Source organism: Carcharhinus amblyrhynchos, chromosome 3 (assembly GCF_965287045.1).
Source record: "Carcharhinus amblyrhynchos chromosome 3, sCarAmb.v2.hapA, whole genome shotgun sequence".
NCBI classification, from domain to species: domain Eukaryota; kingdom Metazoa; phylum Chordata; class Chondrichthyes; order Carcharhiniformes; family Carcharhinidae; genus Carcharhinus; species Carcharhinus amblyrhynchos.
In genome coordinates this window covers 135,065,531-135,130,664 of record NC_137326.1, presented here as the reverse complement: position 1 = coordinate 135,130,664, position 65,134 = coordinate 135,065,531, and the positions used below count along the sequence as shown (strand labels likewise).

General features: G+C 43.6%; 1 protein-coding gene across 1 annotated transcript; it reads left to right on the top strand.

The window, feature by feature from the left end:
- Positions 1 to 15,759: 15,759 nt before the first annotated feature.
- On the top strand, positions 15,760 to 63,086 carry eif2b5 (eukaryotic translation initiation factor 2B, subunit 5 epsilon). The gene is made up of 16 exons (XM_080186066.1): positions 15,760 to 15,912; positions 17,589 to 17,713; positions 20,767 to 20,952; positions 21,439 to 21,616; positions 24,305 to 24,385; positions 27,951 to 28,028; positions 31,426 to 31,738; positions 34,868 to 35,013; positions 38,406 to 38,541; positions 39,568 to 39,669; positions 40,964 to 41,071; positions 46,512 to 46,602; positions 48,233 to 48,356; positions 53,282 to 53,407; positions 57,769 to 57,879; positions 59,694 to 63,086. The coding sequence occupies exons 1-16, from the start codon at positions 15,760 to 15,762 to the stop codon at positions 59,754 to 59,756; spliced, it is 2,121 nt and encodes a 706-aa protein (XP_080042192.1). The 3' UTR covers positions 59,757 to 63,086.
- Positions 63,087 to 65,134: the final 2,048 nt, after the last annotated feature.

Genomic DNA, 65,134 nt, shown 5'->3' with positions numbered 1-65,134 from the left:
GAGGAGGTTTACTAGGCTAATGCCGGAGTTGAGGGGGTTGAGCTATGAGGAGAGGCTGAATAAATTAGGCTTGTACTCGTTAGAGTTTAGAAGAATGAGGGGAGATCTCATTGAGACGTATAAGATGATGAATGGGATGGATAGGATAGAGGTGGAGAGACTCTTCCCGCTCAGAAAGGATAGTAGGACTAGGGGCCACAGCCTCAAGATAAAGGGGGGGCGGTTTAGAACGGAGTTGAGGAGGAACTTCTTCACTCAAAGGGTGGTGAATCTCTGGAATTCTCTGCCCGTTGAAGTGGTGGAGGCTACCTCACTAAATATTTTTAAGACGCGGGTTGATGGGTTTTTGATAAGAGAGGGGATTAAGGGTTATGGGGAGAGGGCGGGAATGTGGAACCGAGCCACGACAGATCAGCCATGATCTTATTGAATGGCGGGGCAGGCTCGAAGGGCTAGTTGGCCTACTCCTGCTCCTATTTCTTATGTTCTTATGTTCTTATGTAAGTGCTCCTCCAAAGGTCAGTACCTGTCAGTGTGCAGTGTAAGTTTTAATCTCATGGTAACACTCTGAGTTTAGAGTCAGATGTTTATGGGTTCAAGATCAGCCTCAGATCCTTCAGTGAAGACCATATGTTTCTGCTGACACTCCAGTGTGGTACAGAAGTAACACTGAACTGCTGGAGGTGCCATCTCTATGCCACTGGTACCGAAATTCAAGTTATCATGTGAGTGTACGTTTAGAAAGTTTTTTTTAAATCATGCAATTTACAGCTTCAGCGATGTCATTGCAGGTGGAGCTAAGCTGCAGCAGTGAGGTGAGAGGATTTTCAGTTTCATGTGTGGCAGTCTGCTGACAGGGATTTTTCCCTTTGGGCTTTCAGTTTCATTTTGGGGATTTTTTTTGGAAGTACGTTAGCAGCATGCTAAGAAACAGTCTCTCCCCCGACTCTTTGTTTGGTTCTGAAACTATTATCAGTTTGCTGAAGGACAGGCTTATGGCCATCTTGCCTAAGAAGCTGTGGTTTAGGAAACAGATTCAACTATGACCTCTTCTGAGTTTCTTCACAGGGGATTTTCAGCACACAACCCTGGAGGTTGGATTCCTGTAACAAGTGGGCATTAACCTATGTTGTATTGTGTTTATTTGGGGGGTTTTGAGTCTTGATATTGGATTTGGTTGGAACATATTAGAGATATTTTCTTAAGAGTTATACATTATCATGGTTGTTGTGTTTCCTGTTTGTAGTTGTTTAAAGTTTTTGCTAATTGTCTTACTATACGCATCAACAATATTCTTAAGTAAACTTTGTTTTTGGTAAAAGCTCCTCATGAGTCAGTTGAATCACATCTGGAGTGAAACCTTGCATGCTCATCCTGGCCAAGTTCAATGTAAAAACATTATAGGTCAGGTGAGCTTTATGGAACACCTTGAAATATCCAACCTGGCTTGTAACAAAGTCATGAGTTTGGATAGTTTTGTGAAACTTTGATACCTTTTGAATACGTTGTGTATAACGACATAGTTCAGAGATTAGATACTTTGTGTATAACAAAGTAAGACAGAAGTTGAAAACTTGATGTCTAATGAAGTTTTGATACCTTTTGTAGTGGAGGTTTGGTAATTTTGTGATAATTTGGTCAGATAAAATAAAGGAGACTGTTGTACAGTAATTTGAGAGTTTAAGTGACTTTGATTGTAATGTTAGTTGGCCCAGTGTCCAAAGGGCAACAGATCTTTCAGACATGACCTTAACTCCTGCCTGCTCTCTCAGGTAGATTTGAAGACGAGCTTGATAATTCTGAGATGAGTGTGTACGTGAGAGAGAGATGAGTGTGCGTGAGGAAAGGTAATTGTGTGCATGAGAGAGATTGCCTAATTATGATCTATTTCTCAATCTAGTCAATTATCTCATTGCTGTGTGTGGGAGTTTGCTACGTGAGCAGGTAGCAAACTCCCGCACACGGCAGTTTTCTGTGTGTAAATTGGTTGTTGTGTTTCCTATATTACAACAGCGACAGCATTACAGAAGTAATTCATTAGTTGTGGAGTTTTTTTATTATTCATAGTGTGAATTGAGGAGGCAGCTGCAGGCTCAGCCCTATGAGCCTGTGTTCACCACTCCTGAATAGGTCTGGGTGGTAAATGCATTGCCTGGGATAATGCTTGGCTCAGAAAACTTTGATCGTAAGTCTGTAACTTCCTTAATGGCCACCAATCCTTCCCATTCCATAGGCTGCAACTTGTCCAGAATCCTGTTGCCCCTAACTTGTCTCGCACTGAGCTCCAATCACCCTTACCTCAGACCTCACTGATGTACCTTTTTTCCCGGCCAATCAATGCTTCTAGTCTGAAGCATCAACCCCATTTGCAGTCTAATATTAACTGACCTCGTTGGGGCACATGTATAGCAGTGGTAGAAAGGGTGTTAATGATGCCCTCTCAACTTTTGAAGGAGGAGAAATTCCAGCTTAACCCCTGGCACTGATGGATACTCACTGATGACACCCCCTCATCTCTCAGAATCAATAACAGCGTAGATTTTCACCATCTCAGATGAGAATCCAATAGAACAAAAACCATTGGGTTCTATAAAGAGGAGACAATTTGTTCTGCCTAGATTACCACCCAGCCAAGGGGATTGGGGAGGAAGAACCTGAAGTGTTCAGTCTGGGCACCACACATCACAAAGACTTTCAAAGGGATGCAGATTCTCCAGAATAATAGTAAAGGGTGAAATTATGAGGGCGGTTTGCTCAGACTGGATTGTGTTCCTCTGAGTAGAGAAGATAAAATGGGGTGATTGAACAGAGATGTTGAAGATGATTAAAGATGTTGGCAGGATAGATAAAGAGAAAGGGTTTCCTAGTGGGGGGAATTTGGCTCAAGGGCTTCGAACTTCAGAATGAGAACTAGACCTCTGAGGGATGATGTCAGGAAGCACTTCCTCATCATCAGGACTACTATTGTAGTAGATCATATCTGGTTTAGCTTGCATTACTCATGTAAATGTTGGTGGAATTCAGATATTGGTCTGTGATACTAACAAAACAGGCTTACATTAACACTGCAATGAGGTTACTGTGAAAATCCCCTAGTCGCCACACTGCTGGACCTGTTCAGGTTCACTGAGGGAGAATTTAGCGTGGCCAATGCAGCTAACCAGCACATCTTTTGGACCGTGGAAGGAAACTGGGACACCCAGAGGAAACACAAGGAGAACGTGCAGACTCTGCATAAATTATGACCCAAGCCGGGAATCGAACCCGTGTACCTAGCACTGTGAGGTCACCATGCCATCCAGGATTTACAGGATGTGGGTGTTGCTAGATGGGCCAGCATTTACTGCCCTCTTTAACTGCCCTCCATTACAGAAGGCATTTGAAAGTCAACCATACTGTTGTGGACCTGGAGTCACATGGAGGCTAGACCAGGTAAGGTTAACAGATTTGCTTCCTTAAAGGAAGGACATTAGTCAACCAGATTTTTTTTAACACCAAGGACAAGGTGCCATGGTCACCATTCGACTTTTAATTCCAGATTTTTTATTGAATTTAAATATCATCATCTGCTGTGGTGGGATTTGAACCCAGTCCCCAGATCTTACCCAGGGGTCTCTGGATTAGCAATACCATGATGCCACTGCTGTATTTTCCTACATTACAAACATGACCACATTTCAATGTACTTTGCTGGCTGCTAAGTGTTTCGGGATGACTCGAGATTGTAAAAAGGGTTACCAAAATAAAAGTTGATGGGGTGATTCTCCCAGCCTGCTGTGCTGCTCCAGCAACATAATGGGCTAGGAGACATTAGCAGAGTCTGTTTCGCGGGCTCCCCGCTGGACGCCACTGCCTCCGCGCATCTCCATGGCAAGATTTTTCATGTAATCAGTTCTGTGCCAGGAATAGAAGCATATAAGATGCGGGTTGATGGGTTTTTGATAAGTAAGGGGATAAAGGGTTATGGGGAGAGGGCGGGAATGTGGAACTGAGCCACGACAGATCAGCCATGATCTTATTGAATGGCAGGGCAGGCTCGAAGGGCTAGATGGCCTACTCCTGCTCCTATTTCTTATGTTATGCTCTTATATAGGGGGGTGATCAGTGGAAGTGGGGTGGGTCCCACTGACACTGTGCTAAGAACATAAGAAATAGGAGCAGGAGTAGGCCATCTAGCCCCTCAAGCCTGAACTGTCATTCAATAAGATCATGGCTGATCTGGTAGTGGTTCAGTTCCACTTACCCGCCTGCTCCCCATAACCCTTAATTCCCTTATTGGTCAGAAATCTATCTACCTGTTACTTAAACATATTTAACGAGGTAGCCTCCACCACTTCAATGGGCAGAGGATTCCAAAGATTCACAACCCTCTGGGAGAAGACGTTCCTCCTCATCTCTGTTCTAAATTGACTCTCCCTTATTTTGAGGCTATGCCGTCTAGTTCTTGTTTCCTTTCTAAGTGGAAATAATCTCTCTTGTAGCTTTGGGAGAGGGAGGGAGGAGGTGATCAGTGCCGGCCACCTACATGGGGAAGTGGGGGCGAGGAACATTGGGGCCTAGTCAGAGAGGTTTGTGAGGGCAGCAGTCGGGAGGTGGGGGGGGAGCGGAATCAGAGGGGCAGTGATGCGGGGTCACGGGGCTGGCCAGCAATCGGGAGGCCGGCAGTGCAAGGCCACTGTGCATGCGTCAATTTCGGCACTGATAGATTGGTGCATGCACGGTGGCGTGCTCAGCGCTATGCTGTTGGCCTCTCCACCAGAAATAAGCCCCATCCCCAGATTTTCAGAGTGAATCCTGCTAGGGCACACTGCAGTGCTCAGAATGTGGGAGATTCATTCTGAAAATCCCACTAAAAAACCGATGGGAGTTACTGCAGTTTTCACATAAGCTGGGGACTCATAATTTTCTGGGCAGAGCCCCAGCCTTTCTTTTTTATTTCAGTCTTTCACATCTCCTCCTTCATTGGGGAAACTTTTCCTTCTCTGTCTCTCCAGCTCCATCTCTACTCCCTAAGTCACCCCCTAGAGCTGTCCACTTTGACCAAGTTTTTGATTGTCTGCCCTGATGCCTTCCTGTGTCACTCGGTGTCAAATTTAAAGAGGTGGCCCTGGAAATAGTAGATTCATTAGTGGTTATTTTCCAAAATTCTTTGGATTCTGGAATGGTTCCTATCGATTGGGGGGTAACTAATGTAAAACGACTATTCAAAAAGAGAGGTAGAGAGAAAAAGGGAACTAACTATAGAACAGTGAGCTAAACGTAGGCACTGGTGAAGTTGCTAGAGACTATTATCAAAGATTTTATAATTCAGCATTTGGAAGGCAGTGATATAATCAGACAAAGTCAGCATGGATTAACAGCATGCTTGTCAAATCTATTGGAATTCTTTGAGTAAGTAACTAATAGAGTTAACCAAGAGAAACAGTGGATGTCATCTATTTGGACTTTCAGGAGCCTTTCAACAAGGTCTCACATGACTGACTCCTAAATTAAAGTTAAAGCACATGGGATTGCAGGTAATTTCTTGAAATGGATGAAAAGCTGGTTAGCAGATAGGAAGCAAAATGTCTTTTTCCGAATGACAGTCAGCGACGAGTGGGGTTTCACAGGGATCTGCGCTAGGAACCCAACTGTTTACATAGTATATATTAATGATTTGGAAGAGAAAACTGAATGTATTATCTCCAAATTTGCACATGATACAAAGTTGGTTGGGAGGGGAACTATGAAGAGATGCAAAGATGGACAGGCTGAATGTGTGGGCATCCGCGTGGCAGATGCAATATAATGTGATAAATGTGAGGTTATCCACTTTGGTAGCAACAATAGGAAGATAGATTCTCATTTGAATGGTGTAAATCGAGAGAGGTGGATATTCAATGAAACTTTGGTGTTCTTGTGCATCAGCCACTGAAAATAAGTGCACAGGTACAGCAAGCAGTGAAGAACGCAAATAGTATCTTAGCCTTCATAATGAAAAGATTTGAGTATAGGAATAGGGATGTTTTGCTGCAATTTTGTAAGTTTGATTTGATTTATTACTGTCAAATGTATTAACATACATTGAAAAGTATTGTTTCTTGTGTGCTATATAGACAAAGCATACCGTTCATAGTAAAGGAAATGAGGGAGGGCAGAATGTAGTGTTACAGTCATAGCTAGGGTGTAGGGAAAGATCAACTTAATGCAAGGTAAGGCTACACCAGTTTTGGTGTCCTTATCTGAGAAGGACATCCTTGCTATAGAGGGAATACAGCGAAGACTTACCAGGCTGATTGCTGGGATGGCAAGTCTGTCATATGAGGAGAGACTATGAGGAGAGATCTCATTGAGACGTATAAGATGATGAATGGGATGGATAGGATAGAGGTGGAAAGACTCTTCCCGCTCAAAAAAGACAGTAGGACTAGGGGGCACAGCCTCAAGATAAAGGGGGGGCGGTTCAGAACGGAGTTGAGGAGGAACTTCTTCACTCAAAGGGTGGTGAATCTCTGGAATTCTCTGCCCGTTGAAGTGGTGGAGGCTGCCTCGCTAAATATTTTTAAGAAGCGGGTTGATGGGTTTTTGATAAGAGAGGGGATTAAGGGTTATGGGGAGAGGGCGGGAAAGTGGAACTGAGCCACGACAGATCAGCCATGATCTTATTGAATGGCGGGGCAGGCTCGAAGGGCCAGATGGCCTACTCCTGCTCCTATTTCTTATGTTCTTATGACTAAGGGCCTGATTTTACCATATTCATTCTAAGTGCGGAATCTAGGCATATTTCAGATCTGACCTGGAAATCTGCTTTCAGGCGCCCCCATACGCACTTAGCCTGAGAAAGAATCACGGGTCTGAATCGCACTGTGAGCGGATCTTATTGTGCCCAAAATGACGTGCGCAAATAGAAAAAGTTTGAAAAAGTGCACCCGTGTCAGATCATTCCCGGGCCACAAAAAGTGGAGAAAGTGGCCCGAGAGTGAAAAGCAGGAGCGATGAACCCCAAAGACATCACCTCCACAACATAGCTTTCCCCCCTTATCCACCCACCTCCCCGCTACCCAGGTTGTTCGTGATCCCCTGCCCCCTTTCCCCCCCCACCAATCACCTGCAGAATGCCAGTGGACCTTGCCCTGCCTGTCCCCGCCCAACCAGGATTTTGACCCAGTGGCAGTGAAAGAACGATGATATTTTCCAAGTCAGGATGTGAGACTTGGGGGGAAACCTCTAGGTAGAAAAGATTGAGTATGTGGATGTTAAGAAAGTGGATGTGTTGGAACTTCTAAATTCTATCAAGATAGAAAAGTCGCTGGGACCAGATGGGATGTAGCCCAGGTTACTGTGGGAGGTGAGGGAAGTGATTGCAGAGCCCCTGACGATGATCTTTGTGTCATCGATGGAGATGGGAGAGGATCCGGAGGATTGGAGGATTGCGGATCTGGTTCCTATTTTCAAGAAAGGGAACCGGGAAATTAGCAACTGGTGAGTCTAACCTCAGTGGTTGGTAAGTTGATGGAGAGGATTTTGAGGGACAGGATTTACGAGCATTTAGAGAAGTTTAGTATGATCAGAAATAGTCAGCACGGCTTTGTCAAGGGCAGGTCATGCCTTACGAGCCAAGTTGAGTTCTTTGAAAATGTGACTGAACACATTGACGAAGGAAGAGCAGTGGATGTGGTTTACATGGACTTCAGCAAGGCGTTTGATAAGGTCCCCCATGCAAGACTTCTTGAGAAGGTGAGAGGACAAGGGATCCAAGGGGCTTTGGCCTTGTGGATCCAGAACTGGCTTGCCGGCAGAAGGCAGAGAGCGATTGTGGATGGGCCTTTTTCTGCATGGAGGTCGGTCACCAGTGGAGTACCCCAGGGATCTGTTCTAGGACCCTTGCCTTTTCATAAGTGACCTGGATGAGGAAGTGGAGGGATGGGTTCGTAAGTTCGTCGATAACACGAAGGTTGGTGGTGTTGTGGATAGTCTGGAGGGATGTCAGAAGTTGCAGCGTGACATAGATAGGATGCAAGACTGGGCGGAGAAGTGGCAGATGGACTTCAATGCAGATAAATGTGTAGTGGTCCATTTTGACAGGTCCAATGGGATGAAGGAATACAATTTCAAGGGTAGGAGTCTTAGCAGTGTTGAGGAGCAGAAGGACCTTGGGGTCCGCAACCATAGGACTCTTAAATCGGCCTCGCAGGTGGAGGACGTGGTCAACAAGGTGTATGGTGTACTGGCCTTCATTAATCGAGGGATTGAATGTAGGAGTCGGGAGGTAATGCTGCAACTTTATAAGACCCTTGTCAGACCCCACTTGGAGTACTGTGCGCGGTTCTGGTTGCCTCACTACAGGAAGGATATGGAAGCTATTGAGAGGGTGCAGAGGAGATTTACAAGGATGTTGCCTGGATTGGGAGGCATGCCTTATGAAGATAGGTTGAGGGAGCTAGGTCTCTTCTCCCTGGAGAGATGAGGTTTATAAAATGTTGAGAGGTATAGCTAGGGTGGATTCTCGGAGGCTATTTCACAGGGCTGAAATGGTCACTACGAGAGGACACAGGTTTAAAGTGCTGGGGAGCAGGTACAGAGGAGATGTCAGGGATAAATTTTTCACTCAGAGGGTGGTGAGTGAGTGGAATCGGCTGCCATCAGTGGTGGTAGAGGCGAACTCGCTGGGGTCTTTTAAAAGACTTCTGGATGAGTACATGGGATTTAATGGGTTTGGGAGTTACAGATAGTTCTATGGCCTGGTAGGTATGGATATGATTGGCGCAACTTGTGGGCCGAAGGGCCTGTTTGTGCTGTAGTGTTCTATGTTCTAAATGTTCCACACCTTACTTTTAAACAGAGACCCCGAGTTCTAGATTCTCCCACAAGAGGAAACATCCTGTCCACATCCACCCTGTCAATAGGATCTTGTATGTTTCAATCAAGTCACTTCTTAGTCTTCTAAACTCCAGTGGATACAAGCCTGGATCGGAAGTCTGTCACTCATCAGATTTCATATTTTTTAGTCTATGATAAGCTCTAATTTTATGTGTTTGTGTGTGCTGTATGAGTTAGCAACCTATGGCAATTTTAACATTTGAAGTACAGGGTGGCACACTGGCACAGTGGTTAGTATTGCTGCCTCACAGCACTAGGGATCTGGGTTCGATTCCCGGTTTTGGTCACTGTGCGGAATTTGCATGTTCTCCCCGTGTCTGTGTGAGTTTCCTCTGGGTGCTCCTGTTTCCTTCCACATTCCAAAGATATGCAGGTTAGGTTGATTGGCCATGCTAAATTGCCCCTTAGTTTTAGGGGGATTAGTAGGGTAAATGTTATGGGGATATTGCCTGGGTGGGACTGTTGTCAGTGCAGACTCGATGGGCCGAATGGCTCCTGCTGCACTATAGGGATTTTACGATTCTGTGTTCCAATACTTCGTACATTTGTTTCTGCTGAATAACAAGGACTGGACTATTTTGTAGTATTTTGGTTGGTCATTCAAGTTCAAGGGTCAGTCACAAGTAGTTTAACAGGGAGTCAGTATTTAGTCAGGCAGAACTAGCCAGCAACAGTCAAAATCGTTAATGCAGCGATAGTTCTATTGTTAGTTTTGTGGAGCCGGGTTCACAGGCTCCATGCAAAGGGGGCTTGGGAAAAGCCGAGAGAGTTGCAGTTATGCCAGTGAGGCTGTCATGCAGACATGGGAATCCAGTGGAATGTTGTCTCATGAGACCAGATTGAAATCCCTGGGAAATAAGCAACAGTTGAGGCAGTCCAAAGTGGGAGTTCTGAGGCTCAATCTTCAAAAGTACAGCACTGGATCCGCTCATAGAACAGAGTTTTCATGAGATTTGGTGACTCAGTGAACCTGACGTCTGAATGGTTGCTGAGCTATCTATGTGATCTGACTTGACTGCATCTGCCATTTGATGAACCTGTGGGGTGTTGGCCCACAATTTGTCTGTTAATATGTCTGTACTAAAGTTAAGTCTGAGTATTAAAGTATAATCTATATGCGATGTAGATTGCTTCACTTTTCTAGCTTTGCAAAGCTTATTTTGTTTGTTCAAAACCGATGCAGTCTTGTAGCTTTATTCTCTCAGAAAGTATCTTGAATCACAAACTTTGTCTACTTACTGGATAGTACCAACGATGTGGAGTTGCCAGCATTGGACTGGGGTATATTAATTAGAGACACAACACCAGGTTAAAGTCCAACAGGTTTATTTGGTAGCATGAGCTTTTGGAATGCCACTCCTTCATCAGGTGAGTGCAGGATTTGTTTCACAAACAGGGCATATATAGACACAACTCAACTGCAAGATAATGGTTAGAATGCGAGTCTCAACAGGTAATAAGTCTTTACAGATGCAGACAATGTGAGTGGAGAGAGGGCTAAGCACAGGTTAAAGAGGTGTGCATTGTCTCCAGCCAGGACAGTTAGTGAGATTTTGTAAGCCCAGGCAAGCTGTGGAGGTTACAGATAATGTGACATGAACCCAAGATCCTGGTTGAGGTCTTTCTCATGTGTGCGGAATTTGGCTATCAGTTTCTGCTCAGCGATACTGCATTGTCATGTGTCGTGAAGGCCGTCTTGGAGAACACTTACCTGAAGATTGGAGACTGAATGCCCTTGACTGCTGAAGTGTTCCCTGGCAGGAAAGGGACACTCTTAATTCACACCTTCTTAACCTGTGCTTAACCCTCTCTCCACTCATATTGTCTGCACCTGTAAAGACTTGATTACCTTTAAAGACTCGTATTCCAACCACCATTGTGTAATTGAGTTTGTGTCCATATATGCCCCATTTGTGGACCACATCCTGCACTCACCTGATGAAGGAGCAGTGCTCCAAAAGCTCATGCTACCAAATAAACCTGTTGGATTTTAACCTGGTGTTGTGAGTCTTCTTACTGTGGATAGTACCAAAACTGAGAGGTAGGGAGATGGGTTGGTGCTGGCTGGTGCAGGATCATAACAGATCTTCCCCAAACATTTGTGTTTTAAATGACTGGAAATACATATTGTGCTGTATTTCAGAATGTGTGTCAAACACTGATTTCACAAGCTTCAATCATATTCTACACTCCAATCTCATTTCCTTTATTTGTTGACATAGGAAATTAAAATGGCTGGTTTTCAAACTCATCTTTTTTATTCATTCATGACATCTGAGCATGTTTTATTGCCCATCTCTGTTTGCCTTGAAGAAGAACCACTTGAACCGCTGCAGTTGATGTGGCGCAGGTACACCCAGAGTGGTATATCCTCCTCACTGTTCAATACTTTTCAGAGTTCAGTACCATCTGCAACTTTTGGAATGATGCCCTTTGTACCCAAGTTCATTAAGGTACATCAAGGGGTGCACTTCTCTTTGGATTTTTACTTTTTACCCAGTGTAGTATCCATATGACCATTGATCCTTTAATCCAATGGGCTTCAGTTCTCTTGGGCAAGGAGCAGAGATGTGAGTTCAAACTCAATGAATAGTTTGTTCAGTATTGTAAACAAAGTGGTCAATACCTGATGGTTTTACGTTGCTGTAGTAATAAATTATAAAAGTCCAATGTGATGTGTACCTAGCTGTATCAGAGGAAGTGGCTAATTTGAACAAAGTACCATATGTCCCATGGTTTTTGTAAATATTTCTGTGAAACCCCAGTCTACATTGTTTAATATCATCTTGAATGTAAACGAATCAATAAGGGACTAATGGATTGTGGATAGTTCAATTGCATTGCTGTCCCTTTGCAAAATTTAAAGACATGTTTTCTGTCTTCCTGCAATGTGTATGTTTGAAGGAAAGGAAGACTGGACTTATTTATCACCTTCCTTGACTTCTGGATGTCTTTACAGTCAAGAAAGTACTTTTGAAACGTAGCCAGAGTTCTCCGATGTGGTATGCCATCGCTGCTACCAAGAACAGAGAACAGCCAAAATACCGTTCTCAGCAGCAGGACCTGAGCATCTCGGTGAGACTGAAGAATCCTGGTGAGAGTGGAGAATCCCAGCAGGACCAGAGAATCCCAAAGGGACCAGAGAACCCCAGAAGTCTGGAGAATCCCAGTGGGACTGGAAAATCCCAGTGGGATTGAAGAATCCTAACTGCAGACGAGGTCAGAGAATTCCAGCCATAGTCGCTGTTTTACTGTAACGTTGTAATGTAGCAGCAAATTTTGTGCCTGCAAAACTCCCCCATACAGCAATGTGTCAATGTTTTTAGGTGTTGGTTGAGGTCTAACTAGAACTGGGAGATTTCTTCAATGTACTGCTGCAGAGTCTTTCACACCCATCTGAGAGAGCAGAAGGAGTCAGGTTCAATGTATCATCCAAAAGACAGCACCCCTGACAGTGCAGCACACCCTCAGTAAAGGAGAATCGAAAGGCCGACATTTGTATTTTTCACAATCCCTGAATGTCTCAAAGTGCTGTACAGACAATGAAGTATTTTTGAGGTGTAGTGACTGCTGTAATGTAAGAAATATGGCAAACAATTTGTACTCAGCAAATTCCCACAAACTGCAACATGATAATGACGAGATAATCAGTTCTTAATGCTGCTGATTGAGGGATGAATATTGGTTGGGACACCAGAGGGAACACCCCACTCTCTTTTTTTATTCGTTCGTGGGATGTGGGTGTCGCTGCATGTGCCAGCATTTATTGCCCATCGCTGAGGGAAGTTAAGGGTCAACCACATTGCTATGGCTCTGGAGTCACCTGTAGATCAGACCAGGTAAGGACAGCAGATTTCCTTCCCTAAAGGGCATTTGTGAACCAAATGAGATTTACAAAAATGGTTTCATCATCATCATTAGATTTTTCATTCCAGATTTTTATTGAATTCAAATTCACAGCATGATGGCATAGTGACTAGCACTGTTGCCTTACAGTGCCAGGGACCCAGGTTCAGTTCCAGCCTCAGGTGACTGCCTGTGTGGAGTTTGCATGTTCTTCCCATGCCTGTGAGGGTTTCCTCTGAATGCTCCAGTTTCCTCCCACAATCCAAAGATGTGCAGGTCAGGTGCAATGGCCATATCAATTGCCCATTAGTGCCCCAAGGTGTGTAGGTTAGATTCGTTAGCCATGGGAAATGTGTGGGGTTACAGGGATAGGGTGGGGGAGACAGCCTAGGAAAGATATTCTGTCAGAGAGTCAGTGTAGACTTGATGGGCCAAATGACCTCTTCTGCACTGTAGGGATTCTATGATTCTATGAAATTTCACCATCTGTCATGGCGACATTCAAACCTGGGTCCCCAGAACATTACCCTGCGCCCTGGACTAAAGATAAGGAAAGGTCACCATAATCCCAGTTCTACCTGACACGAGGTTGAGAAGGTGGAGCCTTCATAAATAACCTCATCCATTACGGGAATTGGACCCATGCTGTCAGCATTGTTCTGCACCACTAACCAACTGAGCTAATGGATTACAGCCACAATGCCACTACACCACACGCTCTCCCACTTCTCTCTCAGATTAGTGCCATGGAATCTTTAACACCCACCTGAGCAGGCAGATGGGACTGTATGATTCAAAAGACAGCACCTCCAACAGTGCAGCACTCCCCCAATACTACACTGGAGTGTCAGCCTTGATTACTTAATGCTCAACCTACAGTGAGACTTGAATCTTGTGACTGAATTTTGAGAATACAACCAGAGTCACTGGATGATCAGTCTGGATTATACTCACAAAGCCCTGGAGCAAGACTTTGAATTCACAGTCTTCTAACTCAAAGGACAGAATGCAACCAACTGAGTCACAGTTCCACTGTCCAGCTTGATCACAAGAGGCAGTTTTACAAGAATTGGTCCAACCTACCTTGAGAGCTCTGATAAAGCTCTGGTTGTTGATTTTCTTTCAGATGGGACTTCAAATTCTTGGATTTCATTGGATATACAAACAACATTTCTGCATTAGACTACACTGGAAAAAAAAATAAAAGACTACTCTTTGCCGGGAATGCATCTTGTTCTACATTCTATGGTAAAGTTTTGGAAAATCAGGATCTACGTCGTTCTTCAAGCTTGCCTTCACATTTTGGGACTCCTGCTGTTCTGGATTACACTGGCTATATCATAAGACTCAATTTCTGTCTTTGATGTGCTGATCACTTATGACAATTAAAGTATCTCTATTCGCTGATAGACTTTGCTAGCTCACAGTATTTCCCCTCAACTAAGGTTAGCAAACCTCAGCACTGGAAAATGAAACTGTTTGCGATCCTGCAACAACTTACCACATTCTCATCGGAGCTAGGGTGGGTAAGGACTCCCCTGGTAGCATTCCAGCTCAACCATGACTCATCCATCCTTCTCCAGATCGATGGGATCACAACATGTTCCAATGTAAAAATTGGCCATTCAACCCATCAAGTCTGTGTTAGTATAAAAACAGAAAGGCTAGAATGTTACTATCCCGCTAGCCATGGGAATCGAAGGTCCATTGACATCGGGTGGGATTTTACGGTTTTGTGATGGAAGAGGCCCAAAACGCTGGGAATACTCAGCAAGCCTGGCAGCATCTATGGAAAGAGAAACACTTTGAGTCCGGTATGACTCTTCAGAAACCATGTGTTTTTTTCCAGCTGGCTTACCCACTGTCCTGTTCATTCTCCTTTCCCTTTAATACTTCTCCCTTGCAAGTGGGTTACTCCATTTCTAAGGAATCATCGAAAAGTTATAGTGCAGAAAGAGGCCATTCAGCCCATCATGTGTGCACCAGCCCAAAAAGAGAATAAAAGAAATTAGTTCTAATTTTAATCCCATTTTCCATCACCTGGTCCATAGCCTTGCAGGTTAGAGCATTTCAGATCTAGGTTCACATATCTTTTAAATAATTTGAGAATTTCAGCTTCAACCACTGACCTGAGCAGTGAATTCCAGACACCCACCACTCTCTGAGTGAAAATGTTCTTCCTCAAGTCCCCTCTAATTCTCCTACAAATCACCTTGAATCCATGCCTCCTGGTAGTTGACCTCTCATGATGTGGAGATGCCAGCGTTGGACTGGGGTAAACACAGTAAGAAGTCTCACAACAGCAGGTTAAAGGCCACCAAGTTTATTTGACAGTTAACCCACTAGCTTTTGGGGTTTGCCTCTTCGTCAGGTGAGTGGGAAGGGGCAAAACTCTCAGTCAGGGGGAAACAAGTATTTCCTGTCCACCCTAATTAATATAAAATCAAATTATTGTTAATGCTGGAATCTGAAACAAAAACAGAAAATGCTGGAAAACCTCAGCAGCTCTGACAGCATCTGCGGAGAGAGAGAGAAAAACAGAGTTAACATTTTGCATTCAGATGATTCTCTTGCATAAGAATGTAAATTGTTTTTATAGATTGAGGATGTGAAGATGATGCTAAATTGTAAGAGAAAAGACAGGATGGCAAAAGATACACAACAACAATGTTAATCTGGCTTTTCAGTTTCCACAGTAAGAAGTCTGTTTCCAGATAACGAGCCATCGCTATGCATTTCCAGTATTTTATCTTTATTTCAGACTGTTGGAAAACCCCTACTCTTATCGGGCTCTGATGCGCATGAACCTTACACGGTTTGAAATGTTGGGGCGGTTGCGTTTTGGTCTGTACGGCGTTCCGTCTCCTTTCCTTTACAAAGATGGCGACTACGAGCTGGGTCAATACGGGAGAAAGCGAGCCGGAAAATCAAGATGGCGGCGGCACCCCGGGCTAATAAGGGGAGAGGGCGGGGTCAGAATCGCCCTCACCAAGATGGCGGCAGCAGGCTGGGCCAATGGAGGAGAGGGGCGGGGCCAGAATCGTCCTCACCAAGATGGCGGCGAAGCAGCGAGCGGGTCGGAAAGCAGCTGCCGGAGCGGGGCGCGGGGTCGAGGGGGAGGCCGAGCAGCAGTTGCCGCTCCAGGCCGTGCTGGTGGCGGACAGCTTCAACCGGAGGTTCTTCCCTATCACCAAGGATCAGCCGCGGGTGAGAGTGGAGTCGCTGCTCAGGGTTTAGGCCCTGGCGCCTGGGATTCGGATCCACTCTCTCCCCTCCCCATCCATTAACCTGTAACTGACAGAGACGCCGGCCCATTCCCCCCATCACCCCCCTGCTTCCCTTTCCCCCCATCGCCCCCCTGCTCCCCTTTCCCCCCTCTATATATTTTGCCTGCCTCCCCCTATCCCTGAAAGTGACAGCATGCGTGGGTAAGAGTCAAGGTGGTACACAGCATGCTTGCCTTCATCAGCAGGGGCATTGAGTATAGAATTTGGCAAGTTATGTTGCAGCTATATAAAACTTTGGTTAGGCCACATTTGGAGTATTGCGTGCAGTTCTGATCACCACACCACCAGAAAAACGTGGAAGCATCGGAGAAATGTAAAGAAGGTTCACCAGGATGATGCCTGATTGCAAGAGTTTTAGATCTGCGGAGAGGCTGGATAAACCAGGAACAAAACCAGAAAGTGCTTGAAAATTGCAGCAGGTCTGACAGAATCTGTGGAGACAGAATACAGCTGATGTTTTAAGTTTGGATGGTCCTTGGTCAGAGGGATCCAGATTTGAAACGTTGGCTCTAGGAACCCTCGGGAAGTGGGGCCCTGTTTATTGTGACCAGTTCGCATGCAGAACAGATCTGGTGTTCAAGCTCATGGAGTCATAGTCATAGAAGTTTACAGCATGGAAACAGGCCCTTTGGCCCAACTTGCCCTCGTCACCCTCTTTTTTTGAAACCCTTAAGCTAATCCCAATTGCCTGCATTTGGCCCACATCCCTCTATACCCATCTTACCCATCTAACTGTCTAAATGCCTCTTAAAAGACAAAATTGTGATCGCCTCTATTACTACCTCTGGCAGCTTGTTCCAGACACTCGCACCCTCTCTGTGTGAAAAAAATACCCTGTGGACAATTTAGTATCTTTTTCCTCTCACCTTAAACCTATGCCTTCTAGTTTTAAACTCCCCTACGTTTGGGAAAAGATGTTCACTATTTTGCTGATCCGTGCCCTCATTATTTTATAGACCTCTATAAGATCACCTCTATGCTCCAGAGGGAAAAAGTCCCAGTCTATCCAGCCTCTCCATATAACTGAAACCATCAAGTCCCAGTATCATCCTAGTAAATCTTTTCTGCAGTCTTTTTAGTTTAATAATATCCTTTGTATAAAAGGGTGTCCAGAACTGTACAAAGCATTCCAAGTGTGGCCTTACCAGTGTCTTGGACAACTTCAACAAGACATTCCAACTTCTATATTCAATGTTTTGACCAAAGCATGTTGAATGACTTCTTCACCACTCTGTCCACCTGTGACTCCACTTCAAGGAACTATGCACATGTACCCCTAGATCTCTTTGTTCTGTAACCCTCCCCAGTGCCCTATCATTAACTGGGTAAGTCCTGCCCTGGTTCACTCTATTAAAATGCATCACCTTACATTCATCTAAATTAAACTCCATCTCCCATTCGTCAGCCCACTGGCCCAGTTGATCAAGATCCCATTGCAATTGAGATAACTTTCTTCACTGTCCACTACGCCACCAATCTTGGTGTCATCCGTAAACTTAATAATCATGCCTCCTAAATTCTCATCCAAGCTAATTGAGATTTGCCTGTAGGCGGGGTTAGCTGCAATGCTCACGCTTGAATCTTTCTGTTCTGCAGGCTCTGCTCCCTCTTGCAAATGTGGCAATGATTGACTACAGCCTGGAGTTCCTTACAGCGACGGGTGTCCAAGAAACCTTCATCTTCTGCTGTTGGATGGCCCAGAAAATCAAGGAACACATTCAGTAATGGACAAATTATTAAAAATAGTTACTGCTGGCTTATATAATGAATTATAACACACAGGAAATAAAACATCTGTAGTCATTAGATAGCAGGATCTTGCAGCACAGCAGGAGAAACTTGTGCCTGTGTACTTGGAAGACCTATTCAAATAGTTAATTTCCCCCCGGTCTTTCTCCATTGTCCTGCAGTTTTCCTTTTCAAATATTTATATGTGGTGAGAGGGTGGCAGTGTCACCAAATAAGTCATCCAGAGGCACGTGCCTTGGGGGCATGGGCTCAAATCACACCAAAGTAGAATTTATAAACACTGGTTATAATAAATATAACAAATAAAACTGAAAGCTCAACCCAGTAATGGGTGATCATGAAGCTATCTTGTTATAAAAATAGATGATTCAAAGAACAAAGAAAATTACAGCATAGGAACAGGCTCTTTGGCCCTCCAAGTCTGCACTGACCATGAACTAATAGGAACGAAATCTGCTGTCCTTCCCCGGTCTGGCTTACGTATGAATCCAGATCCACAGTCACATGTTTGATGGTTAGCTGCTCTCTGAAGTGGCTGACATTCAGTTCAAAGGCGATAAGCTGTGGCATGCACACCCAGTAAAATAAATTTTTTAAAATTCCTTTTCAGAGGGATGAAGGTTCAATTAAATCTGCTTTCACCAGCTATTCAGGCAATGCATTCCAGATCATTACATTCTCCTCATCTCCCTCTCATACTTAGCACACTGATTCTGAAATCACCAGTGATAACATGTTGCTTCTAATTTTGACACCAGGTTTGTTCAGTGCATTCACACCAAGCTGCTTTCTGTAGAAAAAGAATCACAAGCTGTGCTGCAGTAAGGTGCAATGCTCTCATGTGTTTGCATTAATTCAGTCAGCTTGCTGCCATCCCCAGTGACAAACTTGTAGCTACCCTGCTGTTATACATGCTTTGGCCATTCACTTCTGGTGTGAAGATCTTAGGTTGTCCTGCTTGTGTGCACAACAGGATCCCATGAACAGCTGTGGAATACATGACCAGAAAATGTACTTTGAGGGTGACTGGGGGATACATTTTATGAGCTCTCTGCTCTTTGAATGATGTCATGAGAGCTTGAGGGGACAGTCAGGTCGTTGGTTCAGTGTCTCAGATAGGGCAGCACTCCATCATTACTGCATTGCGACTGTCAGCCTGGATAATGTACTCAGATCTCTGGAATGGCATTTGAACCCGCAACCTTCAGAGGTTAACTCAGAGTCAATATTGACCATTTAAATCTTGGTATACCATATACACTCTCCTTTTCAACCTCCGTGCCCTGCTCTACAGTTACAGAATAATTTGTTGTGGTTTCTCAATAGTATTTCATTGGCTGTGAAAGATTTTGGGACTTCCTGAGGGCTAGATGCTCTCTATTTGACTGTCTGTGTTTAAAAGACATTTTCCCACAAGTATCAAAATTGGGGTTATATTTTTAAAAACACTAAGTTGCATGTTCTGCTCCTCTGCTGCATGGGGTATTTGTATTGTCTGGGACGTTGGGGGGAATGGGGGCAAAGCACATACAGAGAATACTGATCAAAATTCTGGAGGCAGCAATCTATTTATAAAACAGTAGTCACTCATCTGGCAGCATGCATATGTAGTTGAAATCAAATGTAGTCCTCAGTAACATGCCCTCTGATTTTTCTTTCAAGTTCACAGGTGATCTTTTCAAGTGCATGGCCCTTTTAAATATATTCTAAAATTTATAAATTTTATAAATTTTGCTATTTATAAAATTACATAATTTTATAAATTATAATTTTTATAATAATTTATGTAATTATCATATATGCAGGTCATATATGGTGATTTAAAGGGACCAACCTAGGACACTAGATGGAACAAAGGGACCTTGGCATGTTTGTCCATAGATCTCTGAAGACAAGGCATGTTGGTAGGGTGTTGAAAAAGGCATATGGGACACTTGCCTTTATCAATTGAGGCATAGATTACAAAGGTATAAAAATCATGTTGGACTTGTATAGAGTTTGGTGAGTCCACAGCTAGAGTACTGTGAACAGTTCTGGTCTCCACATTATAGCATGGATGTGATTGTGCAGGAGAATTGCAGAGGAGATTCATCAGGATGCTGCCTGGAATGGAAGTTATAAAGAGAGGTTGGATAGGCTTGGGTTGTTTTCATTGGAGCAGGGAAGACTGAAGGGTAACCCGATCGAGGTGTACAAGATTATGAAAGATGTGGGCTGCGTGGATAAGGAGCAGCTGTTCCCTTAGCTAAATGGTCACACGCGAGGGGACAAAGTTCAAGGTGAGGGACAGGAGGTTTAGTGGGGATGTGAGGAAAAACCTTCATACCCAGAAGGTGGTGATGGTCAGGAATGTGCTGTCTGGAAAAATGGTAGAGGCAGGTTGCCTCACATCCTTTAAGAAGTATCTGTACGAGCACTTGGCACGTCATAGCATTCAAAGCCACGGGCCAAGTGCTGGTAAATAGGACTAGGCGGGAGGTCAGGTGTTTCTGATTGTTTGTGCAGACAGAAGGACCTCTTCTGCACCGTATGATTCTATAACCTGTGCATAGCCTACTTGCAGACTTCTGGGTTACAGCAATTTTCACAGCCTACAGGGAGCTTTGACCCTGGTGTGTCACAGGACTAGTGCTGGGAGGTATTTGGATTAGGTCTTACAGATGTAGCTCATTTTAAGAGTAAGCAATCCGTTATTTGCATGTATTCCCATTGTAAGTTCCTATACCCATGTTTGTAATAGAAAACTGTCCGTGTGGATTTGGCATGCTGTAATTTTACCCTCCTGCCAGGAGAGAAGACCCCTTCAACGAGAAATGATCAAAGTGTGACATATTTCATATCTCAAATTCTAATTGTGAATATGGTGACTTACAATGGGGAGAAAGGTTGATCAGTGAGTGACAGCAGTTTAAAAATTTTATCTGAAATGGAGGTACTCATAAAATGTCCAATTGAACAAAACAAATTCTGGTCTAACTGCAGTTTATGAATTCCATATTTTCATGCTCTGTTGTATATTCTTCAGGAAATCCAAGTGGAGTCGCCCCACATCACCAAACACCATTCATGTCATGAGTTCTGAGTCCTATCGATCATTGGGAGATGTCTTGAGAGATGTGGATGCAAAGTCACTTCTCCGATCAGACTTCATATTAATTTATGGAGATGTTGTGTCCAACATTAACGTGTCCAAGGCATTGGAGGAGCACAAGTGAGTGGTGTGCTTGGTGTGGGTCTTCTTTGGTGATATTATTGGGTTCTGGCCTCCCAGGTATGTTTGTCATTGACTGTCACTGGATAAGCCTGTTCAAGGTGAATTATTTTTCAGATGACTCCTGCAGTGGCCTCTCTGTGTTGCTCTTTGTGCAAAATCCTTCCATCTTTCGCCTCACCGAGGGGTCAATTACCAGGGGGCATAGGTTGAAAATGATTGGTAGAGGATTAGAGGGGACATGAGAAACAGTTTCACCCAGAGGGTGGTGGGGGTGTGGAATTCATGCCTTAGTTGGTGGTTGAAGCTCAAAATGCTCAACTCATTTAAAAGGCACCTGGATCTGTACCTGAAGCACTGAGAGAATAGATTTGTAACATTCTGAATTCGAATATCCGAATCTCAGGGAAGTGGACTTCATGGGAATGTCAAACCATTCTTGCAGCTTTTTATCATCTGCTGGTCCTTGTGTCTCATGTTTTGTAGAGCGCGACGGAAGATGGAGAAGAATGTGTCTGTCATGACAATGATTTTCAAAGAGTCATCACCAGGTCACAGAACGAGGTGTCAAGAGGACGACATCATCGCTGCCATGGACAGCAAAACTAGCCGAGTGCTGCACTATCAGAAAGCCCATGGACTGAAGAAATTCCAATTTCCTATGGTGAGTTTCATTGTGTTGGAATAACCCTGCAATTAATCCCCTCCCACTGAAATACTTCCTCATATACCTCAATCCCAAGTGCCTGTCGTGAGCACGGTTTTCCCAAAACATTTCTTAAATTAATTTATGTGGTGTGGACATTGCTAGTTCGACCAATGTTTATTGCCCTTGAGAAGATGGTGATGAACTGCCTTCTTGAATCACTGAGGTCCCTGAGGTGTACGTATACCCGGAGTGCTGTTAGGGAGGGAGTTCCAGGATTTTGCCAGCGACAATAAAGGAATGGAGATATATTTCCAAGTCAGGATGGTGAGTGACTGGGAGAGGAACATCCTGGTGGTGGTGTTTGCAGGTATCTGCTGCCATTGTCCTAGATGGTGGTGGTTGGAAGGTGCTGACTAAGGAACCTTGGTGAGTTCCTGCAGTGTATCTTGTAGATGGTGCACACAACTGGAGGGATTGAATGTTTGTGGTTGGTGTACCAACCATGCGGGCTGCTTTGTCCTGGATGGTGTCAAGTTTCTTCAGTGTTGGAGCTGCACTCATCCAGGCAAGTGAAAAATATTCCATCATAAGTTTCTGGACTTGTGCCTTGTAGATGTTGGACAAATTTTGAGCTGTCTCAAGGCGAGATATTTGCCGCAGGATTCCTAGCCTTTGTCCTGTTTTGATAGCTGCAGTATTTATATGGCAAATCCAATTCAGCTTCTAATCAATGGCAACCTGTAGAATGTTGATCGTGGGAAATTCAGTGAGGGTAATGCTATTGAATGTCAAGGAGTGATGGTTAGATCCTCTCTTCTTGGAGATGGTCATTGTCTGGCACTTCTGTGACACGAGTATTATTTGCCAGTTGTCAACCCAAGCCTGCATATTGTCTAATTCTTGCTGCATTTGGACATGGACAGCTTCAGTATCTGAGGAATTGCGAATGCTCCTGAACATTGTGCAGCCATCAGTGGACATCCTTATAAGAACATGGAACATAAGTACGAGAAGCAGACGTAGTCAGTTCAGCACCTTGAGCCTTCCCATCTATTCTGTACAATCATGGCTGATTCTGTCTCAGCCTTAACCCCACTTTTTCCTCCATTCCCCACAACCCTTGAATCCATTACTAATTAAAAATATGTCTATCTCCTCAAATTCAATCCAATACTGATTAAAGATATGTCTATCTCCTCAAATTTACTCAATGTCCTGACATCCACCACACTCTAGGGTAGTGAATTCCACAGATTCATGACCCTTTGAGAAAAGTAGTTTCTCCTCATCTCTGTTTTAAATCAGATACCTCTTACTCTAAAACTATGACTTCTTGTTCTAGATTGCCCCACAAGTGGAACATCCTCTCTACCTTATCAGTCTTCTTTCGTATCTTATGTAGCTCAATTAGTTCTCCCTTCATTCTTCTAAACTCCAGCGAGCATAGGTCTAAATTGCTCAATCCCTCTTCATACGACAAACCCCACATCTCTGGAATCAACTGAATGAACCTGTTCTAAACTGCCTCCAATGGAACCACATCCCTCCTTAAGTAAGGGGCCAAAATTGTATATAATCCTCCAGGTATAGTCTGAGAGAACTTGATGGTATGGCGGCTGAGAGGCTGTTTCCCTGTGCTCCAAATTCAGGAACATGGAGTTATAGTTTCAGGGTAAAAGTGGGGATGTTTGCTGATGACCTATAACTGTCTCCAGTTCTGCACCCCAGTGATTTGTGTTCTTTGTTTAGAAGGACAGAAGTTACAGGTTGAATTTTCTGGGAGTTCACATCCAGAATTTGGGGGTGGAGGTCAATTATTCCAACATGATTTTAAAAGCATGTGTTACATAAGAAATAGGAGCAGGAGTAGGCCATCTAGCCCTTCGAGCCTGCCCCGCCATTCAATAAGATCATGGCTGATTTGAAGTGGATCAGTTCCACTTACCCGCTTGCTCCCCATAATCCCTTAATTCCCTTATCGATTACAAATCTATCTACCCGTGACTTCAACAAGGTAGCCTCCACCACTTCAATGGGCAGAGAATTCCAGAGATTCACCACCCTCTGAGTTGGATGTGTTGGATGAAAGTCCTGTGGAATGCATTAAATTGTCCCAGAATCATGTTGTGTGTTCTTGGCAAGCAAAGCTCTTTTACTGAGAAAATAAATCCATAATATTTACCTCTGCCCATTGAAGTGGTGGAGGCTACCTGGTTGAATATATTTAAGTCACGGGTGGATAGATTTCTGATAGACAAGGGAATTAAGGGTTATGGGAAGAAAGCAGGAAAGTGGAACTGATTCACTTCAGATCAGCCATGATCTTATTGAATGGCGGGGCAGGCTCGAAGGGCTTAGATGGTCTACTCCTGCTGCTATTTCTTATGTTCTTAATAATTGTTTTGCACCCACCATTACACTTCACTGAGATCTTATTCACAAAATTACTGTTCTTTACCTTCAGAATGTTATGGGGTCATCTGACATATGCTGGAGTTATTATCTTCACATCGAGCAGTGTGGAATTGGGTGGAGATGATGTACCAATAAAGTTTAAACCCAAATTCTCATCAATTTTCGTTCACTGTTAATTGCTGTTGCTAACAGTTCATGCTGCGACAACAGCACTAAAAAATTCTATGCTGGCTTTGAAAATAGCAGAAGCTTTTGCCTGAATGCTGCATGTTTCTTGTTTTTCCCCAGCACATCTTCCACGGAAACAGTGATGAGATTGAAATCCGCCATGATCTTCTTGATTGTCACATAAGCATCTGTTCACCTCAGGTCAGTGTTGATAATGTGTCCCAATTATTTGATGGGAAAAAGATTTTATAATAGTATCTCCACTTTGGCAGTGGCTATGAAACTTGAGTATACTAATTTATTGGTTTTGATTTGATTTATTATTGTCACGTGTATTAGTATACAGTAAAAACTATTGTTTCTTGCATGCTATACAGACAAAGCATACTGTCCACAGAGAAGGACAGGGGAGAGTGCAGAATGTAATGTTATAATCATAGCTAGGGTGTAGCGAAAGATCAACTTCATGCGAGGTAGGCCTATTCAAATATGTGATGGCAGCACGGAAGAAGCTGTTCTAGAATCAGTAGGTACATGACTTCAGACTTTTGTATCTTTTTCCCGACGGAAGAAGGTGGAAGAAAGAATGTATGGGGTGCATGGGTCCTTAATTATGTTGGCTGCTTTTCTGAGGTAACAGGAAGTATAGACAGAGTCAATAGACGAGAGATTTTTACAAATATATAAAGAAGAGGAGGCTAGCTAGAGTGAATGTAGGACCCTTAGAGGATGAGGGGGGGGATTTAGCGATGGGCGATGAGGAAATGGCTGAGGCTTTAAATAAGTTTTTTGCCTCAGTCTTCACGGAGGAGGACACGAATAGTTTGCCGGATATTAAAGATAGAAGGATGGTAGGAGTTGAGGGCCTGAATGCGATTACTATCACTGGAGAGGTAGTGCTTGATAGACTAATGGGACTGAAGGTGGACAAGTCCCCAGGACCGGATGGAATGCATCTGAAAGAAATGGCAGAGGTGATAGCGGATGCCTTAGTAATTATTTATCAAAATTTGCTCGACTCCGGGGAGGTGCCGGAAGATTGGAAAACGGCTAATGTTACGCCGCTGTTTAAAAAAGGTAGCAGACAAAAGGTAGGGAATTGTAGGCCAGTTAGTTTAACGTCTATAGTTGGAAAAATGCTAGAATCTGTCATCAAAGAAGAAATAGCGCCTAGAAAAGAATGGTTTGATCGAGCAGACGCAGCACGGATTCGTTAAGGGGAAGTCGTGTTTGACGAATTTATTGGATTTCTATGAGGATGTGACTAGTGCGGTAGACAGAGAGGAACTGGTGGATGTGATGTTTTTAGATTTCCAAAAGGAGTTTGATAAGGTGCCTCACAAAAGGTTTCTACAGAAGGTTAGGGTGCATGGAGGTGGGGGTAAGGTGTTAGCGTGGATAGAGGATTGGCTGTCTAATAGGAAGCAGAGAGTTGGTATCAATAGGTGCTAGTCTGGTTGGTGGTTGATGACTAGTGGAGTGCCGCAGGGATCAGTGCTGGGGCCTCGACTGTTTACCATTTATATAGATGATCTGGAGGAGGGAGCTGAATGTAGGGTGACGAAATTTGCTGATGACACGAAAATGAATGGAAAAGCAAATTGCGTGGAGGGTGTGGAAAGTCTGCAGAGAGATCTGGATAGGCTGAGCGAGTGGGCGAGGACCTGGCAAATGGAGTATAATGTTAGCAAGTGTGAGGTTATCCACTTTGGCAGAAATAATAGTAGGAGGGATATTATTTAAAAGGCGAAAAGCTGCAGCATGCTACGGTGCAGAGGGACCTGGGGGTCCTTGTGCACGAGTCGCAAAAACCCAGTCTTGCAGGTGCAGCAGGTGATCAAGAAGGCAAATGGAACGTTGGCCTTTATAGCGAGGGGGATAGAATATAAAAGTAGGGAGGTCTTGCTGCAACTGTACAGGGTACTGGTGAGGCCGCAGCTGGAGTTCTGTGTGCAGTTTTGGTCGCTGCACTTGCAGAAGGATGTATTGGCCTTGGAGGGAGTGCAGAGGAGGTTCACTAGGCTGATACCGGAGGTGAGGGGGTTGGCCTATGAAGACTATATAAATAGACTAGGTCTGTACTCGTTGGAGTTTAGAAGGATGAGGGGGGGATCTTATAGAGACGTATAAGATAATGAAAGGAATGGATAGGGTAGAGGTAGCGAGATTCTTCCTGCTTAGAAAGGATAGCAGGACGAGAGGACACAGCCTCAAGATAAGGCAGGGGGGGGCGCAGTTTAGATCAGAGTTGAGGAGGAACTTCTTCACTCAGGGTGGTGAACCTCTGGAATTCTCTGCCCGTTGAAGTGGTGGAGGCTACCTCGCTAAATATATTTAAGTCACGGGTAGATAGGTTTCTGATAGACAGGGGAATTAAGGGTTATGGGGAGAAAACGGGAAAGTGGAACTGATCCACTTCAGATCAGCCATGATCTTATTGAATGGCGGGGCAGGCTCGAAGGGCTAGATGGCCTACTCCTGTTCCTATTTCTTATGTTCTTATGTTGGTTTGCGTGATGGACTGGGTGTCATTCACAACCCTTTGTAGTTTCTTGCACTCTTGGGCAGAGCAGGAGCTACACCAAGCTGTGATACAACAAGAAGAATGCTTTCTATCATGTCTCTGTAAAAGTTGATGAGAGTTGGAGTAGATATGCCAAATCTGAAGTCAAAAGAAAGATTTGCATTTATATTGCACACTATTTACAGCACAGAATCAGGCCATTCAGCCTTTCTGGTTCATGTTGGTGTTTTGTGCTGCATAGAAGCCTCCTCCAGCCTTATTTCATCTCGCCTTATCAGCATATCTTTCTGTTCCTTTCTTCCTTGTGTTTATCTAGCTTCTGCTTAAATGCATCTGTACTATTCACCACAACTACTCCTTGTGGTAACATGTTTCACATTCTAATCACTGTCTGGATAAAGAAGTTTCTCGAAAGCAGGATAAAAGGCTGTGGGGAAAAGGCAGGGACGTGGAGTTCGAATGAGATGGAGACCAGCCATGATCATATAGAATGGCGGAGTAGGCGCGAAGGGCTAAATTGCTTACTCTCGCTCCTAATTCCTATGTTCCTGAATTCTCCTTTGGATTTATTAGTAACTCTCGTATGTTTATGGCCCCTAGTTTTGGATTTATTCACAAGTAGGCACATCATCTCTACATCAAGCCTATCACCCTCTTCATAAAGATCTCTATCAGGTCACCCCCTCAGCCTTCTCTTTCCCAGGAACAAGTCTTTCCTGGTAGTTGGAATCTTCTGCCTCTGGTAAATAGAACCTTTCATGATCCTGGGATGTTGCAAAGCACACTTCATCCAACGAAGTACTTGTGAAGTGTAGTCATTCACTGTTGTAAGATGGGGAATCGCTGAACCCTGGAAATCTCTGTTCAGGAGGGTGGAGACTCCAAATTGTTTTTGTCTTTTTTTTAGTGATGCCAGCCAGCCAGAATGATTCAATTTAGCAGTGAAGTACATGTTTAGAATTTAAGAAAATGCAGGTTTAAAAAAAAGTGAAGGGTGGGAAATCGGAAATGAGAAGTGCTGGAAATGCCCACCAGGTCCATCAGTGCCCGAAAGGGTTTAGTGTTTCAGTTTGAAACACCGCCTTAAGGAAAGAGGGAGAGTCTTTGTTCAGATGGCCAATCCCACCAGTTTTCTCCCTCACAGAGGTTGAAGGTCTCCCTGTGAATTTCCAGCAGGCTTGGGTTTTTATTTGAGCAACAGGAAGTACCTCCATCACCTCTAATGTTTAATTTACTTTCCAGGTTGCAGAGCTGTTCACTGATAACTTTGACTACCAAACCAGGGATGATTTTGTACGTGGGATTCTTGTTAATGAAGAGGTGAGTTTTCAATTTGGTGCTTTATTTTATTTAAATTAAAAATTAGCCAGCGGGTTTCCTATCCATCCTTTAATATTATGTCTTTGCATCGTCTCTTCCTACAGTGGCAGGCTTTAGCTCTGCACTTGTCTGTCCTCTCGTCCCTTCAGTGCAGCAGTTGTTCTGTGAAAGCCTCCTCTCGAGTGTAGGTTCATGGTTGCCTGCAGTAGATGTGCTTATTGCAATGATTGTATTATGCAAGAATCTGGCAAGACAGTGCTGTTAGTAACAAGCTGGGAGTGGGGCATCGCAGGAATTATAGAACTCTAGAATAATAAAGCAAATTGTCCAGGTATGTCCTGACCACAAAAGATCGGACAAATCTACTGCAGCCAATTACCGCATCATCCGTCTACTCTCGATCAAGAGCAGAGTGATGGAAAGTGCTCAGCCTGAGTTTCTCCAGAGCCACTTGACTTTTAACTTCAGTACAATTTTTTTAAAGTTTATTTATTAGTCACAAGTAGGCTTACATTACCACTGCAATGAAGCTACTGTGAAATTCCCCTAGTCACCACATTCCTGTTCGGGTACGCTGAGAGAGAATTTAACATGGCCACTGTGCCTAACCAGCCCGTCTTTTGGACTGTGGGAGGAAACCCACGCACACACAGGGAGAAGTGACCCAAGCTGGGAATCGAACCCGAGTCCTTGGCACTGTGAGGCAACAGTATTAACCGCTGCACCATCGTGCCACCCGTGGTGCAGCCTTGGTCCAAGAGCTGAAATCCAGAGGTGAGTTCAGAGAAATGCTCTCAACATCAAGGCAGCATTTGATGGCGTGTAACATCAAGGAGCCCAGTCTAATTGAAGTCAATGGAAATCGAGGAGGTGGAAGGAATTCTCCACCGGTTGGTGTCATTCCTAATACAAAGGAAGATGGTTGTGGTTGTTGGAAGTTAATCATTTCAGTCCCAGGACATCACTGCAGAATTCCTCTGGATAGTGTCCTAGGCTTAACCACTTTCAGCTGCTTTATCAGTGACCTCTCCATTCTAAGGTCAGAAGGGGGGATGTTTACTGATGACTGAATAATGTTCAGCACCATTCACAACTCCTTAGATACTGAAGCAATTGGTGTCCCCATGCAGCAAGACCTGGACAACATTCAGGCCACATGCTGATAAATAGAAAATAGCAAGTGCCAGGAAATGGTAGTCACCAACATGGGAGAATCTCACCGCCTGTCCTTGATACTTAATGGCATTACCATTGCTGAAAGCCCACCATCAATATCATTGCGGATACCATTGACTAGAAACTCAAATGGACCATAAATACAAGATCAAGTCAGAGGCTGAGAATTCTGCCACATGTGCATTACCACCTTCTCGAAGTCTTTCCACCATCTACAAGACTCCAGTCGGGAGTGTGATGGAAGATCCTCCACTTGCCTAGGTGGATGCAGCTCTGACAAGACTCAAGAAAATTGACACCATTCAGGACAAAGCAGCCTGCTTGAATTGCACTCTTATCCACCAGCTTCCGCATTCGCTCCCACCACCACTGTGTACTGACTGCATTGTGTACCATCTATAGATGCAACTCACTAAGGCTTCTTTGATAGTATCTCCCAAACAGGTAACATCTAATGCCCTGAAAACCAAAGACAGCAGATGCATGGGAACGCCACCATCTACAAATTCCCTTCCAGTTGCTCACTGTGCTGACTTGGAACAATGTTAGTGTCACTGGGTCAAAGTCCTGAAACTCCCTTTGTAACATTTCTACACCACGTAGAACATTGTGGTTCAAGAAGTTAACTTATCACCACCTTCTCTGGGCAATTAAATGCGGAGAACAAAAGTGCAAAGTTATTTACATGGAGAAAAACTGCAGAAATCTGCAACATAGAGGGACTTGAGGGTACTTGTGTGCGAAACACAAAGCTAGTACACAGGAGCAGGTAATCAGAAAGGCTAATGGAATGTTAGCCCTTACTTCAAGGAGGTTGGAGTCTTGCTGCAACAATACGAAGTACTAGTGAGACCACATCTGGAGTACTGAGAGTAGTTTTGGTCACCTTATTTAAGAAAATATACTATTTTATTGGAGGCAGTTCAGAGAAGGTTCATTAGGGTAATCCCCGGTATGGTGGGATTGCCTTATGAGGAAAGTTTAAAAAGGTTGGTACTTTTACTTATTGGATTTTCAGAATAATGAGAGGTGATCTCATTGAAACATATAGAATTCTTAAGCTTCACAGGTTAGATGCTGAGAGGATGTTTCCCCTCATGAGAGAGTCTAGGACCAGAGGGCACAGTCTCAGAATAAAGATGCACCAATTTAAGATTGAGATAATGAGGAATTTCTTCTCTGAGGATTGTGAGTCTTTGGAACTCCTTGCCGCAGAGAGCTGTAGAAGCAGAGTCCTTGTGTGTAATTAAGGCTGAGAGAGATTTTTGATCAGTGAGGGAATTGTGGGTTATGGGGAAAGGGCAGGAAAGTGGACATTAGAAATCTTTGATCAGCTATGATCCTATTGAATGGTGGAGCAGACTTGAGAGGCCAAACGGCCTACTCCTGTTCCTATTTCTTATGGTTACGGTTATTTAATCTACTATGTGTCTGCCAGTTTTCCATTCTGAGTCCTCTTGAAATCTATTACTATGCCACTCCTTGTTTAAGACACTTGTGAGTTTCATATCATTTCCAAACTTTGAAATAATGCCCTGTAGTAATTTAGTTTTGGGTCATTGGTAATGATACTGACACCTGGGAAACACCGCTCTGCACTTTCCAAGTTAGGAGTCATAACAGGTGATCTGTTTAGTCAGCCAGCAGAACCTGTGACCGAAATTCCCTTTTGAAAGTTCCTATTGGATTGGCTTCCAGCAAAGTTTCAGGCTAAACATTCTGAATCACCACTGTGATGTGGAGATGCTGGCATTGGACCGGGGTGGACACAGTAAGAAGTTTCACAACACCAGGTTAAAGTTCAACAGGTTTATTTGGAATCAGGAGCTTTTAGAGCCCTGCTCTTTCATCAGATGAGTGGCGGAGGCCATGTTTGTGAACTAATCTCCACTTACCTGATGAAGGAGTGACACTCGGAAAGCTTGTGATTCCAGATAAACCTGTTGGACTTTAACCTGTTGTTGAGAGACTTCTTACTGAGTTTTAAATGAAGGCATTGCATTCCCCACGCTGCCCGCGATATGATTTTCTAGATTTATGTTACAAATAAGCAGAGATATTGAACTCAATGTCACCCTGAGCTGTGATGGGATTGAAAACTTGCAACATCTGGTTTGCTGCTTCATGTCACTTGCTATGTTGAAGTAATATTTTGCAACTATCTTTCCAATGTGCTTGTAGTCCAATCCGACTTGGATATTATGACCCTATTGTGTTTTAGATTTTAGGTAATCAGATTCACATGCACGTAACGTCTGATGAATATGGAGTGCGGATCTCCAATTTGCTCGTGTACGAGGCTGTGTGTTCAGATATTATCCGTCGCTGGGTCTATCCCATGACACCGGAGATGAACTTCACAGATGACGAGAAAGGGTTCAGTGTCCACCTGCGGCACAATGTCTACCGAGGGTCAGAGGTCAGCTTGGGTCATGGAAGTGTGATGGAAGAAAATGTAGTGATTGGCCGCGGCACTGTTATTGGGACTAACTGCTTCATAACGAACAGCGTCATTGGCCACAACTGTGTTATAGGTGGGTTATTCTGCAATTGTGCATTCCATTGGGTGATCTTTCAAAATACCTGGCCACGTGCCTATCTAATCACAATTGACATAGATGCTGATTAGCATGCTGTAGCAATCTTTTGAGGTAGTTTTATTAATTCATAGCTAGAAAACATAATAAGAAATAGAAGCATGAGGCCATTTGGTTCTTTGAGCCTCTTCCAGCATTCAACAAGATCATGGCTGATCTTCTATTTCAACTCTACCTTCCTGCACTATCCCCATATCCCTTAATTTCCCCAATCCCCAAAAATCTATCGACCTCTCATCTAGGATAAACACAACGACTGAGCGTTCACAGCTCTCTGTGCCAGAGAACTATAAATATTCACAACCCTTTGAGTGAAGAAATTTCTCATCTCAGTCCTAAATTCACAATCCCTTATTTGGAGACTGTGATTCCAGGATGTCTATTTCCCAGCCAGGGCAAACCTTTCCTCAACTTCTATCCTGTTAAGCCCCTTAAGAGTTTCATGTTTCAATTAGATCCTCTCTCATTCTCCTCAGCTCTGGGGAACATACACCTAGCGTTCTTAATCTTGCCTGAACAATCACCTCATCTCAGGAACTGGTCTAGTGAACCTTTGTTGCACTTTCTCTGGGACAAATATATCCTTCCTTAGGTAAAGGTAACCAAAACTGCCCACAGTTCTCCCAGTATGGTCTCACCTTGCCAATCTCTGCATGTTTCATCGTGTACCAGCTTGCTTCAATTGGCCACTCTCAGTCACAACTTTGTGGGCTTGAGCCTCTATTAGGACATGCTTGCATCATCCAAGCTGATGTTCCTTAGTGCCAGTAAAAAGCAACTGTTGTCTTTCCAATCATATCTTAAGACAGGATCCTACTAGCTGCTCGACTGCATTGACAATTCACATCATGCAAAATAAGAACTTTGGAACTTTGAGCAGGAGTTGGCAATTCAGTCCCTCAAGCTTGCTCCACCATTCAATACAAGTGTGGCTGATATCATCTCAGCCTCAACTCACTTTCCTGCCCATTCTCCATAGCATTTCAACCCATTACTAATTAAAAATCTACCTATCTCCTCAAATTTATTTGATGTCCCAGCATTCACCACACTCTAGGATGGTGAATTCCACCAATTCATCTTCATCCACACTGTCCCAACTTCAATCAATGCCATCCTTTTTGGCACACCTGCCATACACTATTCAATCCTCTCTTTGCCTGCACTTTGTTCCACAATTCCATCACTCCTTCTTAGCCAGACTTAATCCCTCCAAGCTCCATTGGCTGTTCTGTGAGTTGATTTAAAAATGTGACCTGAGGCCGGAAATCGAATCTGGGTCCCTGGCACTGTGAGGCAGCAGTGCTAACCGCTGTGCCGCCCCAGATATTCCTGTTGAATAAACTATTACACATAAAGCATAGAAATTATAAATGGTAATTCAAGAAGCTAGTCCATAGGGACATTTTTTCTCCACTGGAGCACTAATAGACTTTTAAAATGAGCTTTATGAATGAAGATTCCCCGTAGCCTTTGTCTGAAAGGGTTTCCTGTCAGGCCCAGCTTTAATGGTAATATTGCAGTGTCACCACCAGGGGGAATTGATAAAACACCTTTGCTCATTCCTCTCAGGATGAGACCTTTCTCCTGACGTGTTCAGGTTGTATTTCAACACCTCCATTTATGGGAGAGGACAGGGCAGATGCAGCCCCAGTCGTCTGTTGCTTCCTTTGTTTTTCTATCAATACACTTGCCGTTTGACACGGGTGTTTTTGAAAAGCAGAATGGGTAATGGTGGCTCGAGGGCTGATAGAAGTGCAGATTCCGCACTCATGTCAGAAACCATCTGCATCAATGCAGGCTGCAATTACCTTACTCGCTTTGATGTTTAAGGATTTGGGGAAGCGTGAAGATTATCTGAGACTTCAAGCTCTGAGTTCAACATTTATAGAAAGCGCTCCAAGTCAGAGAACTCACGGGGGATGTGAAATGAGCGGATGACAGGAGGGAGTGGATCGTGCATCACAGACAAAAGAGACTTTGGTTGAGGGATAAATACTGTCCAGGGAAAACTCCTCGCTCTTCAAAATAGTGGCAGAGGATCTTTTTGACAGGCTAGATTTCAGTTTAATGTCTTATTCGAAAGACAGTGCTTTCAACAGTGCAGGCCTCCCACAATACTGGACTGGGAGTGTTGTCCTAGATTAAGTGCTCAGTTCCCGAGAAATCAGAAGTGAAACTGCTATAAAGGCACTTTACAATCGATTAACTGTAGAAGAATATTGACTGTTGCAACGTAGAGGGAGCGACAACTCGTATTCGGGCTGTGGCTAAGAAACAGCATCAGGCATGCTTCTCCGATATCGAGCAAAGCTCAGCGAGTAACAGTCTTGCCCCTGACTCGATTCAAGTCTCACTCTAGAGAACTGAGCCCTTAATCCAGGACGACACTCCCAGTCCAGTACTGAGGGAGACCTGCTCTGTTGAAAGCACTGTTTTTGAATAAGACATCAAACTGAAACCTAGTCTGCCACTATTTTGAAGTGGAAATGCCAGCGTTGGACTGGGGTAAGCACAGTAAAAAGTCTCTTAACCTGGTGTTGTGAGACATCTTACTGTATTATTTAGAAGAGTAGGGGAGTTCTCCTGGATGCCCTGGCCAGTAATTACTCTCAACCAAAGACACTTTAAAAAACAAAAGTTTATCTGGCTATTACCACATTGCTGTGTGACATCTTGCTATGCACAGATTAGCAGCTGCATTTCCTACATTATAACAGGGGCTGCACTTCATAAATACTGCATTGGTTACAAGGTGCTTTGAGATGACCTGAGGGCCCTGGTGGTGGAGCAGGAGCTCTGCTATCATTCCCACTACTGATGAACTGATTCACTTTCTGGAAATTGTTGGCTGGGTTCTAGCCATCATCTCTTCTCCTTTCTCCTCTCAGTTTCATTATCAAGTCCTTGTGAAGAACAGCCTCTTGGGTGAGCCACTGGCTGTGAGCCAGACCCCCTTGGCAGTTATACCGATGGGAGTTCAGGGGAAGGGAAGAAAATCAGAGCCTGGGAAAGATTTTAAAGTTTCACTTGATCATAAATGAGTGTTTGTTTTTTTCCCCTCAGGAGACAATGTGAAACTGGACCAGGCTTACATCTGGAATAATGTCTGTATTGGAGATGGGGTGGACATCTACAGATCAGTTGTATGCAGTGAAGTGGAGGTTAAACCTGGAGTCAAATTGAACGAACATTGTGTTTTAGCATTTAATGTAAGTCTGACTCATTCTAATGCAGAGAGCTTATTTGTTGCCCAAAATATTCCACATAAGCATCTTTTAAATAGGCATCATCCAGCTGAAATTCTTCCCCTAATCTTTCAGTTTCTCTGAGAATTGAAGAGATTGGTGATTGTAAAGGACAGGTTCCCTTGACACTTGCGTTTGGTGTTGCTGATTAATGATACGGTACTAGCTGACTTGCATGTTTGATTTTAACTGCAGTTCCTGCCATGCAGCAGAACTCTGACTATAACCTCTCATGCCTGATCCCTCAACCCTGTGTAAATTGACAGATTAGGTGAAGGAAACCTGCAGTGTTCGCTGCTTGAAAGGCAGGGCCAGCAGGTGCGTAGGTGCGGTAGGATTGCCAAATGTGATCAAATGTTTTCACAGAATCACAGAATTGTTGGGTCACAGAAGAAGACTATTTAGCCCATCATGACTGCATTGGCTCTCTGAATAAGCAGCATAGCCATTCCCCTGCCTTTTCCCAGTACCCTTGCATATTGTTTCTATTTAAATAATCATCTAATGTCCTCTTTAATGCCTCAATTGAAGCTGCCTCTGCCACACTCCCAGACAGTGCATTCCACCCCCAGCCACCTCCTGTGTGAAAATGTTATTTCTCACATCACATTTGCTTTTTTTGTAAATCATCTTAAATCTGTCCCTCCTCATTCTTGGTCTTTTACGAGCAGTATCTCCCTATATACTCTGCCCAGCCTCCATTGTGACTTTGAACATTTCTATCAAATCTCCTTTTAGCCTTCTGTCCAAGGAGAACTGGTCCCCCTTTTCCAATCTATCTTCATAGTTTCCCATCCCTAGAATCATTCTTGTAAAGCTCTTCTGCTCTCTCCCCAACGCGTTCACATCTTTCCTTTGGTGGGACCCAGAATTGTACACAATATCCCAGCTGAGGTCTAACTAGTGTCTTGTATAAGGTTTGCATAACCTCCTTGCTTTTGTACTCTAGGCTTCTATTAATAAAGCCCAGAATAATATACATGTTATTAACTCTTTTCTCCACCTGTCCTGCACACTCACTGTAATGGTTCAGGAAGGTAGCTCATCACTCCCTTGAAGGGAAATTAGCAATGGACAATAATTTTTTTTTTCATTCTTCTTTTGTGGGATGTGGGTCTCACTGGCAGGGTCAGTATTTGTTGCCCATTCCCAATTACCCTTGAGCTGAGTGGCTTGCCCAACCATTTCAGAGAACCGTTAAGAGTCAGTCACATTGCTGTGGGTCTAGAGTCACATGTAGGCCAGACCAAATAAGAACATAAGTGAACCAGATGAATTTTTATGGTAGTTAATGATAACTTTATGGTCACCATGACTGAGACAAGCTTTACACTCCAGATTTTTATTAATTGAATTTAAATTCCACCAGCTGCCACGCTGAGATTTAACCTGTGTCCCCCAGAGAATTGGTTTGGAACTCTAGATTACGAGTCCAGTCACATTGCCACTACTGTCGTGTTAGCAATCCTTAAATCGCAGGAATTGTTTTTTTTAAAGAGATTGTCTGAAGCGATCCTTTGTTGTAGTGACCAGGGAAACATTGCTACAGATTGAAATGTTTTTCCAAGCATTTCACTGGCTAATGTTGCTGGCATCCTGAACTTGTGAAAGGCTTGTGACATTGTGTACCACATTGAGATGATCGAGTGCAAAATGAAATATTTGCTAAGTGTTGTCACTCTCACGAGGCTGTGCTTATTCTGCAAAGAGAAAAGGCATAAATTGGTGTTTAAAACATACTGTGCTGAAATTGCCCTGTCAGCTCATCAGCAGCTCCGAACAAGGCAGGATACTACAGTCAGGTAGAGAGGGTTCATCAGAATGCTGACCAGCCTGATCTCTTCTGAAATGCTGAGGGATGTAGAATTACAGGACAGAAACAAGCCAATTGGCCTAACCCTTATGCTCTTTCTGAGCTGTCTTCTGATGGGCCGAACGGCCTCCTGCTATTCCTCGGTCTTTGTCCTTCCACTTGACTTTGTCTTTTCATATTAGCATAAGCTCCCACCCTTTTCTCCTTCGTAAGTTCTCATGTTGCTTTGCATTGTTTGCAACAATTCACATCTACTGCTCATCTATTGCACGTTCAAATGGGAGTGCAGTCCAAATTGGCTGCAGTGGGCCCCCTCATAGGGGAGGCAGCCCCTACTCTCAAGAGCTACTGCTCAATCAGAGTGGCTGGCAGCTCCATCAGTGCAGGCACTGCCAAGACATTAATGGGGCTGCAGTAAGGAAGCAAGAGAAGGCCCATTGGACCCCCAGAAACACAAGTCCACGGTCTCTAGTCATGGAGGGTTTGGGCAGACTTGATGAGCTAGGGATGTTTGAATATGGTTTAAGAGTGGTTTCAGTTTTAGACAGGAGGCAGGTGCCACCCTCTCTCCTTATTTTAAGCTAAAAAAGAAAAGGGCTACCCCTTCTGCCTGATTGCCCACGCCAGCCGCTTTCTGGCGTATTATCGGAGTCAATTTCCTAGGTAATAGTTAATTATCTATTTAAATATATGGTGGTTGGGCTGCCACGCATACTATAGGGGTGAGCTCGGGGAAGGGCAGTCACCCGACTTTACAGCTCCCCTTCCTGACAAAACCACACTGGGCAGGGGCATGTGCATGTGGAGTACAGCCCTTAGTTTTTGCTGCCCCAATGGGTCTGCTGGCTTCAATAAGCTCTTGTTCATTACACGTTTGGTGGACATTCTTTGTCCTTTCTAATGACAGGCTTTGCCATTGTATTTGGCATCTCTTGACCATTGCCAGAGCACTTTCCACACTGCTTCTGTGTTGGAAACACCATGCTGCCAGTGGATCCCAAGGATCTATCTGAAGTAACGCATATGAAATGAATAGGACCTCTCATTCCTGTTTCTGATAGGTAGTCCATGTTTCAGCACTGTTCAGACTAGTTACCACACAAACAGCCCAGATTCTTAGTCATGTGGCAGTTGAGTTTGGGATTTTTCCAGCCTCTTTCCTGAAGCTTTCCAAATACCACAGCAGCAATATCAGTATCTACCCCCACCCCGTTTTGGCTGCTTTGCTAATCACCTGAACTACCCCATGTGGAGGCAAATTCACCATGGAAAGATTAAATACTATGGCAGAGGAGGCTATTTGGTTTACTAATCTACTCTGGCTTTTTCAAAGAATAATCCGGATTGTTCACAACCTTATGTCAAACTTTTTTTAAGCTTTGGGGATTGTTTAGATTGTAATGTGCTGTGTTTATTGTAAAATGTGTTTTTTAAGTTATAATGTGCAATAATAGCCAAGATGCTATTCTTAAATGAAACAGGTATGTCTCTTCAGGGAAACTATAGTGGATGCACTAGGTTTGATGTATCACACTTTTCCTAGGTGGTTGTGGGGCCAAATATGACCCTGCCGGAAGGTACTGTGGTGTCCTTGCACTTGCCAGATGAAGAAGAAGATGAGGATGAGTTCAGTGATGACGCAGCAGCAAACCACATGCCGTCAAAAGCAAAGGTGAAAGGTGAGTCAATTCCGCTTAAAGTATCAGCCTGCCCCAACCTTGCATTTGAGTCAGAAAGTTGTGTGTTCAAGACCCATACAGACACTATTCTGGCCAAAAGTCCCATTGTAGAACCAAGGGCGTGCTCATTGTCAGAGTTGTTGTCTTTTGGATGTGATGTTAAAAATTGCCAGTATGCCTGTTCACGTGGGTATTGTTCTGATTGTCGCAAATGTTATTTGCTGAGAAAGTCAAATCCTAAAGGGAAACTTGTCTTCGTGATCATAGCCTTTTTTTGTTTTCTTCTAAAATTAGGAGAAACCTACTGATCCCAGAGGTATAGAATTCCAGTCACACTTGGGATTTTAAAGATTAAAAGTTTTATTAGCAAGAAGGAAAAAAAAGCTTAAGCATTGACAATTATGGTTACACAGTTAAAACAATCTACCAAAACCTCTCCAAAAATACTCAGTCAGAACTTATAAGTAAATGCCTTCTTGGCAACGCTTCCTAATAGATTTTAAATTCTCAAAATCCAGTAATATTACCTGGAAACTGTTGTCACTTTAATAGACTTCTCAAACTCTTCCACTCTGCTGTAGGTACTAGAAAAACTCAGAAATGAGACTGACAGCTGCTTCGTACCTTTTCTCAGCACAGAGTTGGTCCCAGGATATCTGCCCTGCACAGCCAACACAACTCAGCTCAACGCCTTTCCTTAAATACCCTTTTTTCCTTTCATTTTAGGTTCCATTGTCCTCGGCACCTATTTGAACTCAACTCCTCAAAATATAAAAACTTTGCAAGCCTTGTTCCGCATAATATAACGCATGTGTGCAATTGCACAAAGAAATTTGAAGATCCGTTTGCAGCTTGGATAGTCTTTTTTTTCAACAAAATTTTACAGAGAACATTTTCCCCCCTCCTTTCCCCAGAGGTTATTCCTACGTGCTGTCTCTGCTTGATGTATACGTGATTAGTAAGTGTCCATTTGTGTAATAATTGAGACAATCCTATCTCCATCTCATTCCATCTGTTGTTACACAGGCTACAATCAGGATGAAGTGGGATCACAGGGTGTGGGATATATCTGGAAAATCGCTGCTGAGAGTGACAATGAAGATGACGAGCTGGTGCCGGGTATGTGGGGTAAGTATTTTCAGCAAATAGGTGAGAATTTACTGATCACTTCAGCAAGTCTAGCCCACTTGACCTTTTACAAAAACCAAAAGAGAAAACGCTGGAAAATCTCAGCAGGTCTGGCAGCATCTGCAAGGAGAGAAAAACACTGACGTTCGGAGTCCAGATGGCCCTTTGTCAATGCTAAAAGGCGCAGAAAGTGGGAGATATTTATGTTGCAGGATGAGGAAATAGTTTCTATGGCTGTGACGCACCCTTTATTCTTTCTGTGGGCAGTTATTAGCAGCCTTTTCCCCTGGTTTCTCTGGCTGATTCATCTTTCCCTCACTGCAGTATAAGCATCTCCCACTTTCTATGCCTTTTAGTTTTGACAAAGGGCACCTGGACTCGAAAGATCAGCTTTTTTCTCTCCATACAGATGCTGTCAGACCTGCAGAGATTTTCCAGCATTTTCACCTTTGGTTTCAGATTCCAGCATCCGCAGTAATTTGCTTTGGACCTTTTCCAGAGATCAGTCTGAAACATTGACCTTGTCATTGTGTGCTGCAACTTCCTCACTCCAGAAAGAGACGGAATTGCATCTTGTCTGATTCTGCGTCCATCCCTCATAAATTGTTCCACGATTGCATCCTTTTGTAAAGGATGCTGCCTTTCGGGTGAGACGTTATTAGGTGGATGCAAAAAGAGCCCATGGCATTACTTTGAAGAAAATTATATGAGTTATCCATGGGTATTCTGGCCAATACCCACCCCTAAACCAACATCACTAAAACAGATATCCCATTGTCTCATTGCTGTATGTACGATGTTGCTGGGCACAATTTTCTAAAAGTGACTGCCCTTAAAAAAATTGGCTGTGAAGCGCTTGGGAACATTCTGAGGTTGTGACAAATGCACGTTTATGTCTTTCTGTGGGTGAAAATAATAAGAAGTAAGATGGAAGTCAGTTCATGTTTTTCCCCTCCCTGAGAGTACAGATTTAAGCTTTCTCTTGCAGAAGTTTAAATGTTGAGTAAAAAAAACCTAAGATCTGCCAGACTACAGGAGAACCCTGAGCAGTTATGGCAGTGGCCGGAGTTAAGATGCTGACCAGTTCTTAGAGTTTGACAAGGATGTCCATTGTATCATGTGATTGGCCTCTTTCTTTACATCAGAAGTAACAAAAAACTTTTATTCTCACCAAACAGCATTGCTGGTTTTGATGTAGTCAATCCAAAACTGAGAACTTGCCTCTGACACTGTCATGCAAGTTTTATTTTCCAGTTTCCTGTCTTCTCATGACAGGTGTTTTTCCTCTTTTCAGGTCTAACGCTAAAGTCTGAATCTGGGAGTGAGAGTGAAAGTGAGATGAGTGTTGGCTCACAAGAGGCAGACAGCAGAAGTATCTCACCACAGCTGGATGATGCGAAGGGTGAGGTTTTATTTAATTCTGGGTATCAAGATAACTCGAGTCAGGTCTGACCAATTGCTGTGTTGACTCCAGGGCTGTGCAGACTTTTAACAGGGGCAGTACTGGTAAGCATTGCAGTGTTCCTCGGCATCTTTGGACTACAAGGAGGAAGTAAATGCACTCTCCACGCACTGCAGGAGTTCCTCAGGGTAGCGTCCGAAGCTCAACCATCTTCAGCTGCTTCACCAGTGTCCTCTCTAACAGTATAAGGGCATAATTGGGGACATTCATTGATTGCAAAATGCTCATTATCACTTGCAACTATTCATATGCTGAAGCAGTCCATGTCTATCTGCAGCAATACCTGGATAGCATTCGGGTTTGGGCTGATAAGGGTCAAATAATGTTTGAGCCACACAAGTGCCAGACAATGACCAACTCCAAAAAGAGGGAGTCTAACTATCTCCCTTTACAGACATTCAGTGGCATCACCATCACAGAAATCCCCACTATCAGCATCGTGGAAATCCAGCAACTGAATTGGACTAACCATAAATACTGTGGCTACAAGAGCAGTTCAGAGGGTGAGAATTCTCTTGATGTCCCAAAGCCTGTCCATCACCTAAAGGTACAAATCAGGAGAGTGTTGGAATAATTTCCACATTATTTATCTGTGACTCCAACAGCAGTGGAAAAACTTAGCACTATCCAGGACAAAGTCCTGCACGATTGACATCCCATCCACCATCTTAAACATTTATTCCCTTCACCGCTGGCGCACAGTGTGTACCATATATATGATGCACTGTAGTAACTTGCCAAGACTCCTTCAGCAACATCTTCCAAACCCACAACTTCTAACACCTAGAAGGGCAAGGGCAGCAGGTGCAACCTGCAAGTTCCCTCCAAGCCTCATACCACCCTGACTTGGAACTATATCATCATTCATTATTGCAGGATTAAAATCCTGGAACTCACTTCTAATCGATTGTGGGTGTACATTAACCACAAAGTTTTAAAGTTTATTTATTATTGTCACAAATAGGTTTACATTAATGCTGCGATGAAGTTACTGTGAAAATCCCCTAGTCGTCACACTCAGGCGCCTGTTCAGGTGCACTGAGGGAGAATTTAGCATGGCCAATGCACGTCTTTTGGACTGTGGGAAGTAACTGGAGCTCTCAGAGGAAACCCACAGAGACATAGGGAGAATGTGCAGAATCCACACAGACAGTGATCTAAGTCGGGAATCAAATCCAGGTCCCTGGTGCTGTGAGGCAGCAGTGCTAACCACTCTGCCGTCCATGGGCTGCAGTGGTTGAAGAAGGAAGCTTACCTGCACCTCCTCAAAGGCAATTGAAGATTGGCAATTGCTTGCTGGCCTTTCTAGGAACGCTGACATTCTGCAATCCCTCCCTCCAACACCCAGAATCATGCTGCAAGGTATTCAATATACAGTGTGCCCTGTAACAGTTTGTTGTTCTTTGGGCAACATTACATTCATGCCAAACAGTCCCAATACTGACACATTTTGGGCTTCCTTCACCATCTCTGGCTCTGCATTCCGCAGCCTTTTCCCTGCTTTGTTCTGGGAACAGCATCATTGCGAGTACTGCACAGATCTGGAGGTATGTCAAAGAGAAGACTCATTGCCTCAGGGCTAATGGAGATGGGTGATAAATGCAGCCTTGACAATGTCGCCCACGTCCTAAGAACTAAATACTTAATTAAACTGCAAGAGTAGGATCAGTGGACTCAAGTTTAAACAAGAAAATATTGAGGAATGATCATCAGAAAGTTATTTTAAAATTCTTGGCATGGTTTGACGACTGATATAATACTGCAGTGGAGGAATTCAACATCGAGGTAGGAAGAATCGCAATGGGCTGAATGTTCAATGCCCTTTTTTTATAATTATCCTGTGACCTCAATTCACACAAAAATGCAAACAATTCTGTTCCAGGAGATTCAGATTACAGAGTCTGAGCAAACCTGCACAGACACGAAATCACAAACTATTTCAGACGCTTGTTCGGAGGAGATGAATTGGTTTCCTTTCTTATCTGCTCTAACCACGATGACTGCAGCAGATCCCAAGTTAGCTCACTTTGACCGAGCATGGAGGTGTTAAACTCCTTGAGTTAGCTTCTACTGTGAATCCCTGATTTCTGTGTAACTGGCCTCAGAAATCTTCCTGCTGCTTTGTCTCCTTGGTTTCGCAAAACTATTTTTAAAATCAAATCTCTCTGTTTGGCAAGCTTCCTTGAGAGCGTGGGCTTGCTGTAGCCTGATCTGAATGGGATCAGCCAGCATCCTATATTGAGCAGAAATTTAAAGCCGGTCAAAGTGGTTTATTTGTTGATGTTGTGCTTTCTACTTTTATATGAGAATCATGGAATAATACAGCATAGAAAGAGGATACTCAGCCCACTTTGCCTGTGCCAGCTCACTGGTGGAGTTAGTCAATTAATCTCACTCTCTGCTCCTTCCTCGTTGTCCTGCAATGTTTTCCTTTTCATGTATTTATCTGTTTTCCTTTTAAACATACTATTAAATGTATTTCTGTCACATTCACGTGCAGTGTGTTCTGGATTCCACAATTTGCTGCATTAGTAAAGCAGTTTTTTCAATTCACTTCTGTTTCTTTTGCCTATTACTTAATGCCCTCGGTTGCATCAGATCTGCCGAAACAGCTTCTCCTTCTTCATTCAGTCAAGATCATTTATGAATTTGAGCACCTGGACTAAATCGCAGAATTGTTATGGAATTCTTATGCAGTCAGAGGCCAGCTGGTCAATTGTGTCTGCTCTGGCTCTCTGAATTAGAAACTCACTAATCCCATTCTCCCGTCTTCTCCCCATAACTCTGCACGTTCTTTCCAAGTAACAATCTAATTTCCTTTTGAATGCTTCATTAGAACTTGCCTCCAGTCCTGGCAGAGCATTCCAGAACCTAACCACTTGCTGCAAATTTTGTTTTCCTTTGTGTCACTATTGCTTCTCTTACTAATTATTTTAAATCTGTGCCCTCTCGTTCTCAATCCCTTCATGAGTGGGAACAGTTTTTCCCAATTGACTCTGTTCAGATCCTTCATGATTTATAGTACCTCTTATCGAATCTTCTCTCAGCCTTCTTTTCTCTGAGGACGATTCCCATGACACCAATCACAGAATAATCACAGGTAATTTTCCTCCTATTCAACAGTGCTCTTAAAGCAAGTTATGGGAATAAAATGGATACTCGTTTCATCTACGTAAGTCACAACATGACACAGTAATTAACCTCATGCCACGTAGTTTGGGAGGCATGAAAAGGCACTACACAAATGCACATTATTTCCAGAGTCGCTGGGTTTGAATACCTAATAGTTACAGATACTCATTTGAGTACAATCTGCTTTCATAACTAAAGTTATTCATCCCTGGAACCATTCTCGTGAGTCTTTTCTGCACTCTGTCTAATGCCTTCACATCCTTCCTCAAGTGTGGTGCCCAGAACAGGATGCAGTACTCCAGCCGAGACTGAACGAGTGTATTATAAAAGTTGATCATAATCACCTTGCTCTTGTTATCTGGAAGCCTTCAATGATTTATACACATATGCACATAGGTCCCGCTCTCCTGTAGCCCATTTAAAGTTGTACCCCCTACTTTATGCTGTCTCTTCATGTTCTCCTTAACCTTCTCTGCTCTAAGCAGAACATTCCAGATTCTTTCATAATGTAGATGCTCTCTACATAGCAGAAATTCCTCATCTTTGGAAATTCCAGTTAATCATTCTCCCAAAATAATTCAACACTTTAATGAAAATATCTATTTTCATTCCCTTTGGAAATTCCTGCATATTGGACCTTGGGGTCTGCTTGTCTCTCTGATCAGTTATGTGGCACCAGCTCGTCCTTGCTGGATTTTTAATCCCATGCCATAGTTACCTTCTGTTGCCTTGCCCCACTGCTCATTCCTGATGTGATAGCTTTGGAACCGTTTGACCGTAGACGTCCTTGCAGCTGAACTGCATTATTTTCCTTGTAGGTGGCAGAGGTGTAACTGCATAGAATTTACAGCGCAGAAACCTGACCCACTCATCCGAACCTGTTTGGCCTACTACTCCTTTTTCCCTTGTATCTGTCTAACTCCCACTTTTTGTTTTATTTTTTCCTGGGGTGTGGGTGTTGCAGGCAAGACCAGCGTTTGTTGCTCATCCCTAATTGCCCTTGAGAAGATGGTGGTATGGCTGCAATCCATTTGGTTTGAATTGTCTGTAGCAGTTTGGTACACTGGAATGGCTTGCTGGGATATTTCAAAGTCAACCACATCATTGTGGTTCTGGAGTCACGTGTAGGCCAGATCGGGTAAGGATTGTTGATTTCCTTTCACGGCAGACATTAATGAGCCAGATGTATTTTTACAGCTATCAGTGATTGATGAATTCCTGGTTCACCATTACTGGCTTTCAATTCAAGATTTATTAATCATTTGAGCTTAAATTCCACCAGCTGTTGTGGTGAGCTTTGAACCCATGTCTCTGGAGCATTGGCCTGGATCTCTGGATTGCTAAACATTCATTGTGATCATGCGTTCTCAATTCTCACACCCCTCTGGGTAAAGAAATTTCTTCTGGATTCCTTCTTGGATTTAATGGTAGCTATCTTAAATTTATGATTGCTAACTTTGGGTACCCCCACAAGTGGAAGCAACTCCTTCATATTTACTGTATCAAACACCTTTGTCATTTTAAAGGCTCAATCAGGTCAGAGATTGGACAGCTCAGCGTTGATCAGATTCTAGTCTCACACCTACCTCATCTTGGTGGTTTAGCACCTCACTGGAAAAATTAGTTGAGCTGTTTCACTTTGACTTTTATTAAAAAATGTTTTCATAAATACATGTGTCAGAACAGACACATTTTAATCAAAACAAAAAGTAATGACTCACAAAAAAATGTATGCAGTGCTTAACTCTGAGTACTGTGCAAATGCACTTGATTAAAACCAGCTGTGATAAAATGGAGAGGTAAGTGATTATAAATGACTTGTGGAATGTATGTAATGTGTAAATTATCTGATCATGACTGAGACAGTGCCAAGAAACTATAACTAGCCCCTTCATTAAGATCAAGGAAGAGATGTTGGAAGAACCCAGCAATCCAGTATATCTAAGCACAGAATCTGTGGTGACATCCGGTCAAATAATCTGTTAAAATCCATTGTCGAAATTGCCCATGGACAATGCCACTTGGGTTATGTAACAGTGTCCACATCAGGAGACGGAAAAGGTACATAAGAAGAAAGGAAAAATAAACAACAATTTTTGGTTTGGTTGCTGTAGCCACTCTAATTTTCATGTTGCTTTATTATGATTTACTGCTCTCTAATACTGACAGAAGAACATTGTTGAGATCTCATTCTGCATTAAATTGTGCCTCAACTTCCCACCTTCCCCATTCTACTTCTCTCCCACAGTTTTCCAGAATGAGGTTCTTGGCACGCTACAGCGAGGCATGGAAGAAAATATTTCCTGTGACCACCTTGTACTCGAGATCAACTCTCTCAAGTGAGTATCTTTAACCATTAGGTATTCAAGTGATTGTGGAAATAATGTGCATTTGTGTAGTGCCTTTTCATGCTTGCCAAAGTACCTTGCATGAGATTAATTATTATGTAGTGTTGTGACTGTTACGTAGATGAATCGAACCTCCATATTATTGCCATAAGTTGCTCTGAGAAAAGTATTGTTGAATAAGAAGAATTTCAGCAGAAAATTACCTATGATCATTCTGTGATTGGTATCATGGAAATCTTTAAAATTCTTCTGCCCCACTAGCACAGGCAACTGGAGTTTGATTTAGCATCTCATCCACAGCATCTTTAGGGTGCTGATCTCTAGTGAAGAAATGGATCTTTTCTCAGTCTCAAAATCCTCTGCTTTTCCCAGTCTCAAAATCCTCTGCTTTTCCCATTTTTTCCTATCACTGTCAGCAAACATGAGCTCATCAAAAACTGCTCAAATCTTAACTTGCATCAAGGCCCACTCACCCTTCACCTGTGCTCACAGGCCCGTATTGACTCTCAATCTAGCATTGACTTGATTTTGAAATTCCCATTCTTGTGTTCAAATCCCTCCATGGCCCCACTCCTCTCTGTAAATCTGTCACCTCCTCCGGCCCAATAAGCCTTCAAGATCTCTGCCCTCCTCCATTCTGATCTCTGGCACATCTCCTGTTTTAATCGCTCTGTCATTGGCAGATGCACTTTTATCTGGTTAGACTCTAAACTCTCAAATTCCCTCCTTAAACCTGCCTTTGTTCTTTCTAAATGGCTCTGCTTAAAATCTGCCTACTTGACCATGTTTTGGTCATTATAGTGGTCTTATAAACCTTTTTTCCTATAGAACCATAGAAAATTACAGCTCAGAAACAGGCCTTTTGGCCCCTCTTGTCTGTGCCAAACCATTTTTTGCCTAGTCCCACTGACCTGCACTTGGACCATATCCCTCCACACCCCTCTCATCCATGAACCCATCCAAGCTTTTCTTAAATGTTAAAAGTGAACCCGCATTTACCACTTTATCCAGCAGCTCATTCCACACTCCCACCACTCTCTGCGTGAAGAATCCCCCCCCGAATATTCCCTTTAAACTTTTCTCCTTTCACCCTTAACCCATGCCCTCTGGTTTTTTTCTCCCCTAGCCTCAGTGGAAAAAGCCTGCTTGCATTCACTCTATCTATGCCCATCATAATCTTATACACCTCTATCAAATCTCCCTTCATTCTTCCACACCCCAGGGAATAAAGTCTTAACCTATTCAATCTCTGTCTATAACTCAGCTTCTCAAGTCCTGGCAAATATGTAATTATTTTCCTGGCATTTGTTGAGAGTTCTGAGCATGTGTGGGTTTTGGAGGGCTTTTCAAGAGACTGTTTTATTAGTGCTCCTGTTTTCATAGTTATTACTGTTATTGTTAAACTTTGATATTTATTTGTATAAACAAGTTCTTTCTTTCAAACAATGCATTTCACTCCCTTATTTATGGTTTCAAGTTACCACAGTCACCTATCCTAATATGTCAACATGGTCTAGTCTTAAAATGTATTAATTTAAATTCCCATGACACACCATGATTCATTTTACTATGTTAGAGGCAGTATATAAACACAAACTGTTGTGATTTTTCCCCTTCCTAGGTACGCTTATAACATCACCATGAAGGATGTGACACAGATCACCACTAAGGTGATTCTAGACATGCCCTTGCAACTGCTGGGAGCTGGTGCCTCAGCTGCCCAGTACAGCAACACGCTCATCTCTGTGAGTATTTGGACCAAAGGAATAATCCTGGATGTGGTGAAGAGTACAGTAATATGAGAGAGTGATTCCCTGGGGCTGAAGATTTCCCATGCCTGGTAGAATGAGGCCATTGGGTGGTCGATTTCAGGCAACTTGAACTTGGTTTGCCAGGACAGAGAGTCATGAAAGCTTGAGAATATGTTTATTTATTATTGTCACAAGTAAGCTTACGTTAACACCACAATGAAATGACTGTGAAAATCCCCTAGTCACCACACACCAATGCACCTAATCAGCATGTCTTTCTTATGGTTATACTGGAGTCTGCAGATACAGTCTCACAGCCCAGAGTTTTGCATTAGCAGAAGCTCTTTCTCAGCATGACCAGACATGATGCTATCTTCTGATGTAGAGAGAGAGAGCTGTGACCTGACTAGCAGCAAATACATGGTGGGAGTGGGAACAAAATGGGAACACTGGGTGGGGGGATGTATACTAGAAAGTACTCATAGTGTGCCCATGGCATCATTACAAGTAAGCTGCAAAGGACTTGGTGTGCCAGATTCTTCTTTATTGGAAAGCCTTATGCTAAAGGCCAGTGAAGAATAGGTAGTAAGGATTTTTATAGAAACAAGACTACAAGACTCAGCTCCTCAGGTCTATTCTACCTCAGCTTGAATTGAATTCTATAAAAAAAAATCTGGAATTAAGAATCTACTGATGACCATGATAAAATCATTGTCGGAAAAACCCATCTGGTTCACTAACGTCCTTTAGGGAAGGAAATCTGCCATCCTTACCTGGTCTGGCCTACAGTCACAGGAATGTGGTTAACTCTCAACTGCCCTCTGAGCAAAGACAACTAGGAGTGAGCAATAAATACTGGCTAGCCAGCGATGCCCATGTCCCACGAATGAATACAAAAAAGTTTGCTGAAAATCATTGCCAGTCCTTATGAAAGGGCACAGACCCAAAACATTCACTCTGTTTCTCTAACCATTTATGCTGCAAGACGTCTTCCTTGTATTTCCAGCATATTCTGTTTTTATTTACCACGTGAAAGCCCTTCCAACCCTGAGGATGATCAAACCGATTCCTGCTTGTTACCATGAACTCTGTAACCAGTAGCCTACCCATTTGTCATATTTGGTAATGGGAAGACAAGGGACATGTGGTAATGTCACTGGACAAGTAATTCAGAGGTGTAGGCTAATGTCCTGGCATCTAATCCCACCATGACAGTGGTGGAATTTAAATTCAATCTATAAATTATTATTTTTTAAAAATCTGGAATTGGAAGCTAGTCTGAGTAATGATCAGCATGAAACCATTGTTGATTGTTGTTAAAAATCCATCTGGTTCACTAATGTCCTTTGGGGAAGAAAATCTGCCATCCTTACCTAGCCTGGCCTACATGTGACTCCAGAGCCACAGCAATGTGGTTCACTCTTAACTGCCCTCATGAGCAGCAAATATTGGTCTTGCCAATGACCAATGACCCTCATCCCATGAACAAACAGAAAAAACTGTCTGTCACAGGGTAATCACCCTCTCAACTTAAAGTTTATTTATTAGTCACAAGTAGCTTACATTCAAACTACAATGAAGTTACTGTGAAAATACCCCAGTCGTCACACTCCAGCACCTGTTCGGATATACTGTCTGCACGTCTTTCGGACTGTGGGAGGAAACCACAGGACCCAGAGGAAACCCACGCGTACACAGGGGGAACGTGCAGACCCCACACAGACGGTGACCCAACCCAGAAATCGAACCCAGTCCCTGGCGCTGTGAGGCTGCAGTGCTAACCACTGTGCCGCCCCTAACTTGATCAGAAAGGGTCAGCTACACGCTCAAACTTTTATCTATGAGCAGAGGTTGTGCATAATAAGGATGTGTATGAGTGTGTCCACCTCCTGAACTTTCAACTTTTGTGTGGGTGTTAATTACAGATTATTATTTATGAAAGTACAGTCACTTTTATTACATGAACAACATCTTTTCAAACCTGCAAATAGCAAGGATACAAAAACAGCAATGAGGCGAATAGTCAACTAATCTGCTTTAGGAGGAGCAAAAGCACGTCAGGTAGATTATTCAGAGCTTCAGAGAGATGACTGGGTACGGTTCCAATGAGCATGCCAGGTGCAACTTTAAGACATGACTGGGAATGGCTGTACTAAGTTGCCAAATTGCCTAAAATGTGAAAAATGTTGGCATTGTGCTCTGACTACAGGGAAACAGATCAAAAGATAAGATTTGCTGTTACAGACATGCAGTAAACATCACTGCAGGCCCATGTACAAACATATGAAGTAGGAACAGGAGTAGGCCATTTGGCCCCTCCTGCCTGCTCTGCCATTTGATAAGATCATGGTTGATCTGATTTTAACCTGTATTTTCCTGTCAATTCTCTATCCTCGTAGACTCTTAACAGATGAGGGAATCTATCTAACGCTGCCTAAAAAACTATCCAATGACCCTGCCTCCATTGCTGTCTGGGAAAGAGAATTCCACAGTTTAACAACCCTCTGAGAAAAAAATTCTCATCTATTTAAATGGGAAACCTGCTTGTTTTTAAACTGCATCCCCTTGTTCCAGTTTCTCCCACTTGGGAAAACATATTCTCAGCATCCACTGTTATCAAGTCCCCTCAGGACTTTTTGTTTCAATAAGATCACCTCCTCTGAACTCCAATGGATATAGGTCCAACATGTTCAACCTTTGCTTGTAAAATAACCCCACCATCCCAGGAATCAGTTGAGTGAAGCTTCTCCAAACTCTTTCTACTGCAATTTTATCCTTTCTTGAGGAGACCAAAAGTGTTCACATTGCTCAAGATGTGGTCTCAGCAACGCCCTGTGTGAGTGTAGCAAAACTTCCCTGTTTTTATATTCCATTCCTCTTGCAATAAATGACAACATTCCATTCACATTCCTAATCACTTGCTGTGCCTGCAGTTTAACTTTTTGTGATTCACGTACCAAGACACCCAGATCCCACAGATTTTCTGCAAAATCTCTCCATTTCAACAGTATGCTTCTTTTATTATTCTTGCTAACAGTGTGGGCAGGTTCACATTTCCTCACCCTGTCAATAAGTGTAAAACTATATTCTGCACCCTCTCCTTTCCTTCTCCCCTAGGTACTTTATAAACGGTTTGTTTGTCTGTATAACTCGCAAGAAACAATACTTTTCACTGTATCCCAACATGTGACCATAATAAATCAAATCAAAATTTTGCGGCATTATATTCCAGTGTGTACTGAGTGCTTCCAGATTTGATTTATTATTGTCACATGTATTAACAAACAGTGAAAAGTATTGTTTGTTGCACTATACAGACAAAGCATACCGTTCATAGAGAAGAAAACGTGAGAGTGCAGAATATAGTGTTACAGTCTTAGCTACCGTGTAGAGAAAGATCAGAGGCTGTATCACAGGTTGTAGCACAGTTTACAAGGTCAGTTGTGTCTGTAAGACGCCACCTCTAACAGAGCAGCATTCCCTCAGTATTGCACTTGGCTGCTCAGGTTTCATTAGGTAACATTATTCTCACTGTTCAGGCCACCATATTTATTTATCTTGGGAAAGAAAAATTGCAAAAATAATCAGTCTCATTGCCAGCATTTAAGCAAAGCTCTTAGATTGAGGCGAGAGCTCACACTGACTGATGAAATCATTGGTCATGTAGTGTTATTAATTTTCTTATTGACATTTACTCAGTGGTGTAGAAGTATTACTCTGAGAAAGTCTGGTTGGATTGTAGAGCTAGATGAAGATTTGGCAGCCCTTGAGGAGGTGGATGTTGCCACACCTTTGGGAGATGATAAAATAACAATGTTTTTCACTGGTGCAGCATGCCAGTTGATTAATTTGGTGGTTTTGCTTCTCGTGACACAGTTGGTTGTGGCCGTTGACTGTGAGAGGCAAGGGAAGAGCTGGGGGATTTATGTGAACAGATTGTGGAAGAGAACCTGAATATTCGTTACTGGAATACTATTTCCAAGGAGCAGACCTCAAACCTGCACTGGGCAACAACTTTCACTTTGCAAAATGGGTCTCCCCGCAGAATGAATGAATTGACAATGGAGCAGTCAGCAACTTCTTCGTAACTGCAGGTTGCAAGCTCTGTTTTCAGCTCATGAAAGCCAGCAGTGAGTGAGATGGAATGCTCTCCATTTCCCAGGATGTGTGCAGCCGCGACAACTCTCGAAACTCAACACTATCGCGATAAAGTAGTTAATCGGCAGCCCATTCACCAACTTACATCTCCAGTACATGGTGACTGCAGTGAGTACCAGCTCAAAACTGACTGCAGCAACTGGCCAAGGCTCCTGTGAGAGCATTGTTCAAACCTGTGACTTCTATCGCGTAGAGCAAGGGCAGCAGAAGCATTGAATCACCAGCATCTATAAGTTCCCCTTCAAGCCACGCACCATCCTAACTTGGAACTATACCACTGTTCCTTCACTGTCAAAATCTTGGTATTCTCTCCCTAAAAGCACCGTGTGTGTACATACACCACGTGGGCTGCAGCGGTTCAAGAGAAGTCCCTATCCATCAGCTTCTCAAGGTCAACTAGGGGTGGGCATTAAATACTAGTAATGAGACTGATTTTTTTTGCAATTTTTCTTCCCCAAGAGAAATAAATTTGGTGGCCCGAACAGTGAGAATAATGTTAGCTTATGCATGGGGTTGAGAAAGCAGAATTTAAATTTTGTCAGTGATTCTGCTTTCTATACACAATCACAGTTAACTGTAGAAACTACACAATATGGCACCTATTCTTACTGATCCCCGTTATCAGCTCGTACCCTGAGGATGTTGAACGTGATAATGACCTGAAATCAAACTTTCCCTATCGTGTTATAGTGCTGAACTTAGTCACCATCTGTAATTGCCAGTGAAAGGGAATGTGTGACATTTTTTCTCCTCTATTTCAGCTTCTGAAGAAATGGACACAGGTATTCAAGAATTATATTAAGAGGGCTGTAGATCACCAAAACTGCCTGGCTGCTATTGAAGAGTTTTTCACTGAGCACGAGGTGCTCTGGCCTGCTCTGGTCAAGGTACTGTAGACTTTCACTTCACCTCTTCTCGTCTGGTTATTAATCATTACCATGCGACACCCGCGGTTCACTATTTCAGCTTTTCCTGGAGAGATGCTGGCCAGGGCAGAGTCAGAGTTTCTACCTGTTCCTGTCCATAATCAGCTGTCATCATAGCTGCAGAGGGAGCACCTCTGTCTGCTGCCCTTTGGCTGCACCATTGGAATCTCTGGTTGCTTCACACCCAGGCACCTCCTTGCTGACATCCCAGCATCAGCTCTTTTCAGCAAAGGTTAATGACCTATCTGGGCTAGATAGGGTAGAGGTAGAGAGATTTTTCGCGCTTAGAAAGGATAGCAGAACTAGAGGGCACAGTCTCAAAATAAGAAGGCGGGGTGGGGGGGGGCAGTTTAGATCGGGGTTGAGGAGGAACTTCTTCACTCAAAGGGTGGTGAGTCTCTGGAATTCTCTGCCCATTGAAGTGGGGGAGGCTACCTCGCGAAATATATTGAAGTCACAGGTCGATAGATTTCTGATAGACAAGGGAATTAAGGGTTATGGGGAGAAAGCAGGAAAGTGGAACTCATCCACTTCAGATCAGCCATGATCTTGTTGAATGGCGGGGCAGGCTCGAAGGGCTAGATGGCCTACTCCTGCTCCTATTTCTTATGTTCTTATTACCAAGAACAGGAATCCTGACTGATAGATCCTGAGGACCATAGAATCCTTTCAGTGCAGGTGGAAGTAATTTGGCCCATCCAGTTTGCACTGATTCTCCAACAGAATATGTCACCCTTAAGCACACCCTCCGCCCTATTCCAGTAACCCAACACATTTAGCACGGTTAATCCACCTAACCAACATTTTGAGTTACCAAGGGGCAATTTATTTTCGCCAATCCACCTCATCTGCACATCTTTGAACTGTAGGAGGAAACTGGAGGAAAGCCACGCAGATACGGGGAGAATGTGTAACCTTCACATGGATACTAACCCAAGGCCAGAATCAAACCTGGATCCCCGGTGCTGTGAGACAGCAATGCTATCTCTCTCTGCCTAGTTCAGGGCAGTCACAGTGGGCAGTAGCACAGCCTGACCTGTAGTAGCCGAGGTGAAATGTGTCACGACAGACCTACGTGGAGATGCTTTACTGAGCTGTAAATTATCCACTGGATGAACTTGAGGAATCATTGAAAACAATTCCTTATATATTTGTGGAAATAGTGGGTACCAAGAATAGTGAAGGGAAAACCCTTGTTACCCTACCTGTCAAACACTCCAGGGCAGACACAGCACTGTGTTGTATACAGAGTAAAGCTCTCTCTACACTGTCTCTTCTAGCACAGGATTAGATACAAAGTAAAGCTCCCTCTACACTAATCTATCAAACACTCCCAGGACAGTTACAGCATGCGGTTAGATACAGAGTAAAGCTCCCTCTACACTGTCCCCATCAAACACTCCCAGGACAGGTACAGCACGAGGTTAGATGCAGAGTAAAGCTCCCTCTACACTGTCCCTGTCAAACACTCCCAGGACAGGGACAGCACGGGGTTAGATACAGAGTAAAGCTCCCTCTACACTGTCCCCCATCAAACATTCCCAGGACAGGTACAGCACAGGGTTAGATACAGAGTAAAGCTCCCTCTACACTGTCCCCCCATCAAACACTCCCAGGACAGGGACAGCACGGGGTTAGATACAGAGTAAAGCTCCCTCTACACTGTCCCCCATCAAACATTCCCAGGACAGGTACAGCACGGGGTTAGATACAGAGTAAAGCTCCCTCTACACTGTCCCCCATCAAACATTCCCAGGACAGGTACAGCACGGGGTTAGATACAGAGTAAAGCTCCCTCTACACTGTCCCCCCATCAAACACTCCCAGGACAGGTACAGCACGGGGTTAGATACAGAGTAAAGCTCCCTCTACACTGTCCCCCATCAAACATTCCCAGGACAGGTACAGCACGGGGTTAGATACAGAGTAAAGCTCCCTCTACACTGTCCCCATCAAACACTCCCAGGACAGGTACAGCACAGGGTTAGATACAGAGTAAAGCTCCCTCTACACTGTCCCCGTCAAACACTATAAGCAGTCTCACAATACCAGGTTAGAGTCCAACCAGTTTATTTGATAGTAATCTCATAAGCTTCCAGAAACGGTGTTCCGACGTTTCCGAAAGCTTGTGAGATCACTATCAAATAAACCGGTTGGACTCTAACCTGGTGTTGTGAGACTTCTTACTGTTTTTACCCCAGTCCAACACCGGCATCTCTACATCATGGCCATAAAACACTCCCAGGACATGTCCTCCAAACTAATTTTTTCCCAACACATAGGAGTACAGGGTTTTATGAAGGGAAAGCTTTGCTTCATCCATTTTATCCAGCTGCAGTTGGGATTGCTGATGAAAAATCAGGATCGCTAATCCTGGCCAGGACTCCAGGACTTTTTGTTAACCGCTGACCGCTGCCCCAGCTGAGACCAGCTCAGTCACTCATTGTTTTGGCACTTTGAACTGTTGCCACTTGGTGGTGCTGTTATCTTCATTGCACCGATTATAGTGAAAAATATAACTTGAGCCAAGCATGTTTTTGCTCTCTGGACGTTCGGTTGTGCTGCTGTCAACTGAGAGTGTTCGAAGCGATTGCTGCTCTGATGGTTATGTAGATAACAATCTCTCAATCACGTCCTGCAATCTGTTTTAAGAGACTGTCTCGAAATTCCTTGTAGCTGACCTCACCCTGCTGTTTCTGAATGGCCATGATGTGGAGATTGGGGTGTTGGACTGGGGTAAGGTCTCTGAATGGCGACAGCTTGGGTGAGTTATCAGAAAGATGCTGAAGCTGTCGAATTGTTCAGCAGCAAAAACAGCCGATTGTCTCATCAGGAAATTGTTTGGTGGGGGAAATTAAAGATTAAAATAAATGTGATAATGAGTGTGTGAAACACCCATGCTGTGTCCATCTGCACTGAGAAATGTCCAGCTGTACAATTCCAGTTTCCGCCCTTCCAAATTTGAGTAGTGTCTGGTGGGAGTTGTGTGAACTGAATAACACTGGGAGTTGACGTCTGTTTGTGGCTGGTGATATTAACATGCAGATTCACACAGCCTTTAAAGACTGTTTATTTCAGTACGATTTTCAATGACATAATAATCAGCTCACTAAAGCAGCTCAGCAAAAGCATTAGAGCTTTTAACTCTTTAGTTTACACATTGGGATAGTTATTATTCTGGAGGCAAACATTTGATTGAAATTTCCCCGTACACTCCATCAAGCAAATATTTTGACCATTGAGTGTTTTTATTTGTCCTTTTATTATTACACAATTCTGAGACAACCAGAAGACGATAATTTGGAGAAAATTTAACAAAAGGTTGTCCGAATCGCCATTTATTTAACTTGCATTTATTCAACTTGCATCAAGATAGCCTTTAACGTAGGAAAGCGTTCCCAAGGCCCTTCAAAGAACAGAGAACAACACAGCACGGGAAACAGGCCCTTCGGCCCAACGAGCCCGCACCACCATTTTAACTTTATGAGTCCCCTCTCCACCCATGACCCTTGTCTGTGTTTAACTTCACTTCACAGGATGTTGCCAAACAAAATTTGTCACTGAGACTTAGGAAAATGTTAGGACAGGCGACCAAAAACTAGCTCAAAATGATACAGAAGAAATAGAAGTAGGAGTGGCCAGCAGTCCCTTCCAGTCTGTCCCACCAATCAGTATGATCATGGCTGATCTATGCTGGCCTCCTTTTCTCTGCCATTTCCCAATGGCCCTCTGTTCCTTGATCTATCAAATATTTATCCACCTCCACTTCAAATACTTGTCCACCATCCTTTGGGGCAGAGAATTTCAGAGATTCATCACCCTCTGCAAGAAGAAATTTCTACGCACCTCAGTTTTAAATGACTGGCCCTTTATCTTGTAGCTGTGTCCCCTTGTTTGAGATTCTCCCACCAGTGAAACATCTCACCATCTACTCTGTCAAGGTAGGTTTTATTGAATGTCTTAAAGGAGGAAAGAGAGACAGATGTTTAAGGAGGGAATTCCAGTGACCTCATCAGCTGAAGGCATGGCCACCAGTGGCAGACTGGTTAAAATCGGGGACATTCAAAAGGTCAGAATGAGAGGAGCACAATGATCTCGGAGAATTATGTGATTGGAGATGATTACAGAAATGGGCAGGGGTGAAAGCCACAGAGAGATTTGAAAACACAGAGTGTGTAGCTCAGTGAGCATGATGGGTGAATGGGACACGGTGTTCACTAGGATATGGGCAGCAGAGTTTTGGATGGGCTTCAGTTTGTGGAAACTAGGTTGTTGGATCTTTTAAACTGGGAACTGATGAGTTTATTCTGTATCTGGCTCAGGCACTGATGATGTTGTATCAGCTGGAAGTGTTGGCTGAAGAAACCATCCTCGCCTGGTTCTCTCAGAGTGCATCTACAGAGAAGGGGAGAAAACTTCGAAAACATCAAGGAGTGAGTGCATGGCTAACAATCTCCCTTCATGTCATTGATCCCTCTGGGAGTTACATTAATGAATTTTCTACATGTTGTATGGTTGAATCATAGAGCAAGGAGGAGTCCATTCAGCCCATCATGCCTCTGCAGGTTCATTGAAAGAGCTAACTAACTAATCTCTCAGCCTCCTCTTTTCCCTTCCTTTCCTTGTCAAGTATTTATTCAGTTCACTATGAAATGTACAGTTAGATCTATTTCTACTGCCATTAAGGGATTGTGTTCTAGGTCCTGACACAATCCCACAGTTCCTCAGCTGCCACTTGGATGTTTTTTTTACCAATTGTCATGTTGAACTGTGGAAATTCTCAGCACAGGAGGAGGCCATTCAGCCTCATTGTTCCTTTGCTAGCTCTTTTAATCTCATACCTTTACTTTTTGCCCATGACCCTGTAAGTCTTTTAAAATGATTTATAGAATCAACTTCCGTCACCTTTACTGATCAAACAGTCAAAATCCTGACACTTTTCTGGGTGAAATGATTTTGCCTCAAAATCCTTTGCTGGTGATTTTACATCTGTGGCCTCTGCTGATTGCCCTACTCAGAGGAATTTTTCTTTATCTCAAAGCAACCTGGAAATCACAATTAAGTCATCTCTGAACTTTGTATATTCCAAAGGAAAACAGTCCAAACTTTTCCAACCACCTGTATCCCTATCCATGTCCTCTGGTTACCCACCCTCCTACCAGTGGAAACAGTCTCTCTGCTCACGCTCTGAAAACCCTCATGTTCTGTTAACAATGTCTGTGCCAACACGTCTCAAAAGATAGAAAAACCGTGACCCTAGCCGCACAGATCCCTTAGATCCATAGGCAGGTGAACAGATTAAGCACAGTGTGATCAGGTTCGGCTGTGTTGCTTTCCTCTCTCAAATAGCTTGGTGATGTTGCTTGCCTTGTACATGAAGACTGACAATTTGAACAAGATATCGGAACACTTATAGTTTCCCTGCGACCATTAACCCAGAACACTCGCGCTATCCCTGTGACTGTTAACCTGGAGCACTTGAGTCGGTGTCTTTGAATGGGCGAGAGTCTGGAAAAAGCTGCCAGAGGTAGTAGTAGAGGCGGATACAATTTTATCTTTTAAAAAGCATTTAGATATTTACATGGGTACGATGGGTATAGAGAGATGTGGCTCAAATGCGGGCAATTGGGATTAGCTAAGGGTTTTAAAAAAAAAGGCCAGCATGGACAAGTTGGGCCAAAGGGCCTATTTCCATGCTGTAAACCTCTATGACTTTATGAGTTGAGTAGAGGGCCATGGGGAAACGGCATAGAAAAGGAACATCTTCAGGGAGAAGGGGATACTGAGGCAGTGGAGAAGGCAAACTAGCAAGCCAGAAATAAAATTAACTTCTGTTTTGTTTTGGATACTGAGATTGGAACCAGCCTTCAAGGTATCTATTAGTGTCACTAATTTTCTGTGGCCTCAGACAGATAATGTGCAGTCTGATCTTGAATAACAAATCCAGGCTGATATTACGCAAAATGGCCGTATTTGTTCTGGGACTTGAAGTGGGTGGTATAATTGTGTTGGAACAAGGGGAACTCTCTTTGCTGTGCAGAGCAAACAGCTTACAAACAGGCTGAGACTGAAATAAAACCGGAGATGCTGAGAAAGCTCAGTAGGTCTGGCAGCATCTGCGGAGAAAAGCAGCATTAATGTTTCGAGCTCAATCGGACTGTTCTTTGGTATTCAGGATGGGTTTGATGCTGTGTGAATTGTGTGTGAAATCGGTTCACGTTTCCTAACGGGTTCCTTTATTCTTCAGGTCCAAAAGTTTATCAAGTGGCTTGAAGAGGCAGAGGTAGAATCATCGGAGGGAGAGGATTAACCACATCACACGGATTTGCAGAGTTTTCACAAATTACAACATCACCAGTGCCAGAAGTGCCCGGTCAGGTCGGCCAGACCTGAAATTCATTTGTTTGTTTAACTTATAAGTGCAAGGAGTAAAAGAATTCATTAGAAGATTGAAGGCTCTGATCAGATTGGAATGGTCTCTTGCCATTTGCTGGTTCCTGCCAATTTCTGCACTTTGGAAACACTTCAGAACTGGCAGGGTCTTTTACACAAGGGACCTGTGTTTATGTCGCAAATCAAATTGATGGGATCAAAGTCTCTGCTCGTTCTTAAGGGTCGTCTGTGGAATGGGTTTGGGCTACTCTATTAGGCATGAGTACACAGCACAAAACACACTCTCAATCAGCAGCAATTTCTTAATCTAGCTTAGAGACGTCATAGCCTGGCTAGTGTAGAAAATGGAAAAACGTGACTTTGACGCAGTAAGAGGCTAGAACACATTATGATGGTATAAAGATTTACTGTGTTTTTAACTCTGTACTGTACCTACCCTGGTGTGTTTGATGGGAACAGCAGAGAGGGAGCTTTGCTCCGTATCTAACCCCTGAGACTGTTTGATGCGGACAGTGTAGAGGGAGCTTTGCTCAGTATCTAACCCCTGAGACTTTGATGCGGACAGTGTAGAGGGAGCTTTGCTCTGTATCTAACCCTGTGCGGTATCTATGCTGGAAGTGTTTAATGAGGACAGTGTAGAGTTTTGCTCTTATCCTGTGCTGAAAGTATTTAGGAGATAAAATTGAGGGAACATAACTAATACATGGGGCATCTAACTCAGATTGTTTTGCGGACTTTATTCTGTACCTAGGCCACTGTATATCTGATTTGTTGCTGATAGTTACAAAGAAAGTTTTCCATTCTTAGCAAGAACATCCCTTTTGAAAGGTACCAAAATTAATTCAATGGAAAAAAAAGTGACAGATTCTCAGTGGAAAGGGGACCGGAGGATGTAAAATTGAAAGCCCCTCGTTGCTGCTCTTTCGGAAATGTCTTGCTGCGTCCATCACTGAACCGGAGAATAAAACCACACTGTTCAGGGACTCATTCTTCTACCAATATCACCTGAGGGGAAATGACTTCGTGAATTAGTCTGTCTACCCCGCTTTTGAGATGTTGCTGAGTGGTTCAAAGCAGGCAAAAGGCAGAGTTAAGTCGGGTTTGTGGTGCCTGGAGCGACAGACTGCAGTACCGGACGAAAAGCTTTCTCCAAGAGGCACCCTTTGAGAAGCCCAATACCAGAGCTTCATATTTGCTCCCGTCATCCCGTCATGTGGAGCGAGAATACTACAAATTCTCAGGCAAATATGTGAGCAAGCCACCCATCAATGTCTCCTTACAGAATATGACTTGACAAATACATGTGGCGATAACGCAACAGTAAACAGTGTCAATGGCTCTTGCCTTGGAAGATTAGATTAAAAAATCCATTTTGGTTGAAAGACCCTGAGGTGTTCTCTGTCTGTAATAAAAGCAAATTTCTGCAGATGCTGCAATCTGACCCTTTGACAATTCATCGTCTAGACTTGAAACGTCAGCTCTTTTCTCTCCTTACAAATGCTGCCAGACCTGCTGAGATCTTCCAGCATTTTCTCTTTTGGTCTCCCCTGTCTGTGTTGAGCAAGCTGATGCCAGCAGATCAAGCATGCAGGCTGCTAAACCACTCCTCTATGTCCCCTGCTCTTTCCTGATTCCTGCTGGAAATGAATTCGGACCAGACAAGCTCAGCTGTGATATCCTCTGTGATCGAAGAGCCACCACTCTATCCCATTTGGCACATGAGGAATGGTTATTGTGGCCCAATGGGACCAGTACTCTGATCTGTCAGTGGTATTTTGTACCCCAACATGTATACGGCCCCTGTTAACCCAGCATTGACATACAAGAACCCAGCTCCTGTGAGGCCTATACTCTGGCGCTTTTGAGACGGTCCCTGTGCAACCTTGCTTTGTCTGTATAGCACCCAAGAAACAATACTTTTCACTGTATACTAATACATGTGACAGTAATAAATCAAATCAAACTTACACACCAAGAAGCATCTGTTTCTTTGTAACAAAAGCCAAACGCTGGAAATCTGAAACAAAAACAGATTGCTGGAAATGCTCAATAGCTCTGGCAGCGTCTGTGGAGAGAGAAAGAAACAAGAGTTCATGTTTCAAATCAATGACTTGTCATCAGAATTAATGAAGGTTCCTGTGGAACCCACCGCCCAACATGGACAACTTCAAGAATAGGGATTAATTTGGTACAAAAGTGTCAGTTTTATGAAGCTTGTGGAGTTTTGAGTGCTGTTGCTTCCAATTGTTGGCAGATGAATGATAAACAGGAGGTTTGGGTCTGCAACACTTTGCTGAATGTAAGTGAACGGTAGTGAGTTCAACTGCTGTTTGTGGAGGTAGGGAAGAGCTGGATTTTAAGTAATAATTAAAAGATGCTTTTACTCGAGAGAAGCCGTTATCGGTGATTGTACAGCTAGCTCGCTTATCTGCACTGAGTAGCAGTTATCGGTGATTGTACAGCTAGCTTGCTCAGCTGCACTGGGAAACAGTTATCTTGGCCATGTCTTTTTTGCAGTAGACTCGCGTGACTAAGTTGTGATCTGTGCATGACTAAAAGCAGAGTTAACGAGGATTTAAATAGGGAAGCAGGGCACTATCCTGAAACTGGCGGTGACCTGTGACTGAATCATATTAGGTTGTATTTATTCTTAGAAATTGAATTTTGTTTATATGCACAAGATAGTGAAATAAATCAAATCTCAGAGGAATGGATGTGTAGAAACTGGCAGCAGCTCCCAGATGTGCCCAAAATAAAGGCTGCTTAAGGAGTTTGTGTTTCAATTCTAAGTCGAATAGATATTTACTGTGGCTTTTTCATCATCCTCCCCCCACCAACCATGCTTTTATTGGCATGGGAAACATTTCTATATGTATGCATTGCGGCAGCAGTTGGGGGCAGGGAGGATTAATCAATGTGCCAGACTGCTCCTGAAACTAATTTGGATTCAATATTGATTAATAAACTCAACATAATGGAGGATGGAGCACGTCTGACACATGTGTAACTCTTGTACAAAATTGCTGTTTTTGTATGGAAGGCTATTTAAATACACTCCACAGGTGTATGAACAGTTGGGGGAGGTGTCAACGGGCTGTATCGTTGAAATGTCGCCTCTGTCAGTGGGTTTAACCCCACTTAGAGGCTTGGCAGTATCGAGGGAACTGCTGATGATAAACTGAGGCTCCTATCTGTCATCTCAGTTTTTTTTATTCAATCATGGGACATGGGCATTGCTGGCTGACCATCTTTACATAAGAAATAGGAGCAGGAGTAGGCCATCTAGCCCTTCGAGCCTGCCCCGCCATTCAATAAGATCATGGCTGATCTGTCGTGGCTCAGTTCCACTTTCCCGCCCTCTCCCCATAACCCTTAATCCCCTCTCTTATCAAAAACCCATCAACCCGCGTCGTAAAAATATTTAGCGAGGCAGCCTCCACCACCTCAACAGGCAGAGAATTCCAGAGATTCACCACCCTTTGAGTGAAGAAGTTCCTCCTCAACTCCGTTCTAAACCGCCCCCCCTTTATCTTGAGGCTGTGCCCCCTAGTCCTACTGTCCTTTCTGAGCGGGAAGAGCCTCTCCACCTCTATCCTATCCATCCCATTCATCATCTTATACGTCTCAATGAGATCTCCCCTTATTCTTCTAAACTCTAACGAGTACAAGCCTAGTTTATTCAGCCTCTCCTCATAGCTCAATCCCCTCAACTCCAGTATCAGCCTAGTAAACCTCCTCTGCACTCCCTCCAAGGCCAAAATATCCTTGCGTAAGTGCGGCGACCAAAACTGCACACAGTACTCCAGCTGCGGCCTCACCAATGCCCTATACAGCTGCAGCAAGACCTCCCTACTTTTATATTCAATCCCCCTCGCTATGAAGGCCAGCATCCCATTCGCCTTCCTGACCACCTGCTGCACCTGCAGGCTGGGTTTTTGCGACTCATGCACAAGGACCCCAAGGCCCCTCTGCACCGTCGCCTGCTGCAGTTTTTCGCCCCATAAGTAATAGTCCTTCCTACCATTCTTCCTACCAAAGTGGACCACCTCGCACTTGCCAACATTAAATTCCATTTGCCATTTCCTGGCCCATTCGCCCAGCCTATCTAGATCCTTCTGCAGACTCTCCGCGCAATTTACCGTTCCACCAATCTTGGTGTCATCAGCAAATTTCGACCCCATACACTCGGTTCCCTCCTCCAGATCATCTATATAAATGGTAAATAGCTGAGGCCCCAGCACCGACCCCTGGGGCACTCCACTAGTCACCAACCGCCAATCCGAATAGCACCCATTGACCCCCACTCTCTGTCTCCTATTTGACAACCAATCCTCTATTCATGCTAACACCCTACCCCCAACTCCATGCAGCCTTACCTTCTGCAATAACCTCTTGTGAGGTACCTTGTCAAATGCCTTCTGAAAATCAAGAAAGACCACATCCACCGGCTCTCCTCTATCCACCGCCCTAGACAGTTGCCCTTGAGAAGGTGGTGGTGAGCTGTCTTGAAACACTGCAGCCCCACTGCTGTGGGTTGGTTTACAGTGCCGTTAAAGAGGGAATTCTAGGATTTTGACCCGGTGATTATGAAGGAATGGCAAGCAAAAGACCCTGTGGCACTATTTTGAAAGAATAAGGGAGTGTGCCAAATATTTATCCCTCAATCAAATCAGTAAATGTTCTGGTTAATGTCAGTGCTGTTTGTGGGATCTTACTGTGTGAAGGTTGGCTGTTGTGTTTCCCACAATGCAGTAGTGGCTTCACTTATTTTGTGGGCAGTTTAATCACTTTTTGGCAATCCTGTAACAGGATCAAGTGACTTTCCTTTGATTCCGTGGGATGACTTCCCCCATTTGATGCTTGTGTTATCCCCTCAAAGTTCCTTTCTTAAGCCAGCTAACGCTTGATCTCGTTAAATGCCATGGAAAGGATGCTCTGTTTTATATTTGAACATCGAATATTCAGAGATTTAAGGATTATCCTAGTTATCAGCTAGCTTAATTCCCCTAGTGAAAGATCATGTACATTAATTCCCCTTTCCAAAGCTTTTTCATTGTTGGATGTCTCAGTTCTAACAGCTGATGAGTACAGTTTAAGACCATGAGTGTTGTACTCTTAACCAGTTTGATACAGTTAAAATATAGGAACAGATTGACAAAAAAATCAGGCTCTGTCTGGTTGACTTTCTGATGTGGAGAAGCCGTGTTAGACTGGGGTAAACACAGTAAGAAGTCTCACAACACCAGGTTAAAGTCCAACAGGTTTATTTGGTAGCAAAAACCACTAGCTTTCAGG

Excerpts from the sequence above, each read along its gene's own strand:
- eif2b5 (XM_080186066.1), top strand. The coding sequence starts at position 15,760 with ATGGCGGCGAAGCAGCGAGCGGGTCGGAAAGCAGCTGCCGGAGCGGGG. Across the intron at positions 38,542-39,567 it reads GTCAAAAGCAAAGGTGAAAG|GCTACAATCAGGATGAAGTG; the intron begins GTGAGTCAATTC and ends GTTGTTACACAG. Across the intron at positions 57,880-59,693 it reads AACTTCGAAAACATCAAGGA|GTCCAAAAGTTTATCAAGTG; the intron begins GTGAGTGCATGG and ends TTTATTCTTCAG.